Below are 72,089 nucleotides of genomic sequence, written 5' to 3'. Positions count from 1 at the left end.
TCGCTCTGAGCTCATCACTGCCCGCAGTGTGGATGCAAGCCTCGACACAGACAGGGATTGGAGAGTGATGATAGCAGACATATTCACTCCCTGGTGGCGAGTTTTCTCCCAGGACAAAAAAACAAAACATCCACTATCATTGTGCTTTTGTCTTCAGTGTGAAAGATTACAGTCTTCATTCCTTCAGTCCTGGGACAAATGACTGCAGTAGTCACAGGACTTTATTGACTCCAGCATGGAAACATGACACCCAGTTGGACAGGCAACTTTTTTGACCCTTGTCTGATGTGATGCTTTATGCCGCACATTAAAGTGACTGTGTAATGAATAAAATCCACAAGGATTTGGACAATTATTACAATTTTATGTTTTTACAAAACATACAGTTAACATGCTATCCTTAAAACCACCAAACTCCAGTCAGACAAACATAATTATACCTGGCTGATCATTGAAACACTGGAGGGAAACTAAATAAAACTCATCAAAAACATCTTGGTTCCCGCAAAAGTCGGGTTACAAGCTGCTTCTACCTCCGGTGGGCGTCCCCGCTGTAGCAAGCTAGCAGCAAGTGCTAGCTAGCAGCTGCTGCTAGCTCCCCGCTGCTGCTGCTACTGCCCGCGTCCCCTCTGCCCGAGTCGGGTGTCGAGCCGGGGCTGGTCCCGCTACCTTCGATGGTTGTCGGGGAACTAGCGAGAGCGCTAGCGGGATCGCTAGCTGGCTACAGCGGGGAGCTAACGGGGACACTGACCGAAGGTAGTAGCGGCTTGTAACCCAACTTTTATGGTAATCTCTCCACTGTTCAAATAATCACCAACTCTGGTTTGAGAGTTTGAAAGACAGGGTGAATAAGTAAAAGATGTATAAAAGAAGTAACGGTCGTAACATTTTCGCTGTCTTGTTTTCAAGAATACGACACATCAGAAAATAAACAGAAAGGGCCACTTGTCTACTGGCAATGAGAACGGGAAGGGAAATCACCTTTTTTAGCGTGTTTAAAAAGATGATAAGATTGACACCATTCTCACGATCTGATCTTCTCTTTGTGTAAATTGCAAAAGCTTATTTCCCAAAATGTGTTGCTTTAAATGGAGCCCCATATGGTAAAGTGTGCATTGGAGATGTGTTGCACTTTCCCAGGATATCACAGGATGAGACAGAGGCAAGGTTGACCTTGACCATTGACCTCTAAATTCTAAGCACTTCAAACATGAGTCCAGGTGGACATTTGTCCCAAATTTGAAGAAATTCCTTCCGGGTGGTTCTGCAACACGCGTTCACGAGAACGGATTGGCCGGACGGACATGGGGACGTACGGACGGCATAACACCGTGGTTGTCGCACACAGAGGCATAAAAATAGCCCGACCTCTGGCACAATAACAGAATTGTCAACTAAGAGGATGATTCACCAAACATGCCAAGACCTCGAGGAAAATTGTGTTGCCTGAAGTCTTTTGACTGGCCACAATGTGAAGCGCTGTCCATGGTGCTGAACCCTTTGCCAGATTGTTTTTCACAGTAGGGGTAACGTTAATTTTTATAATGATACAATCTGTTGATGATTTTTCTGATTAGTTGCTTAGTTGTTCAACATTGCTCCAAATGAAGCAACACAAAACAATATATTTTTTTTTCTGATCTGATGGCCAATTAGCAGCAAAAACATAACTTGTCAGTTCCCTACAAAACTCTTACAAATCACTGTTCCAAAAAAAAAAGTATTCTTTCTGACATTACACATAGTTAGGGTTTGGTGAAGGTGAAGGACAAAAGTGACTTTGAGGTTAGGGAAACTAATCTCATGTCATAATCTGATGTTTAGTTTTTATTTTCGAGAATCATATTTTCGACAGTTTTTTGGCATGCTATTGTTTTACCTGGGAGGACAATCTCAAAATGTCACAAAATAGTGAAAAATGGCAATCGCATTTTCCCAGATCTCAAGATGACTTCTTCAAATTGTCTCTCTTGTTTGACTAACAGTCCAAAACGCCAACATATTTAATGTACAATTATTTACAACAGAGAAAAGGAACAAAGGTTAACATTTAAGAAGCTAAACATTTTAGACATTTAACTCCAACGATTAACTTGTTCTTGAAACTGTAAATGTTCTTTAAATTAAATTTCTACACATGACAACCTCAGATACTGTAGAGCTGTAGATGTTCCCGGCAGGAGATGCACACACAGAGGATTTGTTGACAATCTCAGAAGAAACCAATGTTGTATCAGCACACAGTGTTGGTGCTCAACAAATCCACATCACACAAGACATATACAACATAAATCCTCCCTTGTTGTATAATTGCTTAATTCATTATTTTTCCAGGCAAATTTTCCCAGTAGACATAATTCTGTTTCTCTCTGAATCAATCCGAGTTAATCTGTGGATCTGATCGGGCTGCTGGCCGGAGAACATATGTTCTCTGCCGGCGGGTTTTGCACACTGTCCAGCTGCTGAGAGAAAGACTATCCTTTGAAACATCTGTCCTCTCTTGTCTGTTTCCATTCATCAGAGGTGTCACTGTATCTACTACACACATCCAATACAGATATAGACGCCTCAGTCACACGTCTCACATCTCAAAAACTCTATTTTAACACTCGTCTGTATTTATAGCGCTGTGTTAAAAAGCCTGTCACCTGACCAAGCTGCCAAGTGGGAAAAAAGAAGAAAAACAACTTTTATTAGGAGTGATGCAAACCTGCAATAGACTGCACTCTTTAACACTATAACGCATGTCCGACGATGTGAGTGAAAGAGGGGAGGAGAGCAAAGATAAATAGTTTGTCTCTCCTCCACAAAATAACTATCACAAGTAAGCTATGAGGAGAGGGGGGAAAAGTGAGGGGCAAGCGGACAATTTTCTCTCTCTCTTTCGCAAACTCAGCGTTAATTTGTTTTTTTTTGCAGCACACAGACACACTTATATGCATGTCAACACGATTCCAGTCAACATTGCTTAAAAACCACGTGTTGTCTCTCTGCAGAATGGAAAGAAGTGAGCATTCTCCCCCTGTGATTCAGTTTCCTCTGAGGCAAGACGATTGCCTCCACAATGGGCTCTACAAACAGTCCCAGTAATAGTTATCCTAGTTATATTCTGTCTGAACGTCCCTTATGATGAGTAAGCTGAATTTCATGGAACAATGATGGCAATTCCCCTCAAATGGGCCCTCAAATTGTCACTCCGAGATCATTGGAATATTTGCTTTGTCTCTTTATTAGGCAACTGGCTTGTGTGCTTTCTGTCAATAGTCCAAGGAAATGAGATGTGTGTTGGTCTATTGACTGTAGAAATGTATTCATACTGATAAACAATAGGCAGAGCCTGAGGGGTCCAGACTGGAAAAACAATGATTTTAATGGGATTCATTTTAGACCTGTTGATGGTTATGGGAAAGAGGGAAAAAAGGCAGAGATAGCGAACAGAACGGCAGAGCAATACAGTGAGGTGATTTAAGGAAAAGAAGGCAGAGTAGTTTGACAGGATGAAGGTGAATAATACAGAAAAAAAACGGGAGCAAAAGTGGGCTGGGAGAGGAGGAGGGGTTGCTCTGAAGTGAGCGAGAGGGAGGAGAGGAAGGCTAAATCCTCACACCATTATTATCAGGACTCACATGCAGCCCCTCCTGTGATGGAGTGAGAGGAGATAGAAAGAGATAAAGAAAAGATGGAGTTAAAGAGGAAATGGAAAGCAGGATTACTGGTGTGACAGCACCGGCAGATGAGCGGCAGCGCAACGGTGAGGGAGAGAGAGAAACTCTGGTGGAAAAAGAAAAGAAAAAACCAAATCAGTGCAACAGGATGAGGACCTGCTAGTGCACAGCCGGCCCAACCCCGCAGACCTGCCATCTGTCCTGCTGTTCTCTCCGTGTTCCCGGCGCTCCCACCATCAACCAACATCTGGATCACCTCGCATCCATATGGGAAAGAGGACAAGGGGGGCCAAAAAACCCAAATCGTATCCTCCCCTCATCCTTTTGGATCACGCAGGACCCGAGAAGGCACATCCTCACCGGGGGGATCCCTTAGCTGCGGAGTACCATCACCTCAGGGGCTGATAACTGGACCGGAGGAGGGACAAACTTTTGCTCCAAACATGCAGCGGCGTGCACAGGACCCTTCCCCATCTGTCTGTGAGATTTTCTAACTTCCCATGGATCTGCCGTGCCTCTTGCCCCCGAGCAGGGAGAGGGAAAAGGAGACAGAGGAGGTGGAGAGGGAGAGAAAGGAGGAGATGGCGGGGAAGCGTCACCGCCACTGCTGCTGAAGTGTTACCGGCGTTTGTGCTCCTCCGCTGAAGAGGCATTTTATCACTCTTCCTCCCCTCCTTTCGCTCCTCTCCTCATCCGACCGGCAGGGAGCCTGAGGGATACAGACAGAGAGCTAAACACAGTGGGTTTATGCACATATGCACACAAACACACACTGGCTGGCTGCTCTTCTACGGGCTCCCGCACTTCTCGTCTTCCGTCGCCCTCCTCCTCCCTCACTTTCCTGTCTCATTTCGGTGTCCTGTCTCCACCTTCATGGCCGCTTGTGCATCGGTGACACACACAGAGAAAAAGAAAAGTGAGAGAAAGTGAGGAGTTAGAAAAGAGAGATTTTTTTTGGAGGGGTGGGGGAGAAATCACATACGCTCGCTGTCACGTTGTGAAGTCCTCCAGAGGAGTGTGCAGACATCCAAAGCTGCCAAACACACACACACACACACTCTCTCACACACTCACACACACACATGCACGCATGCATACAGTCGCTGATAGCTCACACACACACTCTCGCTCGCACACAGAGGCTTGGTCTAAATGCGTACTCCTACAGGTGCTGAGAAAGGCAGGTGAAAACCAGGTGGAAAGGAAACAGAAATAGGGAGAAAGACATTCGGAGGAAAGCAGGGAAGGATGAAGCGGCAGGAGTTCAAGTTGGATGACAGCAGAAAGCACAGGTAAGTCTGTCACACACATACACACACACACACACACATGATCACACTCTCTCACACACACACACACTCACACATACACACCCTCACACTCCTATTCTGTCACTTAATCGGATCCACTGTGAATTGGTAGTTTATTTATATAAGTGTGATATGAAACAACAGACAGAGACAGAAAAGATAGATGCACGAACAAGAAGCTCAGGGGGAATATGAGCAGAGGCGCGCAGCACGAGTGCAGTGATACTTTCAGTTTTCATAAGTGAAGAGTTTCCTCGAGAGAAAGCTCCCATCTGCTGCTGACAGAAACAGAACAGCCAGTTGTTACTATAACAGGAACTACTGTAAGAGGACATATTAGCATTTTTCTCTCTGAGGTTTGGCAGTTAGCTGCTTGTTTGGAGTGTGTGTAAGCGTGTGTGTGTAAGCGCGCGCGCGCGTGTGTGTGTGTGCACAATCCTCTCATACCTGCAAGCTCACTCAACATGACTTATGGATTATAGATGTTTCAGTTGCAGTGTTTTACTGTCGTATCAGTTATCTGGTAATGCTCATTGATTCGTCCCCTGAGCTGCATGTAGAAGCTGTCATTTCTCTCCTTTACTGAGAGAAGCTTTCTGCTCCAGTTTGCGTATCATATTGGGGCATCGTGCAACACAGTTATTTTTTTTGCTGCAATGGTCACAGTAACAGAGACCAATGTGCGGTTGGGGGCCCCTCAAACAGTCACAAGATAAATCAAAAGGGCCTCAGGATAATAAGGGATAAAAGACTAATTTATCTTGTGCAAAATTGTATTTCTTTTTTCTTTTTTGTGTGGAAAAACTGTCTACTTTTACCTCTAGACTGCTGCAAAGCTTCTGAAAACAAACCTTTTATCTGTTCACAACTCATGCACACCTGAGCGTACTGAGTTTTGTGTTGAAGGGCCCCAAGATAAAAAAAAAAGTGTTGGAGCAATTGAAACAGATCGGGAATATGTGTGTGAATGAATGTGTATTTGCATCAGTACATGTATGTTTTGGCAAGTGTGCCGGCGGATTGGGTGTCGCTGAGATTTCGATTGCTTTACGTTTGACTGGCAGGGGGCCAAGCCGATCTAGCAATGCGCCCGTCCCGTCAACGTCACTCATCCTGGCTGCTACGTCCGGCTTGCAACGATTTCCTGTAAAGCTGTCAGATCTTTATGTGTGAGAGCAGGAGCCCACAGAGAGATGGGGGTGCAATGTTAGCAGTTAAAGCCCCTAATTATGATGAATGTATATGTGGCAGACGCTATGTGATAGTTTTCATAATAAGCTCTGGGGCTATTGGGAGTTTAATTTGTATGTGGGAGGTTTATTAGTTGTGTTTATGTGTGTGTGTTGGGAATGTGTGCATATGGACATGGACCTTTTAGTGCTGCACTCACAAATCAAATTGTCTTCCACAATCCATCCATAAGGGGGAGAGATGGAGGGATGAAAAGAGGAAAAGCAGGTCGGAGCAGTTGAGCTGGTTGACGTTGTTGACTCTATGGCTCGCTTTCTGTCAGACGCACAACTCTTAACGTAACTGTTTTAATGATGACTTGAGGGAAGAGGGATGGCAGTGCTACATTGAGTGGAGTCTTATTAATCCAAAGTGTGTTTATATTATGTATTGAAGTTCAAGTTCATTTGTAAAAATGTTGTAACCACTTGTCCACAATCACAAGACAATGCTCGGTTCCTGTTGTGGTGTTTGAGGGAACCCACCCATTAAATCCTGTCCTATACAAAACTAGTTTCCCACACATTCTCACATTAAGTTTTGAGGGAAACACAAGTAAATGTTGTAAATTGAGACAAAACAAAAGCGGTTTGACTTAAAATAAGTATGTTTCTTTGCGTTTTTTGAAGGTTACAGACTTAATAAGTTGATGTTGACTTTTGGTTTCACTTGGGACACAAACAGCTAACTAATAGGAAAGTGTCGCCTGATAATTAAACTTAAATCAAGTAAATATTAGGTGAGTGTTAAATGATAATGTTATAGTTCCCTTTTGTCAACAAGTCCAATGACAACACAAACACCAGCAATGCTTTGAAAAACACCACAATAACATAGTATCATCTTCTGAGGCAACATTGTTTGCAAACAGTTGCTTATTTACAAGCAGTGTTCGCATTTATATGGCGTTTTGTATCTGAAGGCCGTTAGTGGTAAAAGTGAAGCAAAACAATGAGGTTCAATGGCGATAGAGGCTCCATAGAGCTGAGGGGAACCGTAGAGTTGATGATAGTTATGAGAGTTCTTCACTACAAGCAACTCCTTTCACATGTTGTCATTTGATCCTTTGTCAACATGAAATCATCCATTATAATGAACAAAAACACAACCTGCACACACATAGTACAGGTGATACAAATCATGCAAAAACCAAGATGGCCAAGCAGACATACCCTCTCTGTCAATTTCTCTCTCATTCATACAACATATTCTATATTCCTAAGTATTATAGAATTATAGAGCGAGCCGTTCTACATAATGGCTACTTTTAGTAGATGTTGATGCTTGTACCATGCTACTTTTACTTAATTAAAAATATCTGAGTACTTCTTCCTGTTATCAGAGCTGAGCATAGTCATAAAATCCACTCATAAAATTAAGCATTAAAGGTCTAGTGTGATCTAGTGGCGTCTACGTGTCAACTGGCTAATACTAAGGTAGCGAAAAGACAGCGATTCTTATTTTCAGGTGATTATACACTAAAGAAAACCCATTTAATAATAATATATTCTGCCAATAGATCCCCCTAAATGCTACACACTTTACCTTTAAGTAAGAATTCCCGGTGTCAGTTAGAATGAAGTCATTCCTGCCGAACAAGTTTAGGATTTCAAGTCTGCATAAATGAAGCTCTAGAGAATCTCGATGTTTCATGCAGCTGTCAGAGCCCAGCGCTGCAATATGTTGATGACAGGAAGGACGTCGACTTCAGGAATACTAGCCCACTGATTCAAGCTCCCTAATTAATGTAATCAAATCAGCTACGAAGGTGCTGTATAAAAAAAAAGTAAAAATAAAACCTAGGTTCAAGGCAGACATGTTGGTAATTCTCTGGTGATGAGGTTCATCCCATCAACTCGATCCTCTCTGCTCATTTCCTCTTCACCCCCTGGGCTCATAGGACTCCATCACAACCCAGCTAAGTAGTTACAAGGCTTAATGTTCTCTATACTGTATTTCTTAGGAGATATGTGGTACTTTAACAGCGGTAAATCATCAGCAGAACATGCGGTCCAACACGTTTCTCCTCATAATTCAAATGATATTGTTTATTCCAAAAATTTACAAGGCACAAAGTTATTATTTTCCACCTTACAGTGAGACATGTTTATCGGCTTCTTGACAAGCAAGAGCTTGTGTTTTCTCTTTTGGCTCATGAACACCTAAATCAAGACCTGTTGCATGTTGCATGAGCTGCGCGGTTTAACAGTTTATTGGAAGAATAATTAAGCATTTTTAAAACGTTTTATTTGATACATCCCCAGAGGCCAAGAGGCTTCGATATCAACTATTCTTCTTCTTCTTCTTCTTTTTCAATCATTCAATGAATCATGCATGAATCATCTTGGGAGCTGAAACCAATATAAGGGTTCTGCCTTGAGTGGAGATAGAGCCCGGCAGTCATGTAGGACAGATTCTGCAGGTGGACAATGAAGGCTGAGGGGTTACAGGTTTCTCTTTTTGTGTGTGTTATGCCTTTCTTTCACGTATTGTTATTTTCTCCAATGACGCCTTTCAAAATGTATAACCGCAGCTGGAGGGTTAGTTTTCATCAACATGAATTTGGACATGTGTACGGCTGACGCTTCCACGTACAGTCTGACGTGGGTCATTGACAGAGTTTATCCCACAGAGCAGAGCTGCACTCCATCTGGATAACAAGAATAATGAGTAATAGTAAGAGAGAACCTGTGCATGCACTCACTCACTCACTCACTCACTCACTCACTCATGAATATAATTTTTGGAAAGTAAGTGCACAAACACAACAGGATTCCAGGATTACACATTTTTGGATAATATGAAGTCTTGTGTTTTGCTGTGTAACTCTCTCTGGCTGTCAGTCAGTTGTTTGCCATTTATTTAATTTAAATACAATCAGTTAAAAAGATAAGAAGACAAACAGCTGATTGCTGTTGTCGTGTTTGTGTGCGATTTTAAAATCAGATGCACATTGAGGTCCATCCTATAATGTTGTGTTGTAATCACACTCTGTTGTATTGCTGCTAATCTGGAGAACACACACACACACACACACACACACACACACACACACACACACACACACACACACACACACACACTGCTAATCTATAATAATCTAATCATCTTTACTTTGCGTTTGTACAAATTATACTTAATTTGTGGCAGTGCAGCGCGTAGGAGTGTGATTTTAAACACATTTCTGCAGAAAACACAGACGTAAATCACCACACAATCTTCATTTTTTAGACACTTTTTCCTGCAGATAGCAGACACACAATGTCATTTGTATATTAGCAGCTTGGTGGAAGATCTACTTCAGAATATGAACTATTCTGATCCACACTCTTTAATTATGTTAAGCTACAACACATCACAACCCCAAGGGTATCAAGTTGTCTCCGTCTACAATATTAATCTCACTCAGTCCCTCCCAGGTTTTAAAATTAGCTCTGTGCACGGCGGTTGGTAAATAAAAGAGTGGGATGACGATTATACGTGTTACCTTGTTTTTCTGCAACATAAAGGTTGATATCTGAGACACATTTTTTTTCTTCTATTCCACAAATTATTCAAAATAGATGAGTATGTAGATGCTGTTTTTCTCATGCATGCCGCATAGGATATGTTTCTTTTTTTAGTTTGGCTTCGTGGGGAGTTGTTTGTTTTTATTCTCACGCAGCACACGTGGGTGGTGGGTAAACGGCTGCTCACATCAAGATATGATGATTCATTGGAGACAAATTAGTATTATATTAGTGAGTCCAAACAAGCAATCTCAGGTTTGACAAGAGAACACAAGTAAAACATTATTTTGCAGTTTGTAAAATCTGCATGAACTCCCCTGAGAATCTGCGTAAGTCATATTTCAGGCTCTGAGATGGTTTCATGTGTGGACTCAAATAAACCTTAATTTTCATGTCTTTATAGACTTGATTCTACATCTGAAATGTCTTTATATGCAGATGACACTGCTCGATCTTTTTTAAATACATAATTCAGTTTTAGAAAAGGAAAGTGCGCAACAACATTAACCCAAATATCTTAAAGAAAACTTCAACAAAATGATGTGTTGAACTAAACATTGACACAAAATCATTGCAATGTATCCACATACAGTCTTTTTAGTGTGTTCTGCAACTGTCAATTTCTTCTTTTTACATGCATACAGTCTTTTTAAAGTAAACTTTACTATTCTTTGGTTCTCGCTTTTTGTACTTTCTGGTTCATGATTAAGTGGATTTCATACACATTGATTTTGCGGGATGTATATTAATTACAGTATATTACTTTCCGTAGTACAATCAGTGTATGAGAACAGCCATAAAAACACAGATCTGTGAAGTAATCCTTAATAAAGGCAGCTATACGTCCATCATTTCAGGAATAACTCTTTATTGACTACAGGTTAATGTATCAGTAGCATCTAATAACAGGGATAGACTGAAGTTCAAACTAGATATTTCATTCTAAGGGCACTTAAAGCCCAGGAGCTGAAAACCTTATTAAGATGAATGATGATTGATATGCCGGGAGCTTGAACAATGAAGGGAAGTGGAATGTATTTAACCCGGGGTTGCTTTGAAAAGAGCTTTGAATCAAAGCTGGGAGGTGTTGTTAATTATCAGGGTGTCTCTGATGGCCACAGACGAGGCCGACGCTCTCAATAAAAAAAGACCCAAATATTTGTGTGTATGTGGAGATCTTTATTTGCTTTAAGAAAGCCCACCTGCACTTATCAAGGCTTCAAAGGTATTGATTCAATGAGGAACAATCGTCAAACAGCTAACATTTGATTGAAGTGTCTTTCTCCGTAGCTGTGAGTTATATAGTTAATGCACAACAAACAAAAGGTGTGTGGCAGAGCCCTAACTCTCCTACACTGACACACATTTGCGTCGATAATGGTCTTTGCATTGCACGCCTTCCACAATTATTTATGATGAATGCGATTAACTCATATTTAATCTACTGGTGACACCAGTGCATTTACCATGAACTTGTCTTGAACCTGCCTAAATAGTTATACGACTGGTTTTGGAGTTTTACATTTGCACCGGCCAAACAAGTTCACAGATTTAAACAGCAGTAATTGTTGAAGCTTTGTCATCTGTTGTGTTTCTTTTGGGAAGGCCGATGACATCACCACACGTGGAGCGAGGCTGGTTGAAGTAATTTAATGTAACGTAATCCCAGTGATGAGGGTCGAGGACCTGTGTGACAGTTTTGGCATCCTGCTAGCAATCTGTGTGTGTGTGCTGAATCAGAGATGGAGAGGTGATTACAGTCATGACACTGGGGGTTGGATTACGGAGGATTACATGCATGCATACTTGCATACACTGTGTCACACACACCTACACACACACAGTTTCCCCATGACACAAGAGTCTAAATACAGGGCTAATACTGTCATACAAAAGGGTCAGAGAGAGCGAGAGACAGACCAGAGAAATGAGGGATGACTATTTACAGACGGATTATGATGAATTATGTCAAAAACATCATAAAAGTAGAGCAGCTTTTATGTTTGACTGTTGCTCTCTTTCCTTTCGATCTCATCCTCTCTCGTCCTCATTCTACCCCTCCTCTCCAGGCAGTAGGCTGCCAACATGGCCATTCCCAGGGGACATCCTCCTCCCCCTCCTTGGCCCCCTCTCTTCCTCCTCCTCCTCCTCCTCCTCTCCTCCCCGCTGCCCCTGCAGGCCCGGCCGCTCCTTCTTCACCCATCCATCAACGTGGCTGTGGTGTTCAGCGGCTCCAGCTACCAGAATGAGGTCAGAGGTCGTCTCAGCGGGGAAAACTTTGTCGACTTGCCCATCGTGGTCAGCCCTGTGACCGTGCTGGTCAACGACACCAACCCCCGAGACCTGCTGACACGCCTCTGCGATACCATGGCAATGGAGAAGCTCCACGGCGTCGTGTTCGAGGATGATGTGGGCCTCGGGGCCGACGCTCAGGTGAGCGGGATTTCTGCATTTTGGGGTTTTCTGATAAAAACATCCTCTCTCCAGAGTTGCGGTGTTCAGTCACCGACATCCGATGTTCCTTAAGCTGTTCAAGACAACATTTTGATGTAAAAAAGCACCTGTCTTGTTTGGCTTGAACCACAAAGCGGTTGGTAAAGCAGAATAATTGAGATGCCAAGCTTTTACATCTTTGCTCAAATTAAATTATGGTGTCGGTTTAGTTTCTGTTTGTAAAAGGAGAAGAAGTGACATGAAATCATAAAGGCAAAACATAAATAGTCCCCTATACAGTGCTCTTACTAACTAAGCGATAGATCATTACAAGTATCACTATAAAACATGTTTATTTAACTGGGAAATTACTTGTACAGAAAAGTTACATTTACTTCCACTTACTTATACTTCCACTACAAATGCACTTTACTTATTGTCAGAGTTTCAGGAACCAGAGTTTTCTTCTTCCACTGCCTTTGTTGGCACACTGTCGCGTTTCTTAGGGTTTTACGTCAATTTCATGAGCACACAAACAAACAAAACAGGGGCCCACTCATTGGTAGTGCGTGTAGTGGTAAAAGAAACTCTGCAGGATTTTAAGGATTTATCTTCCATGTTGTCTTAACAATTCAGATTGAAAGATCAAATTGGATTTTGTGAAATGATCCAAAGCTCCAAAATACCTGGAATTAAGTGACATTTTGGTTTGACCCGTGTCTCTGGTTGTTTCAACATGGCAATGACTCAAGTTTGAGAATTTAATCTGACTTTATGGACGCCAACTGTACAACCTGATCAAAATGGGGCTGTAAAAAAATGTCCACTTTCTTTCGGCAAACACTGAATCTGTCCGTTTTGCCTTCAGGTGGCAGAAGTGGCACAGATCCTGGACTTCCTCTCCACTCAGACAGCTCTGCCAATCGTGGGCATCAGTGGCGGCTCTGCAGTTGTCATACCATACAAGGTACTGTCAAAATAATGAGCCCATCTTTGGAGCCAGAGCTGGAGTAATCTGCCTTCTTACTATGATGACACACACACACACATAAAGTGGTGTTTATGCAACATTTGACACAAACACTACAATTTAGGAAGCAAGAAAAACAGATTCTAGTAATATGATGAACAACAACCTGTCGTGTGAACACTGTCGGCAGCAGCAGCCGCTCACAGCCTCCTGTTTTAGTCTTCTACACCGCCGTCATGCTGCTTAAAACAACTTAAGTAGGTCAGAGCGGTGAAACCTACTTTGGCAGGCAACTCACTGCATGCAAATATTTGGATATGAGCAATACAGAGCGGTGAATTATCAGCGTTGACTGCAGCCATCGACCCTCATCAGCTCCACTAATCCCCGGCTGGGAAAAGTCTGAGTTGTGGGAAGGAAAACTTTGTGATGGGGAGACGAATGCTACTGGCGATCTACGCCTCAATAAATCATCCCGGCGCTCTTGAAGAGCAGCAGGTTTTTCCTGCTATGATTTAACATGTATCGCATTGATGAATGGAGATGGAGAGCAGTGGGCTGTGTAGTTAGATTGTAAAAAAAGGAGATTGATGACACCAGACAGATTCATCTATACTTTCTCTCTACTTTTGATTTGCAAAATGGCTTCTTCCCTTCTTCCTCTCGCGCTCCATGCATTCTGCCCATCTCCACTTCCTCCCTTTAATTGCTTAACTACCATCATCAACACCTTGTATTTATAGAGCCAACTCTCACACATAGGAAGACACATGCAAATGAACACCCTCACATCTTATAGCACACACGCACGCACACACACACACACACACACACACACACGGATGCATTCCTACACCTATCCACCACAAGAAGCATCCACAACGAATAGAAAGTCGTAACTACCTGGATCTCACCCCCTGGCAACGTTTTGTAAACCTTAGCATGTTGTATTTATGTATTTATCAGCTTCCTGTTAATCAAAAGGTATCTGCAGATGTCACGTCATAGATGGGTATTAAACAGGAGGAGCTGTAGCTGCAGGAGGGTGATTGATTTGCTGTGTTTTGGAGAGCCAGAGTGAGGGAGCAAGAGACAGACAGAGGAGAAAGATGCTTCGATGAAGCTCGGCTGACAGCTGCCTGAAGGCAGTGTTTCACCGTCTCACTGATAAGTCTTCCTTCCCTCTTTCATGAGCGAAATAGTCATTCTTGTCACTTCTTCATTTTCCTATCCTTCTCAGTTTATCTTTTCCGTCTTCTAACTCTCCTTCCACTTTTCACCTTGTCTCATTTCACCCTCCTTTTCATATTTCCCACACGTCTCTCCAGTTTCACCATCTCTCCCTCCATCACCTTTACTCTTTGACACATCCCAATCCAGTTTCTTTCGGGCTCTGTTGTGCGCCGGCTGAATCCATTAAGATTGTGGCTAGGAGCAAGAGGCATGTTCTCCTTTCTGCCGTCTCCGAACTCCAGGACCCCATTAAACTGTTAATTAGACCCTTCAGGAGGCTGAGGCCCCCCACAGCTCTCATCTTTCACCCCAAAAAATCCAAACCATTCCCTCGTCTTTTCCTTGTATTTTTCTGATCAGCAGCCTTGCATAACCTCCCTCCTCCCGCTAACTGTCGCTCCCTCACCTTACGTTGACATTTAGCTTGTTATTTACCCAAGATGTGCTTTTGATCGTCAGATCTTCCACCGTGTAAAGTATCTCTGAACCTTCAAAAGATATTTGGTGCAAAGTTTGTCAGTTATCAACAATCTCAGGCTTGTAATTTGCAGAGCCGACCGTGTCTGGGTTATTTAACCTCTCCGCTTGACAAATGCACAGATGGGACGCTATCTCTCATACAGAGCGACCGTTTGTCTGACAAGCCCAAAGTGTTGAGTGACAGTTCTCTATATAGCACAAAGAGTAAAGCACTCTCCTCTGAGGCCTGCCTGTCGAAGGCCTCATTCAGCCCTCCTCCTCGCACCCCCCCTCGGTCTCTTTCTCTCTCTTATGTACTGCTTTGTTGTCAGCAAGGAGGGGAAAAAATGCCCGTCAGAGGTGTCTGGCACAATGGGACAGGTGGATGGGATGGAGAAAGACATACGTGCGAGTGCATGATTCTCTTAGGGGATAAAAGAGCTCAATAGTGCTTGATTATCAATAGCCTGATGATGATGAATATCTTTGATCGTGGGTTTAAAAAGAAGCAGCACCCTGCCTGAGCCGCCTATTTATGGGTTCCTGTCTCAGTGATCTCTCTATGGCAAACAACAAGGAAGGAGGGAATTGAGACAAAGATGAAAAGATTGAAGGGAGGAGAGGAAGCGAGTCTTTTGTCAGACGGCGCACGAACATCACGCGAAGGCAAAGAGGAGGAAATGAGAGTGTGACGAACGGCTGAGTAAAGGCGTAAAGATTGTTCAATAGGGCCTGAAAAAAACTGACTGACGTATCTCTCTGACGAAATCAGAGGTTGGGAGTGTTTTGTCTTAGTGTGTGCGTGTGTAAAACACGACTTGGCCAAAAAGGAACGTTACACCAATATGTGATACATATGTGAACATATATCACTAAAGACGTCCATCACCCTCCTCTCTTTTGGTTGCAGGTGCAGGTGGAGGTCTTCCACACCAAATAAACTAAACAATACAAACTCTCCCCAAACTGTTGACAGATAGTTGGAAGCACACTATTTTCTAAACATATAATTTGTTTGCTGTAGCATTAAAAGGTCCTTTAATTGAGCCAATGCAAAAGTGCATTAAAAGTGTATGTGTATATTTTCTTAATGTCAGGAAAAGACTGAAATTACAATGAACCCATGGTCTTTGTAGCCTGATGTATCTTATTCCTCTCTTCCAATTGTCCAAAACTCTTTGATGAGCCACAGTGTTGCATTGGTTCATTACAACGAACACACACACATTATTTTTTCCTGTTCTAAAAGTATATATGTGACCCACTTTCAGGATTAACATCTTGGACCGTGATGCACAGGTTGGCATCATCATCCATGATCACCAAAGCCCAAATTAAACAATGACAAACCACAAGAGAGCCCCTGTCACATGCAGGGAACAGCTCACATTGTATTTGGAATAAAAAGCAAACACAGGATTTTAACCAAGAGACCGCTGTTCGTTTCCCATGTGTCCAAGTCAATGTCATCGTTTCACTTTTCTTACATAACGTATGCACGAAACAAACGCTTGTCACGCAACAAGCCTCACCATAATCTTTTCCTAACTCTAGCGTGGTGCCTAGAGCAGTGGTTCTCACCCTATTTTCAGTTATGTATGTGAAATATTCTTTCTGTGCGATCAGTGTCTGATTTAATATAGTATATATACAAATCAGTTTAATGAACTTACAATTATATTTGATTTAATATGTATAAAATAACAATTTGTATAGGAATTTGTAATGGATGCTCATTTTAAATATATATTTAAAAAATCTCACGTACCCCTGGGAGAGCCTTCACTGCCCTAGAGCATATAGTTTGAACGTCCACTGACCGAGTGTCGATATTTGACGAGTCTGGAGTGAGAATGTGTTGTAGGAGTCCAATAAAATAACTTTCTGCGTTGCTCTGACTTGATACGAGTGACAAAGATCGTTCAGTCAGGCACAAGTGACTTTATGAGATAACACAGCCCTGTGAAAGCAACACTGGGAAAAAAAGTCTCATCACCAAGCTTCAAATAAGGCTGAGTTTTTGGAGATAAAATATTTTCACAGGACATATAAAAGAACATTGGGGCGACTGTAAAGCCAGTGGACTTTGTTAAATAACGAGGTTGCAATAAATCATTTTTTATGGCTTCTGTGAGACATTTTGAGAAGATTTAACAATGACAACTCATATCTATTATCGTGAGGCACTAACACAGTACACCTCTGTGTTTTTTGAGGAATTACATTGTGAATGTTTGATCACACAGAAACCATTTCTTTGTTCATTACAGTTACAAACATCAAATATTGTGTGATGATGGTTGTGGACGATGATGAAGTCTGGAATAAACAAAGCCGACAGCTTTATGTGTTTGCCGGTAAACAGAAACAAAAGCGCCTTTTAAGTGCGCACGTGATGATTTTTGAAGCAAGGAAACTGTTGAGACTGAGTATTCCAGTGTGTAACACCATTTATTACAATTTGAAGCTGTCAGTATAAGATTATATTTCAGGAGTTACAGTCTCGGTCCTGGCTGCAGTCTAAGGTCACACTCTGCGGTTTCTTTTATTTGAGGGTGGGTTCTTTCTGTGGCCGGACTGACCCGCTTTCCCTGTGTGTCCTTCTGTCTCTTCTCTCAGCCTCCTCAATTCTGTCTCTCTTGGCCTCATGGTCCAAAAACTCCACAAGCAGGTCACAAGAAGCCCAGATTCGCTGCACAGTATTCCCACTGGAAATTGTTTTTTTATCGCTGGGAATAAAAACACGTAAATGGCCAGGCCACCCCCAAGCTTCACAGCGTGGCCTAATAACTTCAATAAGGTGGTCAGTCAAACGGCTAATAATGTGGGATTGGAAAACAGAAGTTTGATTTTATATCCAGGGGCAATGGAAAGAAACATGAATCTGTTCTGCAAACTATTTGTGGACACAAAAGGCAAAATTGTCTGATAAAACTAACTAGTTTTGACATAACAAATGCATTTACCCAAACGACTGTTTCTATTTAAAGGGTCAGTTCAACCAAAATGCAAAAAAAATTCTACTCTCCATTAACCATGGTATCTATGATTATCTGTTATGTTCAAAGGCTGTTGAGATAAATGTATTAATGCTAAATAACTAACCTGCACCAATGTAAAACATGTCAAATGTAGAAGAACTAAAACACTAAAACATCCCATCATACAGATTAAAGCCCTCTATATGTCTTTACATTAAACTCTATATAGCCAGTTAAAAACTCATGTGTGCTCTGTATTTGTGTCTCTCCATTTCCCTACACTGTGTGCTATAACAGTCACGAGTGTGAGATCAGTGTTTTTAAAGATTAAGCCACAGTGACTAAAGTCAGGATGTCTCAGCATCGCACCGGTTTTGACCTTTTCTTTCCGAGCCATTCTAGCAACATGCCCTGTGGATGTCGGTTTGTAGGTCGGTCGATCCACTCCTGTGGTCCAGACTGAAATATCTCAACAACTACTTGATAGACTGCCATGACATTTTTGCGCAAGCTTTCAAGGCTCCCAGAGGCGGAATCCTAAAGACTACGGTGTTCCCCTGAGTTTGTCATTAGTTTGTGAGGAACTGTGCTGTCTGAGGAGTCACAGGTGGGTTTTATTTCCCCAACAATGAAGAAAACTATTGACAAATGAGTCTCAAAGTTCCCATAAAAGAGGTCAACTAAACAGAACCTAACTCAGGCTTTAATAACTTAAAATAAACTGAACTGACTGGGGTAAATAAAAAAACAAAACGCCTACAACCTTAACTACAAATACTACAAAACAGTTAAATTAGTACCAAAAACAACGCAACAAAAAAAAAAATCCTAATTTACACAAACTCTGTGGTATTGGGCACTTCTGCTTTACGTGGTGCTCTGTGCTGACAAGATGATCCTCCAGCAGCAGTAACCAGCAGAAACGCCCTCGGCACCGTTAACTCAAATACATTTGTACTCCAGGCAAATGTATTTAAAGACAAACTAAAGTGTGACTGTGCAGAAGCTAACTAAATATAAACTACTGACAAGAACACTACATATAGTGAGTGTTCTGTATGAAACAACAAGCTATGTGGCATCATAACAGGAGGTCAAAATCAATGAAGAGAAAATGTATTATAAGCAATAGAAAACTAAGGTGTGCATGAGGGTTACCTCTTAATCAGCTGTGGCAGTGGTCAAATACTTTGGGTTCAGACTTAATACTTGTGAAACTAATGATATTATTAACATATCTGTGTTTAGTGTCAATTAGCAAATGTCTAATTGGCATGCTAAAACTCAGATGGTGAACATGACACTTATTGTACCTGCTAAACACCAGCATTGTTGTTGTGAGCTGTTGTTGTTGTGAGTCACATGTGGCTCAAAGCTCCACTGTGACTCAGAAGTGTAGTTTCACTGTCGTAATCTTGTTTAATTTGTCCCTTTTATACCCCTTAACTTCATATAAATGGAATCCAAATATGTCAATGTGCCCCTTTAAGTTAAAGTAGAAATGCAGTAGTGTAAAACATTGTTAATTACCTTCAAAAACTCATCTAAAAGGTACCTAAAGTGTAATCAAAAAGAAAGTAATCAATATATATACAGTAGAGTATTCATATTATTGGATTATCACTGCTGTAGCTGGTTGAGATGCTTACGTGCTTTATATACTGCTTGGTACTGGCTTTTTATGCAAAACCCCACTGGAGATGGACGCTTCCATTTGGACATTTTAAGAAAGAAGAGTGACGTATTCTGCACACGATGTATCTGAGTCCATATAACGCGAATGAGCATCTGTGTGTGCGACCTGCTTCCTGCTTGACCCACACCAGTCTCTCCACCGACGGGGAAGTAAAGCACGGAGTTCTCCCCGTGGGAGGAGACGAGAGTGTGAGCAAGCACCATGTCCGCCGTCTTCCTGTCACATTACCATACGCTCCTGCAGTAGGACTGCTAATTGCGTCTGTGTGTGACAGCATCACTGCCAAGGTGGCGAGAACAAGACGGCTGGGAAGTGGGAGGAGGGTAACTCTGGCGTCTCTTGTGAGCGTGTTATTTAGACGCGAAAAAAGAAAGTACTTTTGTTGTAATTCTTGCTCGAGAAGGCAAAAGTCAACATCTTTCGGCACATTTGCTCGTTGGATATTTCACAATTTAAGATGCTGCTAATTGGATGATGAAACACTTATTGGCCCGAGGGAGGTCACTACATTATTTGCTTGTTTAATAGCTCAGACAAAACTAATTGGAATTGAATTACACCTCTTAAAATGATGCACATCAACACTTCTGTCATATCTGTAAAATGGTCTAAAATAAAGACAGCGTGTTAAGAAAAGCTACGCCAATGGTTTGAAATGCTATACACTTCCTGTTTCCTAATTGCTATACACTTCCTGTTTCCTAATTGCTATACATTTCCTGTTTCCTAATTGCTATACACTTCCTGTTTCCTAATTGCTATACACTTCCTGTTTTCTAATTGCTATACATTTCCTGTTTCCTAATTGCTATACATTTCCTGTTTCCTAATTGCTATACACTTCCTGTTTCCTAATTGCTATACATTTCCTGTTTCCTAATTGCTATACACTTCCTGTTTCCTAATTGCTATACACTTCCTGTTTTCTAATTGCTATACATTTCCTGTTTCCTAATTGCTATACATTTCCTGTTTCCTAATTGCTATACACTTCCTGTTTCCTAATTGCTATACATTTCCTGTTTCCTAATTGCTATACATTTCCTGTTTCCTAATTGCTATACATTTCCTGTTTCCTAAATGCTATACACTTCCTGTTTCCTAATTGCTATACATTTCCTGTTTCCTAAATGCTATACACTTCCTGTTTCCTAATTGCTATACATTTCCTGTTTCCTAAATGCTATACACTTCCTGTTTCCTAATTGCTATACATTTCCTGTTTCCTAAATGCTATACATTTCCTGTTTCCTAATTGCTATACATTTCCTGTTTCCTAAATGCTATACACTTCCTGTTTCCTAATTGCTATACATTTCCTGTTTCCTAAATGCTATACATACTATACATGGACGTGGTCATGGCGTGGTCGCCTGTCCACCACATCCCTCCATTTCTTTTGAAGTGTTATGTGGATGAATAAAAGAAGAGTGGGTTATATTTGCACTATGCATTTATATTTAATTTAGCTACATTCTGTATTTACAGAGCTAACAAAGCCATATTTAGCATTGTCCAAATCTGTTTAGCAAGGTGCGTTCACAAACATTAGTGTCCATATCTTGCTAGAGTTGATGAGACAGAGAAAGGTCTCAAACAAAGTTAATTATTTCCTGATTTGTGTGACCGAAAAATTTAATTTGAGTGACTTTAGAGACTCAGGACCTGCTGAATCCCACGTGACACTCAGAAAGGAAACTCAGAGGGCCGTTTCCTTTCTGAACTGTCCCTGCTATAGCTAACCAGGGCTGCCAGAACCATTACTTTTATTTATTCAGTGAAAACGCGACATTGTTGTGTACTGCTATTTTTATAGCTATTCTGGTGCACAGCCCAGTCGGTACTCTTTTGGAGTTCCAGCCTCCAGAGTTGAGTCTGAAACAAGCTCAGACAAAGATAACACTGGTAAAACTGAGCGAAGTTGTGATATTCCTGTGGTTTCCTCTGGTCGCCCGGCTCTCTGGAGCTTTGCAGCTGTGGGCGAGGAAAAGAGCAACAGGAAGGAGATATGACAGTTCGTCACCTCTTGAGACGAGAACAGATTGAGACGATCTGAGACCTGGTCCCAAATGGCACTTGGCGGTTTAACATTATCTCTCTCCCTCACTCTCCTGCTTTACTCTCTCATGCATGACTTGTCTCTTCACGCATGTGTGCCACTGTATTTTAAATTTCCAAGACTTCCAAGTCTCCACTTAGTGAATCATGTTGCTGAACAGTGCACATCTGTAAAATATGAATAAATGCAAGATTGCCCCGATCTTCGCATTCTTGCACCAGCTCCCAGTCCATTATCGAATCAAACTCTGAATATTACTCGTGCTAAAGTCCTGCATGGTCTTGCACCTGCTTACATCAGAGCTCCACTTATGACTTGCAGCGCTGTACAGTCCTTTAGATCTTCCAGCCCAGCTCTTTCGTTACACAGTCCCATCTAAAAAAGGCGGGTACAGGTCATATAGGTGGAAAAGATCCAGTTGAATCTATTAAAAAGTTATTTGGGTTTTGCCGTTTACACCTGTTTACACATGAGCACATTTGTGCGCAATACCTTCCTGACATCTCGTTGTAAACTTGGCTAAATTTGGTTCACAAGTTAAACAACCAGAGTAACACCAATTAAATTACTGAATTTAACATGTTTTTTAATCATATATAACGTAACATGTCTAAAGAATGTCAACTGAATATGACACAATATTTTCCATAAATGTCTAGAAAACGTTTGACCTGCAAATCACCAAATCTGGAATTGTTCATCTTGATCTAAATGTGTTTTTGTGTTGCTAGCGGACTTCTAATGAAGGTAAAAGGTTACTGTCAATTTACAAAAAAAGATCTGCCTTCATCCGTTGGTGATTTTGGCTCTTTGTGTCTTTATGCTTAGCATTCTCGTGCTATTTGAAGGACATGGGTTCAGCGGGCTCTCATAACGTCCATCTTATCTGTCAACACAGTGCGTAGGTATGCAAATGTATGCTAATAGACATGGACACATGCAACATTGGAGCACCCATTCTTGACAGAAAAAGAGCAGCAGGACGGAGACACTTTTATCAGAAAGAGGCAGAATATGGACAATCAAAGCTTTCTTGAAACATGAGCGATAACAAAGGTGGAAACATTGCTAACCGTTTCTTACACTAACACATGACTCTGCATCTCCATCTTTATTGCTATAGGTTGCAAGTGTATATGTGACAGCCGCGTGTTTTATCCATCTCTCCCATTTTGAATTTGTTTAAACTTTCCAATGACGATTTATAGGACGTTGTAGATATCTACTTTTAAACATTCCATAAAGCTTATTAATATGCCATTGTCCAAGCTCAGCTCATTTAACATTTAGTCCTTTCCTTTTCCCCCCATTTGTCACTTCTCATCAAATTAATTGGATTTAGAAGGCCGCTCCACTGTGTCATGACTTAAATTTAAATGGAACTTTACCACTCCAAGAACCATTATTATGATAATTTGTTCTCTTGTCCAATAAGCAAGTGCATATCACTTACGCAGCAGTAACAATGTCAAAGGTGCTGCAAAAATGAAGAAGGGCAGACGAGTTAATTTGACAAACCTGTCGGCAGTTGGTTTTCGCCGTGGCAGAAAGTTCAACACCGAACTCGGATGTTCGTTTGACGGCTTATTCAAGATATTTTTCCCATAAAACCAAATCAGAACTCATGATGCATTTGTTTTTTCTACAACTTTTGAATGAAATGCATGTGATAAAGGGTGTCCAGTGTCTAGAAACCGTTTAAAAACCCCTGTTACAACAAACATCCACCATTCTGAAGCTTCTTTGAGCAAAACCAGCTCCACAGAGGCTGTTGCTTCATTGTAACTCTCTTACTCTTTGCAGGCTGAGGGATCCTCCTTCCTGCAGATGGGAGCATCTCTAGAGCAGCAGATTATCAGCATGTTCAAGGTACAGAGAAACATTTTACAGTTACAATAAGTGACAGTCAAACCTCTGTTAAACCTAATTTTTGGGATTGGAATCTAGGTTGTAATACCAAATGGTTGTATGATGGAGCCTGACAACTGGGACCTCTCAGGCTGATTAACACAATGTAGGCACAACAATCAGCGGGGAATCCCTGATCTGAACTTCTGGCCCGATTTCCAGAAACTAATACAATCTGTATTTATGAAAGATTGTACAAATAATTCCCATGAGATCAGAGAGCTTAATGTCATTGCGAGTCAACGGGATTATTTTAGTGCATAGAGCATTTCAACATGAGAATACATCCATTGTGAAAATGATCGGTATATTTATGATTCAATGTTTTTTTAGGTTTTTTAAAACTTTGTAGTTCTAGCTCTAGCTCTTGCACATTGTTAAATGAGAACATTGATACCACTTTCATGAAGAATACAAATATTGGAAACAGAAGGAGACAGCAGTTGTCCATACAAAAACAGATTTCTGGTCTTTATGCTAAACTAAGCTAACCACCTGGAGTATTTATTTTCTCATCAGTCCTTGACAATAAATTGTAATTTCCACATTTTATAACCTCATTACATATGTATATATATATATATATATATATATATATATATATATATATATATATATATATATATATATATATATATATATATTGTTTTTGTTGTTGTTCTACATCTTTATTTCTATCCCTGTTTCAGCTAATGGAGGAGTATGACTGGGGCGAGTTTGCAGTGATAACCAGCTTGCTGCCGGGCTACGACACCTTTGTAGATATAGTTGAGTCGTACACAGATACCTCCTATTTCCTGTGGAATCTACAAGATATCGTGACTCTGGAAATGTCTGTTGGGGCGAATGACGCGAGGACAAAGCGCATGCTGCAGCAGGTAAATTAGATTGAAAAAAGATTGGGTTGCACCAGCTAGGCTACCTTAAATACATCACTAAGTGTGTGTGCTATTTAAATTCTTACACAGTTTTAAAGTAACACTTTACTAAATGGCGTTGCACTATTAAAACACAAAAGTGTTTTTAATCGTGCAACTTTTGCAATGTATAAATCTGTAAGCATTCAACTATAGCATCACAAATGTAGCATCACTATCTGCAACATAGCTGTCAATACAACCGTTTTGGGATGCTGAGAACGATATAATTTATAATTTATTATATTTGTGTCTGTTTACATGAAAAAATGTGTTCATGCAGTTTAAAATGATTGGAAAATTGACGTTATACCAACCAATCACTTAATTTAATGTAATGAAATGTAATTTCAAACCATCATTCAACCATATTCCAACATTTAAATGCGTAATATGTTAGCAAGCACAGCTAATGTCAACGTATGAACTCCATGCAATCTGTATGACGCAAGCATTTCATTTTGTGCATTTTTGTGATGCTTAAATCTCCACTTAGCAAAAACTTTACAAGCTGAAGTTTGTACAGAGGAACAGCTGGTGCTACAGGCTCGTGATGACCTACAGCAGTGCTGCATGCTCAGGCTGTGTTTTCTCTTTTACTTTCTGTCTGCAGGTGGATTCTCAGGTGCTGATGGCGTATTGCTCCTATGAGGAGGCGCAGTACTTGTTTCAACAGGGAGCTGAGGTGGGTCTGCTGGGCCCAGGCTACATCTGGATGCTCACCAGTCAGGCCGTTGGCAACCCCGACAGCCCTCCACCTGTCAGCTTCCCTGTCGGCGTTATTGGTGTGATTACGGACCAATGGAGGAAGAGCTTGCGGCAGAGAGTGAGGGAGGGTGTCGCCATCGTAGCTAAAGGGGCCGAGAGCTTCAAGAATCAGTACGGGTTTATTCCTGAGGGACACGGTGACTGCAACAAGCTGGCTAAACACTCAGACAACAATACTCTGTTCAGGTGAGTCACTCTTTATGTCAGTAATCACAATTTGAACTAGAAAGGTGCAGATCTCCGCCCTAGTGCGTCAACAACGACCACCGCTGTGTTGTGTGATTAGATGAATACAACCCACAACGAGCTGATCCCCCGTCGAGACACTAATGGGCTGAACGTTGTAAAACAAACTTAATTCAAACTCAAAAAACAAGTGGCAATGTATGCAAAGCAATCGGCTCAAAGTCGTCAAATAATACACAACATAAAACCTTGCCAGCCTTAGCAGCGGCACGATACGGCAGTGTGTGTGCTGGTTGTTCCGTTAGCTGTTAGCCGAACACACTGCAAAGTGTTATTCTCCCACTGTGGGCGCAGAGTAGTGGACCCTGTTGGCCGGTTAAGAGCGGTGATTGAGGAGTAAGCAGACGGCCCTGCATTAGAAAACAGGTGATGAAAAAGGTGTTTTGAGAAAGTGTGAGTCACCGCAACCGCAGGAGGTCCTCGAGCATGCAGCCAATCCATGGCAACCCCAAAAATATCACATCGCATGATCCTCCTGGAGAAGAGGATTAGGCAATTCCTATTAAGAGTGATCATAAACAGAAGAGCACAACTTCAGGTACATGGCATGAAGTTAAAAAGTATGTGCCTTTTTTTTCTCCATGTGTTCTGAAATTGCAAATTGACCTGGATTCATTATTCATAGCACCAGTCTGTCAAGGATGTACACCTTAACAGACAGCGAAATCACTCGGTAGGAACACTCTGCCCTCCACCAATCAGCTGCCTGTCTCATCCCCTAATGAGCTACTTCCAGGCTCCCTCGTTGCGTGAAGCCCTACAGGGGAGCTTTAGGTTTAATTAGGAGGTGATCATTGTGTGTGTTTATCTGTGTAAATCATATGCAAATGTGCGAGGTATGTGGAATCAACGTCGTTGATTGCAAGTTACATACCTCTGAATCTATTTACCGTCTCTGTGGGTTGCAGGCACATGTTGAATGTGACGTGGGAACGGAAAGATCTGTCCTTCAATAACCAAGGCTTCTTCTCCAATCCTTCCATGGTCATCGTCGCTCTGGACCGAGACAGACTCTGGGACAAGGTACTGGTCACCAGAAACTGATCGTGCAAACAATGCCGGCACAGGACGAATACGATGCTTGTCCTGTTTATAAAGTATTTACAGAGGGCAAAAAATGCATTATGGATTTAGGTTTTAGGGCTTTAGGAGAACTGGCTTAAGAGAAACCTCAGCAGTGACTCTGCTAACACCTGTTGGCCATGTCGTGTCTAGTTTTGATCTCTATTGTTGTGCATTGCTGTTGTTCCTGTATATAAAGACCAACTATTGATGAGAAGATGTCATATTGACCTCGTGAGCAAAACACTGACCTCCATATGCCCTCAATGGTTTTTTGGAATATTTGTTTGCATTTATGTAGTTTGACGAAGTATTTATTCTCAGTGTTTATAATCAACCTCTGACCTGCACACATAATCTGTCTGGATGCAACAAGTTTATACCTGTTGCGTTGGAGATGTCATGATGTATTTTAGAAAAAGCAGAATATAAAAAGTTGGTGGAGAGAAAGTGGGTGCACTAAAACTCGATTCTCGAACAATTGAAAATAACTCGAACGTCACCAATAAATTATATTTGAAGGTTGAAGTGTTGGCGGAAATTCAAATCAATGTTTTGCATCTGTCTGTTTCCTGTGGAAGCCATTTCCTTCTCTTACTCCTGTTTCATTGTGACCATGCAATTTTCATGAGCATTTTCACTCCCTCACACACACACACACACACACACACACTTTTCAAAAGCCTGAGGGTGTATCGAAAAAGTGCGACTAAACAGAGAGACCTGAACGTAATCTCACAGCTACAGTTGAACTCATTTATTTCTGGCCTGGAAAGACCAACCTACTTTATCAATGTCACCTCCTGGCTGGTGTGTATGTATGTGTGTGAACATAGACATGCAATTGTGCTGAAGTGGAGGTTTTGGTTTGTACATGTGTGTGTAGATCTTCATCCATACATTATGACCTCGTGTTCAGGTGTGGTGAAGCTCCTGGCGTGGGGTTCACACACTGTCGACAACAAAACACCATTAAAAACTAGCGTCTAAAACCTGTGAGTCCTTTTCACGATCACATCTCTTCTTGCATGTTCCTCCACTCCTCTTCACGTCGTGTGACAGGTTTTAGTGTGCTTGCTATTTTCAATGCCTCCACTGTGACACTCTGACAGTTTAACACAATGTTGTTCCTCAGCGTTGTTTGAAGGGTGCTACTTGGTGACATTTGAGGCAGGAAAGACCCATCTTTTCTCTCTTTTCCTGTTCATCTCACCTTTACTTTTCCACCTGTATAATTAGCACAGTGAATAAAAAGGTGTAAAGCCGTTAAAGGTTTATTTTAGAGGAGTTTTCCTGTTTCAACGTGAGGGTCCTGGGACAGAGGGTGTCATGCGATACAGATTGTAAAGTCCTCTGAGGCAAATTTGTGAAGACAGAGCTAAAAGATGAGTTACAATTGGATTGGTTTCCAGAAAACCCGCAGCACGGGTGCGGCGAGGAACCTCTTGCTATTTATTTTGGCGCCCATGTTAACAGATTAGAGAAGCCACGCAGAGGGTGAGCAGTGTGGCTCGGCTGCATCTCTTCTACAGAGGAGACATCTTGCCTATTCCTTTTCTGCATGCTGCACATTGTTCAGGGCAAAAATAGACAGGAAAATAGACCTTTTGACATCATGCATGCAACCTCAATGCAGTGTCGATGTCGATACAGTATATGTAAAACATGCCACAGAAAACAGCTATTGTTTATTTTTAACTCAGCACTTTGTTTTTGTGGACAAAATCCAAATGGCAAATGCAGTTACTTGCACATCTCCATAAATTAAAAGACTACCTGCTATTAATAGTGGATTATTGTTATTTATGGATGAGCACAACCTTCTTACCCTTTTTCTGTATTTAAAATAAATTACATTTGTAATGAAATTATACATTCTGGCCATTATGAAAGGCAAACTTCATGTAGAACAAAGGTTTGGCAGCAGCAATGTTGTCTGTGTGGACGCCACATGCAAACCCAAATTGGAAATGTATCCCTTCTAAACAAACACTTCCTGTGCAGTGCAACGATACAAATGCTTTTTTGTTTTTATAGCAAAAGTTGCTGAGATGTTGTCTGAAAAGGTGGGTTTCAGCTTGCAGTGACTCTGCTGTCATGACTTAATGGGGAGCTCATTCTGTCACAGACTTCAGTAATGACTCCCTTCAGTGCCCTGGAGGCCAGCGCCAGAGTTTTGAACTGGATGAGAGCAGGAACGGGGAAACCAGAGGGGAGGTTCATTCTGGATTAGCTGCACAGGTCTGATGAGAAGAAAGGGGTGTCGTCACACTCTGAAATTCTCCGAGCTGCTCTCAATTCTTAATTAGGAGCCAGTCCTTACGTCCTGCACAACAGGCGATCTGAATAACCCTCCAATGAACTCAGAAGAATTGTGACATTCATCTTAAATGAATTGGGGAAAAGGAAAATGTCAAAGTAACAAAGAATAAGGTGTCTGACACACGTCTTTCACAACAGTTTACACAATTTCACAAAACCCCATGAATTCATCCTCATTTATAAAGTAAGCGTCTGTAATATAAGTGCATGTATCTGGATGATGCTCTTTCCTGAGCCTTCAGCACAGATTTGTTTTCTCCATCACATTCGCTATCTGAGTGGTTCACACTTTTTCGGCTACATTCAGCCTGCAGGCTAAAGTGGCTCCAATCCAACTATTTTGTGCGACTGTGACTCAGATCTTTTTTTTTTGTTCATAAGAGAGAGAAAAAATCACATTAAATTGGATCTTTTCAATTCTGATTTGGGCCATTTTCACATGTGGTCCTAAACCAGATGCATGTCTGAGTTTTTGCAACGTGACCTCAGTCTGAAGATAAAAAAAGACATCCAATAATGCACTTTCTTTGATTTCTAACATGACGTTTTAGTTCATTAACTCCAAGATCCCCACACTGTGCTTTAACCCAACATGGAATAATCAATAACGGCTTTGGCACCTCTCCAACAGTGTGAGAATGACAACGCGTCTGCTGAAGATCCTCCATGACAGGATGAGACAACCCATACAAGACGGATTGAAATGACTGATCTGCACAACTGGCTTCTCTGCGTCTCTGTCATTCACAGATGGTGCAGAGAAACAAATCACCGTCTTGCACATCATACTGTACCTTCATACACAGTTGTAATTCATCCATGTATGACGAAGGAGGAGCGTTAGTATGAGCGAGCAGAACAAATCAAGAGTCGGTATGAAAAACCGGTTTCATTTAAGCTGAGAGGGAGCAAGTTTCACAAGCAGTAAGTCAGCGCTGGCGGAGCTCAGTATGGCTCATTAGGTGGGGCTGATATGACAAACAGTCCTGGCTCTCACAGAGAGGGTTTCACTGAGTTTAGTGCCGACATCGATGGGATTATTCATTATGTGATGTGGCATTATACTGCAATTCTGGTACAAAGTTGCTCCCCCTGATATTGAAAAACGCAATCTACTGTTTTTTTTTGTTACTGCACTTTACAGGTTGCTTCCTTCAGCTTTTTTTCAGGTTAATATATTTTTTTATTTTGGGTTTCTACGAGAACATGTTTGCATGTTTTAGTGTAGACAAAAAAAAACATTAACTCCATGTTTTCTGATCTAGGCAGCCCACAAAAAAATGGGTAGGATGCACTCTAGATACCCAAATGTATGAGCCCAAGTACTGAACGAGCGTTTCATGACAAATTATTTCTACAAAAGCAAATATTTTGAACACTCAAACACAGATAATAAATGGCACTAATCACTTGAACAGATCCCATTTATGATCAGTGACATTTCAATTTGTTTATTTAATAAAAAATAAAATGAATTATTGAATAATAAGTCAACAGAATGAACACAGATTGAAAGCATCACATTCTGGGATATATTATAAATGTCATGCAGTCCGTTTGCTCTTTGTTTTATATTCTGGCTTTTTTTTGCCTTCAAAATGTCTTACTCAAACACTTTTAAGTCTCCTCTCATGCATTAATGAACTCCACTCCTCTTTCATCTTTTAATCCTCTTCCTCCAGGTCAGCACATGCAAATTTCCTATTTTAAAATAACAGAAAAGAAAATCATTCATCCTGTGAAGTAGGGAAAGACAGGTGAGGAGAGAGGGGCTTGATATGCAGAGAAGCTGGAAGCCGAGACTCAAACACGTGCAGCAGGGTAACGCTCAAGTTTTCCGTCTCTCGCTCTTCCCTCCTCAGGTCGGTACGTACGCTCGAGGGATTCTTCAAGTCCGCTACCCGGTCTGGCCTCGATATGGCAGCTTCTTGGAGCAAGTGTCCGATGACCGCCACCTGACCGTGGCCACGCTGGAGGAGCATCCCTTCGTCATGGTGGAGAACGTGGACCCGGGCACCGGCACATGTGTCCGCAACACCGTGCCCTGCCGCCGCCAGTCCAATCACACAGAGAGGTGCACACAGCAACGCAAACACATGCAGCTTGTTAGATCTGCACAACGTGATTGACACATAAAACACACACGTGTTGAAGCCCAGAATTGTTTGGGGTATCGAAAACTACTACTACTACGAAGTACTCAAATCAAGTTCATAATTATGTGTACTTATTGGCGGATAAAACGATTTCAACTACAGGTCAATACTTAAACCTTGGTTGTAATCTGTGGAGGAGATTGGGAAGGCGGTTTGAAATGTTTGTAGCAGAAGCATTACGCCGGTGTGTGTGTGGCATGCTGTGTTCTGATTGGTTGCCGTAAAGACTTGGATCGTAGCAGCAGTTACATTGGTGGTGGACGGATCTCACAGCGCGATCTCAGACGACCAAAGACCTCTCTGTGTTTCTCTCAAGATTGTCAACTTTTGGCTTGGATTGTGCAAAAATTGCACAGGTGCGATTAGACAACGTTCACATGTTGGCTTCTTTAGTTCAGAAAAAACACATTACATCTCTCAAGGTAAAGTCGCATTTTGAGTTGAGAGTATTCAAACATTTCAAATGAAACCCAGGCCTACACACAGACATCTGCGCCCTCCCCCTCTGATCCTCTGCCCCAGTTTTGCTCTGAGTAGACACTGCAAACCTCCACACTTCATTAAACGCAGAGTAATTGTGTGTGTGGAGTGTCTACGCACTTTAAAAAACACACCTCCGGTGTCAAACATTCAGCGCAGCTTGGCAGAAAACAACCATTTAACAGCTATTACCTCTGACTACCTGCAACTGGTGCTCGTCAGGAATACGTAATATCTTCATTATGTTCAAACACATGTAATAGAAGCACAAGTCTAGAATGTAATTGCAATTGTCAAACACACACTTTCGTTTTATTGTTTCCGCATTGACAAAAAGAGCAAAACACATATTTTACAACCTAATGGGAAACGTGATTCTCATTTCAAATCTGTGACGGTCTTTTCTGGGATCCTGCTGAAATGAATAGCATATGTCTGAGCTTTAGCTTTCAATTTGTTTCCATTGACAGTAACTTACTGTGACTGAGAAACAGATTCCCAGACACAACAGTTTGAATTATGTCCCAGAAAGAAAAAAACAATCCAATTATTGCAATGAATCTCCAGCTATTTTGGGGCTTGTTCACGTCGTGTCCCAGCCACCCCTAGAAGGGGCATAACCGTGGCCGTACAGCACACCACCAGAAGAATAGCGCTCACATTCATGCATGATAAATAGATCCTTGGAAGGAGCAGAGGACGAGCACATTGTTCTGCATACCAAAAGATCACACAAGAACAGACAAAACTTGTCCTGCAACTTTAATGCCACATGCAGCACATCTCACTGCACTGATTTAGTAATTTATTTAAGGGTTCACCTCAACCTTTACCGACTCCTCTCTGCGCTCTGGAGTTTTTCTTATTTCTAACGGAGTCCTCGCTGAAGGACTATGTATTTATTCTGCTCTGTTGTTTGAGAATAACCTTGCCAAATGGACAGCCAGCTCAATTTTTACACATTATAATCACGATTATGAAAAATGTAATATTTAGAAGACAACATTTGTTCGCTGCCTCACATTGTCAAACAAAATGAAATAAATACAGTGGCACATGCAAAATGCACACATGCATCTTGAGTTTGATTATGAGTTTTGATTATTATGATGTCAGTTTTATTAAATATAAATCTTAAAAATAAAATAAAAAATAAAATCTTAAAAAAGCTTAAAGTGTGCTGTATTTTTAAAAGAAGAGAGTTAGATGAGAAGATACATATACAGCTGTTATGCCTGTATGCTAAATATGAACCTACAGTCAGCAGCTGCTTAGTTTAGCATGAAGACAAGAAACAGGAAAACAGCTCGCCAGCTCTATCCAAAGGTAAAATAATCTGTCTACCAGCACCTCTATTGAACATTAATGGACACTTTATTTCTTTTGTTGAATTCAAACAAAAACAAAGAGGTGCTGTCTGGTAGGATTTAGACTGAGCCTAGCTTGCTTCGGCCAAAAAGTGGCGCCTGAACACACCACAAAGACGAGAAGGAATAACTCTCCATACCAGCAGGGGTACTCTTCATTTAAAAAGGGAAAGCATAGGAAATGGGACTGCGGATATATACGCTGTTATTATGATACATACATTAAAAAAAGCAGCATTTTCCTAACATCATCTCGCTCACAACTTTTGCTTCATTTCGGATAGCTTTGTTGTTGGGAAAATATTTGACGGGCAGACTAGTGCAGACGATGCGTGTCACACCGTAAAAACTAGGGCGACAGACGCTCGGCCTGGTGTGTGTCTTTACCCAGCATGCCCCACATGTCGCCTCCCACCATAACCAGCGTTGATTCATTAGAGATTTAATGTCTTATATGTACAGATTCATCACCTTTTAGTCACCCAAACTACCAAAAACAAACAATTCATCCTGTAAATGTCATGTTCATGTTCGCCTCAGTGATTTCACATGTATCAATGTATCCGTGTGTGTGTGTGTGTGTGTGTGTGTGTGTGTGTGTGTGTGTGTGTGTGTGTGTGTGTCACTATGCGTTATGCAGATTGCAGAGCTGACCATGGCTGGCGCATTAATTATAGCGAGAGATATGTAGCGGCTGTTTTTCAGTGCAATGGCACATTGATTGCCAGTAAAGAAGATTTATCTGTTCAACATGGGTCATCTGTCATAGCGTGGGACAATGTTATCCCATCCTACCCTCTTTCTGTTTCTCTTTCACCCTTTCTCTCAGGCTGGCATGTCCCGATTGGACAATGACCAACAAACAGGGAGAAAGCAAGCGAGAGGGAGAGAGGGCTGCTGCTATATAAATCAGTTAATCTTGCTGTGTGGTCTGAGCAGCTTCCCCGCAGAGCAGATGTTTAGCGTGATTAGGACTTTTTTTGTCTTCCTCATTAAAAAAAATCCTTTCTTTGCACAGATGATGGCCTCCTTTGCCAGAAAGCTGAGCCTACCTTTCTGTGCCGATTAAGAGCAGGAATGCCACTCTGAAATCCGACTTTAAAGATCCTCAGTTCGTGGTATAGTATGTTGTATAGTAGCACAACGTCCAGAGGATGGAGTAGTTTATGACCCGAGTAGTTTTTTGACAGAAAATGTCCTATTCCGGTCAGGAATAAGAGGTTTCTGGTTCAACATGGTTAGGGTACGGATACTAAAACACTTTAAATCAATTGTTAGGGATGTCATTTCACCACTTTGACCTCCACGATTCGCAACATAAAGGGTTTCATCACTTCCTGTGTTTGACATTAGGAGTAAATTGTGCACTCCAGTATTAATGCACTGGGCTGGTAGCGTCTTTGTGTGCTTTTGGTCTTTGACTCTTTTTAATGGCTTGGTCCCTCAGGTCTCATAAAGGTAAATCATCATGCGACAGGACACATTTGTATTTTTCCAACAATATCTTTGTGGCAACAGGAATTCAGCGTGACAGTGTCCCCGTTCACGTTGACTGTTTCCCTCATCAATCTTACATGATCACAGTGGTGGTTATTTCAATTATCCTCCTCCTCCTTCTCTTCCTCCTCCTCCATCTGTCCTCCTTTGCTCTTGCCCTCCTTTCTCTGCAAACTGAAGCCGCCGCCGTCCCTGTTAGGCCGCGTCTGGTTGTTCGCCGAGTGTTTCCTGTCTACCGTTCACCTGAGAATCCCTCCTCTTTCTGGTTTAACTCCCTCATGGTGCTTCGCTCCATGCTGCACTAGTTTCTGGGCATTTCATGAAGTACACACTACACAACACAACTGCTGCTTATCCTCCAAGGACACTGAGCTACATGCGTGTGTGTGTGTGTGTGTGTGTGTGTGTGTGTGTGTTGTTAGTGGAGTGTGTATAATGACGACAGGTGGCCAGCTCCTGCAGCAATTAATTAACGTAGCGTTTATCAGAGCTATTGACTCCTGTGAAAGAATAGCGAGCCTTTCAAAAACACTTAAAATGCTTCTGAAATGAACTCTTACGATGTTGAAAATCATCAACCTGAATGTTAATTGCTCGCTTGACTCAATTTCGCTCAATGTCTCCCTCATTTATTCACTCACGTGCGCTTATGCTGACTCATTGGCATGATGAGGTTATCTCAACCACACACACACACACACACACACACACACACACACACACACACACACACAGACTTTAAGCCTCCACATTGGCAGCTCTTTTTCAGGAAGTTTAACGACGTCCTTTTCAATCTGTCTGCTTTTAACTGTGTCCACTGTTGCTTTTACTCTGTCTTTAATGATGTTTATTCTGTTAGTTTGTTTTCACACTTTCCTGTACTTCTGTTCTTTTCTTCCACACCCCATTAAGTAGCGAGGCCACAGAGTGGAAGTGAGTATTTCTCACATGCTACACACCTTAATGACCTTTGATTAGAGGCCATCACAGTCACTTAACCATCCACTGTGGGCTCTGTCACACTGTGTGTGTGTGTGTGTGTGTGTGTGTGTGTCTATGTGTGTGTGTTTTGGCGTCTCCTCCGTCTCCATCGACAACTTGTTAAAAGACATTGATTTCAGCTAATGAACCAGCCATCGCCTGCCCTTCACATCACTGCCGTAGACAATGGTCACTGTCAGAATGAGAGCCAATAACTATTTAGCACCCACCTCTCTGAAACTAAACAAAACAACAGCTTTAGTCTGAGAAGCTAAAGATAGTCCCGGCTGCCAGAGAGAGGTTATCGATCACAATATGTTAAGAAACTGTATGTGTGACTTTGCTTTTTCTCCTCCCTGTGACAGTGTTATGGGCCATGCGGAGTCCTACACCAAACTGTGCTGCAAGGGCTTCTGCATAGACATCCTGAAGAAACTGTCCCGCACCATCAAGTTCTCCTATGACCTCTACCTGGTCACCAACGGGAAACACGGCAAGCTGGTCCGCGGGACTTGGAACGGCATGATTGGGGAGGTGAGACTGAGGGCTGGGTTATTTAAAGAAGGATAAGTCCCTGAATGCAGCAGCTGGTGTAGCTGGATTGGTTGCCTAGTGGCCATCTGAAGACAATTATTAAAGCAAGGTGTTTTAAAATGTTTATCCACAGCACTAACTAAGATGAACGTAGCTTTGGGCTACGATGTGCCCTAATTACATTAGAGGTAAGTGTTGTGTAAAGCATGCGAGATATAAAAACATCAGTACATGCTGCCCCATATAAAGAACACTAGTGGTAAATACTTTGTATTTATCCGTTCAGGTATTTAAGTAAAATAATCCTGTTAAGGTCAAGAAAAACTATAAATAAATATACATCCTTAAATAATAAAGAATACCTTTTTAAAAGATACTTGTTGTAATCATGAATGTAGCATTATGTAGTACAAATAAGTCTATATATAAGTATGTAAACATGTATTTAAAAATGTATTAATTGATGTCAGCTAACTATAAAGACAACACTGACATATTATCACTTAATCTTGGCAAATACGTGAGCAAATGGTTTGCTTATATTCTGATCCAGGAGGCATGGAGCAATGCTATTCTTCATTTGAAGTTGTGTTATTCGCTACCTGACTAATACAAGTGGAACATTCAATCCTTTTTAGCTCTGCTTTGGTCTCCACCCTCTAATAAGGGAACTATCTGACTCTTTTTAACAGCTAAATGCTCCAATGTGTTCACAAGGGCGTTGCTAACTATATCTGTGTGCTGTTTAGTGGGCAGGAAAATGAGGTTAATAAGACTGAACTTAAACACAAGCTGAAAGATGCTAAAATGCTCCATAGATCTGAGAAGCATTTCAGACTGGGTGATAATTATCTGTGAATTCATCACTACAAGTGACCTTTAAAAAAGAAACTGAACCAGAACTGCGTCTATATGTAATGTGTAGGTTGAATGCTGTAATTGACAAATCAGGATCGAGTATTCAACAAAGTCGTGTGATGAAACTCTGTAGATAATGGCTAAAATGCAGTGTTATGAAGATTAAAACATATTTTTTTCCTGTTTGGGTTCCTGAAGAGTCAAAGTCTTGATGACACAAGGTGTCAATCCAATAAAAGCAATAACAGTCCTATTTCATCAGCTGTACCGCTGTGGTAGCTGTATAGTTCAGTTTTGAGGATGGCAGTAATGAAGCACAGTGACACTACCATTGCCTAGAGATTTTCTTTGATGGGTTATTATTTAGGTCAGTGGCGTGAGGCCATGCATACACATATGGAGCTAACGCATACTTTTCTCCCGCACACCAAGCCACATCAAACACGGACGAATCTGAAAATGAAACGCCCTGAACAGGTGTTCCTCAGGAGAGCCTTCTTGCTTGTGTTTCTGTGCCTGCAGGCACTTGGCTCTGAGTCTGTATCTGTGTGTGTGTGTGTGTATGTGTGCGCTACATTTACAAAAACACATTTCTCTCTGCAAAATTCTCTGCTTTTCAGAAAAGCAAGCTTGGGCGTGAGCACTCCTGAGATCGGCATGCTCTCACTCTCTGGTTGACAAATATGTTTCGTGTCTCTGTCGCTAGAGCCATGCCTTACTGTAGAGCACAGAGTGTTTGCTGCAGTGTGTTTAAAAAGGATTGCTTATGAAATTCAGAATTTGGCGGCATGTCATTTGGGACACTGGGAAGTTGTGATGAAATATACTCATTTTGTCCTTTTTCTTTAATTCACGAGTAACCAAAATAGTTCATAAACCCAGGAAAGCCTGTTGCTACACCGCTGATGACTGTCGATGATTCTCTCCGGTACTTTATTATGTGTCCCTGTCCTCCGTCTCTCAGGTCGTGTACAGACGAGCTGACATGGCCATCGGCTCTCTCACTATCAACGAGGAGCGTTCGGAAATCATCGACTTCTCCGTGCCGTTCGTTGAGACGGGCATCAGCGTCATGGTCGCCCGCAGCAACGGGACAGTTTCCCCATCTGCCTTTCTTGGTGAGGAGAAAACAAAAAACGCTTCTTCTGGAACCAGTTGTCAGTTCAAAACCGGTCATAACACACGTTATCCTGAAGTTTGATGTACAGTACGTGTCAGCCAATGTTGCCGCCATCTTCTTTCCCGCTTCCTCCCAGGATGGCCTACTTAAACTAGTTCTGTCTCTGCAGACGCTTCAGGAAACTTCCCATTAAGCTTTTATCCTGCTGATAACTGAAGCCTACAACTAAATCCCCTTACGTACCACACACACACACCTAAATCCCTTTTCCAAACCCTAAACAACAAAATTCAGCACAAAATCCCGAACAGTGTATTTCTGTTTTCTCATTTTCTCATCTCGCTATCCCGCTGCCACATATGGTGACCCCCATCACAGGCTGTGGTTTAGAAGAAGGAAGTACAAAAGAGACTTACTTTAATCCTTTATGTTTGTTCCTTCCCTCCTCCTCCTCCTCCTCCTCCTCTTCCTCCCCTAGAGCCCTACAGCCCAGCAGTTTGGGTTATGATGTTTGTGATGTGCCTGACCGTGGTGGCGATTACAGTTTTTGTGTTTGAATACCTCAGTCCAGTCGGCTACAACCGCAGCCTGGTCAGCGCCAAAAGTAAGTCTTAAAAGTCTTTGTTTCACTTTTAATGTTAGAATGTATTTCTCCTGAGTACAGTGGACGATAGAGGAGTGAATGATTACTGCAGAGGTAAACAAACGGGTAAAGTCCATATTGATCCCACAGTTTTCCACGTATTTTACAAAGCCTGCATGCTGCACGTCCTGAAACGTTAAGATTCCTGAACAGGATTTTTTTGGGGGGAGACGGCTAATCAATCCCACAATGCAGCGCTGACAGAGCATGCCGCGTCCGCGGGTCCGAAAGGTCATTTTCCCATTTTAATTAGCATTCGCCACTGCGCTAATCGAAGTGTGATTGATGGCGGCGGCACCCTCCGTCGCTGCACATGGCAGAGAGCAATGGAAACGGGCCGAGGCTGTGAAATTGTTCCGTTGTTTGGAAGTTTGCAGAAGGGCTTGGGATGGCTCATGAATACTTGCATGATGAACTGTAGACTGACTTTTTTTGCAAACAAATATGTCAAACATCACCTGACGGTCAACACATCCATGGCAAAAGTTGTAAACTTAAAAGTTTGTTCCAACAAATTAAAATCCACAATATTTTCTTCACTTTTCAGACCTGGAGGTTGCCGCCTGTTTGAAATGTCCCGCTAATTATTGTTTCTTTGGAGGGAATTTATTTTAATACAATTTCTGAAACTCCATCCACCCGCGTTGTATTCCTGTTGGACATTAAAAATCATAGTGATCCCAAAACCGGGTCGAATAAAAAACCAAACTATCTGCATGTCTGGATACCACTAGACCACTAAAATGAAACCACTTCTTTTCTCAGTGTGTAAAAACATCTCCACATTGAATACAACACCATGATACCCAGAAACGACGTGTCCGACACCCTCCTCCCTCTGTTTCCTCAGCTCCTGGTGGTCCGACGTTCACCATCGGGAAGTCAGTGTGGCTGCTGTGGGGCATTGTCTTCAACAACTCCGTCCCCATTGAAAACCCCAAAGGAACGACCAGTAAGATCATGGTCCTGGTCTGGGCCTTCTTCGCTGTCATCTTCCTGGCCTCTTACACTGCCAACCTGGCCGCCTTCATGATCCAGGAGCAATACATCGACACAGTGTCCGGTCTCTCCGACAAGAAGGTAAGAGACTGAATAAACAACACTGGGATGATTGTGAGGCGGCGGAGTTATTGAAAGTCCATGTGGACATACAGAAAACCGGCTGTCTTTGTGGAGCTGTAAGATATGGAGCAAACCACGTCGTTGTGTTTAAATCCAGTTCCATCAGCTCTTCTTTTCTCTGTTCAACAACTAAAGCATGAATGGAAGAGACACAAAAGACTCCAGTAAAAACAACTTTGCTGTGAACGGCTCTGTCCTTTTCCTATCAGTGGGGAGTCCAGTGGCATGAATGACTAATCAATTACTGCCTTCTGTCAATACAGATGGTGTCTGAGTCTCCACTTGTCCCAGTGTAGACTCCTCAGTCTATCAATATTCCCCCTGTGCCGTCTCCATCTCTCTTCAAGATCACACTGTTAAAAAAAGATCAGCAAATGTCAAGCGATTAAAAACAAGAGGCACAGAGGAAAAACAACACCGACAGACTTCTTCTACCACTTAAATGTGTGGCCTCAGACACACACACACACACTCACACTCACACCCACACACACACACACACACACACACACACATACTAAACCTGGAAACGGTGCCTCAGAGGAGCTTTACAAGAAAGCGTATCCCTCTTCAGAGATAGTGAAAAGCAACTCCCCGGCAGGGATGTGCAGTGCCACCTCAGTGATCTATGGTTGTATTAGCTGACTATATTAACTTTATGCAGATGCATTATGTCCCACAGCACAAGGGACTAATATAAATTACCCTGCACAACACAACCTCAGCCGTACCTTCATGCTGAGATCCTGCACGACAGGATTAAGTGGGTTTAGGTCGTGGGCTGGCTGGGTTTATATCTCGCAGATTTAAAGGATATGGCAAGTGTAGTTCTATATTTTTCTCATTGTCAATAAATGCCATGAAAAAATGAAAATCAATGCGTCGATCCGTCTCTCAACACTTTCCACCTTGACTACCTTGACTGGGTCCTGTTTCAAAGCAAAACTGGAAAACCAATCTTGATTTTTGTTCACTGTTCATTTTTGTTCACTGTCCCTTATAAATAAGCTCAAGCAATCAATAGGCATAAATCAATGTGAAGAGTGTCAATTGATCTCTCTTTTCCCTATAAGTAGCACCAAATTACATAGTAAAGCAAAGTGTCACCTTCTTTTCTCCCCTCAAACAGGCATAACATGTGCATTTGTTTGGGACTATTTTCAGCCGTGGATTGATACACATTTGATGCTCTAGTCTAGTGAGTATTTCAGATTCAGATTGAGCAAAACGTGTCCATCACAAGGCAAATGGGAATAAATGGCTCACAAGTAAGAACATATTGTACACAGGGTAAAAGCATGTGGTTGAATCCCTTTTAGTAGGGAATTCTGTCTGTCAGGGTTTTCTTGTGGAGCCGTGACAGCAAGTAACACATAGTGAGTACAAAAAGAAAAATACCCACTTAATTTGTCTAACTTCAACGACACCTAAGAGGACTGTATCTTTAGTGGTCCATCACTTATAATTGAAGTTGCTTTTTTGGGGCGGCAGTAGGAAGAACAAGTACAGCGACTAGAAACGTGAGTATTGTGTTAAACTAGCCTTGACAAAATTAGAACCTATTTCTAATCTCCCCTCGGTGACGCTTGCTTTTAATCGAACAGCTGATTCTAAAAAAAGAAAAGAAAAGGAGATGTAGCATCTCAACTGAAGCCATTGGAGTTGCAGCAGGAGAGTGATTACATCAACACACATGCACTCACCCACTCACGTTGGGATTGGCCCATTCATTTGCGCTCGGCTCAAAAGGTCAACGCTGTAAGCAAGACGAATAGATCTTTCCTGTTTACAGTCCAGTTGAGCTCTCAGAGACGCGTTCCTGATTCATCCTGCATTAATGCGTCAGCTCGCAAGATGTGAACTTCGATCGGGGACAAATTGAACTGGATTAGGATCATCTGCGGGCAGAGAAATGACTCAAACAGATGTGTGCTGACTGAAGTCAGATTTACTCAAATGGAGGTGAGCTGAATGGTGTCCTGTCCATTCAAACGGCATCGAGTTTGGCTGCTGATTGAATCAGTCTTGGGAAGAAAAAAAAAATGGAATGACTCTAAAATGGATTTCATTTAACTGAGTAGTCCCTTGTCCTCTTTACTCCTCTCCACCACATTTATTCACCCTGGTTCCCCTTTTTGCTCTTCTGTTTGCTTTTCTCCTTTCTGTACCTTTTTACTTTCTCCTTTCATCTCCTCTTAACTCCTCTCTCTTTTCTTTCTCTCTTTTCTCCTCCCTTTCCTTTCCTTTTTTTCTCACCTTTATTCTCCTCTTGTTTCATTTTCTTTCATCCCATCGCTTCTTCTCTCCTCTTTTCTGCTCTCTTTTTTCCTTTCTTCTCATTGTCCTCTCTTTTACTTCCATTTGCTCCTTGTTCTCTTTTCACTTACTTCCCTCCTATCCTTTCTCCCCCACTCACTGCTTACTCTACTCTCATTCCTCCCTGTTACTGTCTTAACCAACCCTGCCTTTTCTTTAATTTCTTATTCTTTTCCCTTTCTCCTTTTCTCTTTCTCTGCTTTTTGTGTCTCCTGCCGGCTTCTTTTTCACTATTTCATTCTTTCCTCATCACCAACTCTTTCACCAATTTCTTTTCGTGCCTTCTTCTTTCTGTCGTCTCCTTCTCCCTACCACCATCCCCTATTCTGCCCTCGCTCCCTTCAGTCTCTCTCCTCTCCTTCCATGTTATCCTTACTCCCTTCTCTCTTTCCCCCTTCTCCTTGTCAAACTTCTTCTTCTCTTACCCCCCTTCTATTCTCTTGTCTCCCTCTCCTCATCTGTCATATATTCTCCCCCCTTCCCTTTCCTCTCATCTTGTGTCTCCTTACAGTTCCAGAAACCACATGAGCATTACCCTCCTTTTCGCTTTGGGACGGTCCCGAACGGGAGCACGGAGAGGAACATCCGCAGCAACTACCGCGACATGCACATGCACATGATGAAATACAACCAGAAGGGGGTGGAAGAAGCTCTAGAAAGCCTCAAAACCGGGTACAGTTTCTCGGACATTTTAACTTTGTTACACAATTAGATAAGAGGTTATATTTAGCTGATGCTCCCGCCTGTGAAGACACGAGACGCTACAGCAAAAACGGTCATGATTGTTGGTGATACGGCAGAGATTTGACGCTCTTTGTGATGTAGCAACTATTTGTGATTTAGGCCAATTTGATGGGTGCATTTTTAGATGAAAAGAGTCTGCTGAAGCTTACTTTGTTTTGAGTAGTGCTTTTAAATCTTCACTTCTTCATGTTTAGTACTAAATAGCTAATTTTGGCCTGCAGTCTCTGCTCACAAATGACGAACACGTTTCAAGCACCATGGCACCTATATAGGGTGAGGCGGACCTGAAACTTCTATTTTTGCTGTGTTTCAATCTTTATTTACTCTTAACCAGTAACATATATACTAATATTTACACATCTGAACAAAAGCACACATGGACTACCTTTATTATAACACCAACATTATTCAAATAGCCCTTGTGGTTGCAGAGATACACCCTTTTTAGTTTGGGTATGTTATTTTGAGCAGAATCCTAAAAAATACCTCAGTTTTTAAAAGGTTAAAATAAAAAAAAACATTTGTATTGAATGGTCTGAATGCATGGCTGGATCTTTTAAGACTTAGAGATATAAATACAATTCTGACATGTGTAAGAACTTTGTAAGAGCGAGGCGTTCTCTCAGACGAAAAACAATCCATTGACCTGCAGGAAGCTGGACGCCTTCATTTATGACGCTGCCGTTTTGAACTACATGGCCGGAAAGGACGAGGGCTGCAAGCTGGTGACCATCGGCAGCGGGAAAGTGTTTGCCACCACGGGATACGGCATCGCTCTGCAGAAGGACTCCCGCTGGAAACGGCTTATTGACCTGGCGCTGCTGCAGTTCCTTGGAGACGGTGATCCAAATCTTACAGGATATAATACACAACCCGAGCCTGCACACACACACACACACACACACTGTACTGTACACCGCCCCGTGTTTGATCTGCTTGTGTTTAATCCCCTCTGACTGCCACTCTGTGTGTGAACTGTGGAACTGGCGTCGGTCCAGTTCAGTGTTTGCTGTGTCAGCAGGGAAGTGGGCTTTCAGGGAAGAGTTAATATCCTGCAGAACAGCAGGGAGTGTTCGGGATATGATTATCTCCATTACACACACGTAACCGTCCGACCTGCACACACACAAATACACTCACCGTGTCCTCCCTCCTCTGAGTACTTAAGAGCACCTATACTCACTCTGAGCTTTCCTTGATAAAATAGGAAATAGTGTATTTATGGTCAACATACGCTAAGAGAGATAAAATGTCCTGTGCTCCCTGGAGGCCACTTGGGAGAGCAGAGCTCAATAGGTGGCCACCTGTTCGGAGGCCTGGAGGAGCAGCTTATGTGGCAATAATGGCTTATGAGGAGTTTAAGCACTGTAAACTATTCTCAGTCGATAGCTGCTTTGTTCGAATGTTGAAAGGAAACATTGTTGTATGCAGCCGGAAACTAGGAGGCTGATATTTGACATCAACTCCAATATAACATGAACATAGCGTGAATGGCAGGCTTACCAAACATCACAAAAATCCAATAATGTTGTAAGAGCCACGAGTGTATTATTGGTAAATTAGAATTTCAGGAATATTAATAATTTACTTTCTGAATTATGCTCATTGTGTTGGAACTAAAATAAACTGAAAGATGACGTCATGGTGGCAGCAGGTGCAAAACAAAGAGCTGCATTAGGCATGGGAGCATATCGTTTTTCTACCGTGTGACAGCGTGACAGCGTTCATTTATTTGTGTATTTAGTTAAAGTTTTTGCTGCAGGAAAATAAAGACCAAAGGAAAAGAAGTGAAATATCTCCTGTCAAAGGAACTCACTGTGTCTGCAGTGTGTACTTTTCTACTACTAGTAGCGACTACTGCACTGTTCATCCAAGACAACAGAGCAGAGATAATTATCTTCAGGTTATCGTAAGCTATCATTTCTCCCTCTCTTCTTCACTGTCAAGTCATCTCATACTCTCTCTTTCTTCCCCCTCTCCTCCCATACACCTCCGTCCCTCCAGGAGACACCCAGCGCTTGGAGACGGTGTGGTTGTCGGGCATCTGCCAGAACGAGAAGAACGAAGTGATGAGCAGCAAGCTGGACATCGACAACATGGCGGGCGTCTTCTACATGCTGCTGGTGGCCATGGGCCTCAGCCTGCTGGTCTTTGCCTGGGAACACCTGCTTTACTGGAAACTACGACACTCCCTCCGCAAGTCTCACAAGCTTGACTTCCTGTTGGCCATCAGCAGGGTGAGAGATGCAAATTAGTCATTTGATTGATCAGTTGTTTGGGGTTTATGGGAGTCGGGTTGAGAAATTGCTTCACTGATTTTTACACTGATTATTTATTTAAGTGTTTGATTGGCTGGCTGTAATGGGAGTAGTGGAGTAAGAGCTCCCTTGAGTGATTGGAAGATTGGCTGGTTGATTATTTTTGACTCTAAGTGGTTGCTTGCCTTTCTGTGCAATATGCTGTTTTACATGAAGGGGCTTTTATGTGATGATAAATAAGCTCAAATGGATGTGTATTTGCATGTAATTACATGGTATCATTAGAGGGCCTTGTTAAAATAATAGCTCAAATGGCACTGCATTGTTATTTAGAATGAGAGGGGAGGGCAGAGATAAAAGGGAAGAAAAGCAGCACTAATTTTGGTGTTTACTTAGCATTTCACTTTGAATGCGTAATGTTCATTCGCAATTAGCCTAAATCAGTAGCCGGTGCGTTGATGCCATTGTTTGGGGACGTGGTTACTGAGCTCTGGCTGAAGTTGCAGTCAGGGAAATGTCTACGGACACCAGGCTCCTCTGCTCCTCTGCCGTGTAATTACACTATTGTGCCTGGATCGGGGTTTTATCAGATTAGCGGCTAAATGACTATCTGATCATTAATCCGTATGGGGCGGCCCCAAGGGCCAAATTAAATTTGGCTCTTTCAGCATCTCCCAGCCAACTGTAAGCAGAGAGCAGTCATGGGATTTGGCTCTGTGTTTGTCCATGCAGTTAGAGACGGTTTGTTCTGCAGGGGACTTAAGGTATGTGTGCGTGTGTGTGTGTGTGTGTGTGTGTGTGTGTGTGTGTGTGTGTGTGTGCGTATGTGTCGTGTCCGTTTATTGGGGCAATCCTCTCAGCTTAAACTGTTTTTCTTTGAGTCCCGGGAGAATGCATAATGAATTTGTGACTAAGTCTTGCCTCAGTGATGAAATAAGATATTAATGAAATCTGTTTTTTATTTTAACTGCCAGTGGGGCTTTTATTAGTTGGGGTGGAACATCACTTTGAGATGCACAAATTGTTTGAAATTCTTCCTGTGAAATTGTCCCTTTAGGTCCCTTTAGGTCTACTTGGTTGATTCAAGGTTAAACAGTTTGTGGCTACCTATTGATATAATTACTGATGGTGTTTTATTTTTTCCCCTTCTTCTTCTCTCCTCATTATTTCTTTATCTTCCTCCTATTTCATCTCTCAGGGTATTTACAGTTGTTTCAATGGAATGGAGGATCATGGGCGTTCATCTGCCTTCGCCAAACCGGACCTGACCTCCAACTACGCTCAAGCAAACATGCTGAAGATGCTTCGCACTGCCAAGGACCTGGTCTCCACCGCCAATGTTGAGACGTCTCTGGACAACGCCACCAAGACCATAGAGCATTTCAGTCGTCATGGCGGCAGCTTGCCTGTTCGTATTCCACATGTCGCAACCGAGGCCGTGCCAGGAGGATTTGCTTATATTACCGAGAATCACTGCTCCCTAAGCTCACCTCTGACCGCTGTTTCCTCTCTGAAGCAGCAGAGGGGTGTGAGCAGGCCCACGCCACTGCGCTACACGCTCCCGACTCGCTCTACTTCATGTCTGTATGACCGGCCACTTCCTGTGTCCAGCCTCAGCAGCCCCCATCTGGCCGTGGGTGAGCCGCTCCCTCATCAGCACCCGCACCACTACCAGACGACAGGGAGACTGTACATAGACACCCATCCTCACTCGCCCTACATACCTTACACAGATCTCCAGCTACCTGACATCTACGCCTCTCATCCGGTCTCCTCGCCTCAAAACCAGCATGCCCAAGGCTTCTCCCGGCGGAAAAGGAGGTCCAAGAGTTTCCAGTGTGAGGATGGGGATACAGAGAGGAGAAAACACAGGGACCAGGAAAAGAATAACAAAAGTCCCGTCTATCTGAGTGAGCTCAAAGCCAACCACCTCCAAGAGAACCACATATCCACCCCCAACGTTAACAGCATCTACTCAGGGGAGGGGAAGTGTCCTCGGGTAGAGAACTACAGCTCCTGGCCCCCAGAGGATATGATGCTCAGAGGAAGACGAAGGCACCGTCGCCCCTCCTTCCTCAAAGCGACTTGGGGCAGCGAGCAGATGCGCCAGCAGGACGAATCCCAGTCATCCCTGTCCAGCCAATCCCCTACCACCCTGCCAGACCTGTTCCCATGCATTCTTACACCAACCACACCTGCAAAGGCCTACAACCCTGCCCAACTTCGAAACAACCTGTGCCTCCCTAGGAACCAGGCCTACCTCCACATAAGGGAGGACCAGAGGAGGCCCAATGGGCGCAAGGGCCAGAAGCTGCGCTACTCCCATTCCGCCCACCTACCCACGTACGGAGAAGCAGTGCGACATGGGACTGGGTTAGGGCGGGGGATGGTACGGAGAGCCACCAGCTTGCTCAGCAGACAGTATGCCCACTACCTGAACTCGTACCCTGGACTACCCCTCTACCACGGCCCCCTGGACCTGCAGCACCACAGCCAGGCCTCCAGCAGCCACCGCAGCCCCAGCCCAGTGTGCCAGCTGCTGGCTTGTGGTGGCGGGAGATGTGGAAGCCAGCGGGCTCTGCTCTACCAGGACAGTGTGTATGGGGCCTATGGGGTCTATCAGGGTTCCCAGACTGGATCCGAGGCGCTGGCAGGTCACGGAGCAGGGGGCCAGCCTGCCGGGAGCCCTTGCGTACTTCGTCCCTGGCGACGGGTGTCCAGTCTGGAGTCTGAGGTTTGATGGGAGTTCAAAAGGACCTAAAACGATGGATATTGTGGAGTAACAGAGGCGAAGACTCTTAACAAGGACTTCTTTGGCAAGTGGGAAGTGGTTAGATTCATGTAAGAGGGAGAAGTTATAACTTGAATTAACTGTTGATTTTCTATGTGACCTTGTATGGTAAAGAATAGAAGTTTGGGTCTGCAAATTTTACATATGTTTAGGACTTTTTTGATGTATTCTAGAGTAAGATATGAAGACTGCACTGTTACCAATTTATCCTCGAGAAAGGGGTGGGAAGCTGGGTTCAGCAGGTTTTACTCCCTTGCTACTTTCCTACGATGCTTGTGTGTTTTCTGTGCTTTAATGTGCACTAAGATTTACAACAGTCCACGGTGTTGGCGCATGGTTAAACTATAACCAGTTTTCATGCTGTGTGTTGTGTATATTTTATCGTGGATGGTTAGGATTCAGTCTTGGGTATCGTCGAGTAGAGTACTGTTTACAACCGGCGAGAAATAGTGAAGGACTAAGGGATTGTCTCTTTAAATAAAGCCACCAAATAAAAGCAGCCACTGTAGCAAGATTTGTGAAGACGTATATTTGAAGAGTTTAATTCCAAAATAAGATGTTCAATATTAAAACATTTGGACTCCAGACACAGAAGAGCAGCAGTTTTCTTGAATAAAATAATACTTCTGAGACATCTGTTAATGCATTTCAGGTAACGTCTTTAAATATTTATAGTGTTTTGGAGCTAAACCCTTCAAGTCGTCATTTAGTGATTAGTAAGAGGAAGCAGAGACTTTGTGAAAGCAGTCCATATGAACACAATCTGCAAAATGATGAAAGTATTGGGACAGCACTGAGCAGCACTAGGTGTCTTAAACATGGATTTTTCTTCCTCACTGGGTCTCAGTATGAGGACAGCACAACATCACACAGGGCCTCACAATAAGTCAATTCTGCATCTTAATACTATATTGATATAAAGAAAATGTGTTATTTGGTTATTTGAGGATGGTTAGTGTCATATTCATGTATTATACATATGATATAAATTTATAGTCACTCTTTGCATTTTCTAATCTCACTTCTAGCACATTTTTCTTTTTGTAAAGCTATTGCTGATTTACTTAAATATTTGTTCTTACTGTATTAACTCTATCAGTTGGCCTATATTAAGATTTTCATCACTTCCTCATTTCCACTCTTTTATATTCCCTCATCGTCCCTGTTTTCCCCATCCCCTTTAACTCCTAAATGATCAAATTTAAATGAGGTAATTGAAAGATATTCTCGTATCTATATTACTTTGCTCCCTCACCCTGTATTTAATCACTTAGATCAATTAAAGGGCCTTTTGGATGAACGTGCATGTGTGCCTCTTCTTTGTAGAGCCTCTCTTTTTTCGGGTCTATGCCTACTTTGGAGAGAGAAATTGTATTTCAATGGAGAAGTGTTACAAGGACATTTTGTGAATTACATGCATTTACTTACTAAAAAATGGATACCACTGTCAAGTCTGTGTGCTAATTGTGAAGCTACAGCCAGCTTGTTAGCTGGGTAGCTTAGCTTAGCATTACTTTCACATATGTATTGGTTATCAGATACCTTTTAAAACTAAACAAAAGGTATTTTTCTGTGTGCACAAGTGCAGGCCACCGTCTAAATGGCCGACTGTGACACATTCTCTGCCAACTATTGTTTATTGCTATCTGACCGTCTCAATATGATCATAAAAGTTACATTTTGTGTCAAAGCAACAGAAGGAATTTATGAATTACACGTATCTAAGCACATTGATTGACACACATACAGACAAATCAGTGTTGAATTTAGACACACGGTGCATTATTTTACATTTGTTTTTATGTTGTTTTAGGTTGTAATCAGTGGGACTGCACAGGACAAATGCCAATGTAAGCGCAGGATCGAATTATACTGTTTATTATTCTAATTGTGGTTAAAATCAGGAACATTTAGTCTTACTTAATGTTGAAAACTGGTACATGAAACTAGACAATCGCTGACAAATCAGTACATCTGGTCACCTTATCTAAAAATGAGCTTTTCTTTTAAGTTTGAAACAAACGTGGGAGAACGAGTAGAAAAGAAATAAAGAGGAGACGACTGAACCAAGTGCCGACGATGTCATTCTCTTACTTCAAATGCACTGTCACACTTCTGAACCTTGAACATGGGTTTCAGTCGAGTTCGGCGAACCTGACGGCGAAGCAGTCGTGACCCGTCTTAAAACCTGCGTCAGCGCTCGCCCCCCGAAGCAAGTTCAGGTAAAGATAAGCTACTCATTTTCAAGGTGACCTGTTGCCATGGCAATTACTCTCTCTCGCTCTCTATGCTGTTGTCGTGACGAGATAAGACTCCATTCAGGAGGCCAGATGAGTAATGACGGAGAGTCCAAACATTGAACGCTTTGATTTTTCCATTACTCTCTGCTTTGTTACTGGAGCATTGCCTCAGATTGGACTATAATATTGATTTAATCCTCCGCTCTGCTACTGATCCCATATTTTTGGAGTTCAAGGTAATTGGACTTCTTTTCATCCCTGAAGAGCAGAAAGGGGCTCAGCATGCCGCTGTAATTAAGACATGCTTGTTGGCCCAACGTAAAGCCTGGATTTACACAAGTACAGGTGGAACTTTTTTGTATCTTTTTTTGGCCAAATATCCGAGTGTAGATGGAAGGAAGAAAAGTATCAGAAGAAGACGCTTTCTCAGTCCACATTACTGAGCATTTTGATTACGTTAAATGGGTCATCATTATAGATTCAGCTTTTTCTGCTTTAGGCTAAATTCACACTGTATTGTAAATATCTGTTTTCTTTGTTTGACTCTGTACATTATTTTGTCACAGTCCTGAACTGACTCACATGCGCAAAAGAACAATAAGTGCAACACAAACAGCACACTGTCATACAGAAGTAGTCGCTGAGTCAGCGTTTACAGGTTAATTTTTAAGTTAATGTGCAGGGGAAACCAGATTGTAACTGCCATGAAGAATGAAGCAGAAGACTGCTGGCAAAAAAAAACCTTGAAGAAAAAACGTTAATGTTATTCTAGGTTGGAGCAGGCATGACAAAACTAACATGTAAAACAAAAGATCAAACAAAGACGAATTTGACGCGCGACCAGATTACATGCAAAGTCAATGCACAGACGCGATAGGTTGCGAAAAAGGTAGCGGCTTCATTCAGACGCTGTTGTGGGACTACGGATAATATTTTGAACCCAGACACCATGGAGTTTGATGTTCCGACATATTTGGAGTTTACACAACAAGTATAAAGCAGAGGTTATTTCCATGGTGGATGGCAGAAACGGTAATCTTTTTACGGAGATAAGCCAGACGCAGTTCCTGGAGGAGTCGGTGAAATTCACCGAGCTGTGCGGCTACCAGTGGTGTATAAAGTACCCAAAAGCCGTACTAGAGTAAAAGTAAAGATACCTTACTGGAAAATTACTCTCAAGTAAAAGTCACCTATTAGAATACTACTTGAGTAAAAGTCTTAAAGTATCTGATATTTTGTGTACTTAAGTATCAAAAGTATTTTTCTGATATTAAATGTACTTAAGTATTGAAAGTAAAAGTACACGTACATGCTGTTAATAAAAAAGCAAAGGGTCCGAATTTTGAGAATTATGAAGTTTATTCTTTTAGTGCTGTGGCCACCGTGACCAAGGACCAGGAGTTGGGTTGATGAACTAATTGGGTTGACTGTGATCTATCCAGGAGCAACAATGTTCAACATAATATATTGTACAGAAGTATGCTTTTGCATCTACTATGAACTATTATCATAATTCTCCAAATAGCAATTTGACACTATGAAGGAGTTGTAACAGTAAGCGTGTAAGTATGCTCATTCCGCTTGGTACCGGTCCGCACAGAAAGAATGAATGAAAAAAAACAAGAAAAAAAATCCCAGCCGGAAAGATGTTTTATTTTGAAAAATGACCGGATACATCTGTCTGTGCGTAACCTCAGACGTAACATCTTGACACATGTCAAGATGTTACGATGAAAACAGCAAATATTGTGATTCTCCAAACCTGCTTGGTGGAGTCCCCGATGTTGGTCTCATGATTCATTTTTCTAAAGATAGATTTGATTTTGTAGCGAGTAACGAAGGTTTCAGGGGAAATGTATCGGAGTAAAAGTATCAGTTTTCTTTGCAGAATGTAGTGAAGTAAAAGTAAACAGAAATATAAATAGTAAAGTAGAGTACAGATATCCCAAAAAACTACTTAAGTACAGTAACGAAGTATTTCTACTTGGTTACTATACACCACTGGCGGCTACGGATGGTGTTATGAACCCAAACTTTGGGATTTCCACAACAAGTATAAAGTAGAACTAGTGGTTATTTATTCCATAGTCGATACCGGTAAAGATAAGTCTTTTTCACGGAGAGAAGCGACGGCGATTTGTCTTTGTCGCGTTTGGTGTGAACACAGCATTATTGGAGAGATGGGCCGGGAAGCTCAGGTAGGGGAGGTGATTAGACAAGTGAACAGGCAGGGAGCTGATTGGCTGGGGGAAAACTGGGAGGCGGGAAAGACGAACGAGGCTGATTCAGAACAGGTGTGTAGTTGTTCAAAGGAGGAAAGGGTCTTTAACGTACATATGAAGTATTTCCTTGGTATCCTGAGTGTACTAAATATTGACACATGGCTTATAGTCTGAAGCATTATCAGATGTTGACACTGGAGGTTGGAGGCATTTTAACTGTTCAATATAAATGTTTCATACTGATAAAGTAGAGCGTATCCATGCTGCTCCAGAAGAGGAAGTCATTCATTTAAACCGCCATTAGACAGTAAACACTCCCCAATACGAGGCCAGCTGGGGCTCGATGTCCAAGTGTCAACTCCAAGCACATGTCTTATATTTAGTGTAATAACACAATTGCCATGTGTTGTTTGTTTAGCCCTTCTGGCATCAGCCATCACTTTGGTCCAGATGAAAATATCTTAACAATGGATTGCGATTTTATTTGGAACTGACATTTATGATCCAGAGGAGATGAATCTTAAATACTTACATCCTCTGACGTTTCTTCTTGCACTACCATGAGGCATGAAGTATTTGATAAATTGCTCTGAAATTATATACAGATCAAATGTCCTCCTTATGATGAATTGTGATCCATGAAGGTCCTACAATGAAACCAAAAAAGATGAATCTGTCATATACTTTTGTTTATAAACTAATGGCATTACCTACTTTATGTTTTGTGCTAAATAACAAACATTGTAGTATTCTTTGCAAATAACCAGCCGGTAATTTGTGTTTCATCTCCATAGCCTTTATATATTATCTCAGTGTTTTTCCTGAGTGCTTTAATATCAAACACAGTGATTCACTACATGCCTGGATAGATCACAGTGTGCGTGTGCGAGTGTGAGTGTGTGTGTGTGTGTGTGTGTGTGTGTGTGTGTGTGTGTGTGTGTGTGTGTGTGAGAATGTGAATGTGTGAGTGTATTTGCTTCATTGGAATTGATGGAGGGCCCGTCTTGCCAAAAGATGAAAGATGTGAGTCGAGAATATGAAAACATCAATGTAGCACCTGTGACAGGCTGCAGACACACACACACACACACACACACACACACACACACACACACACACACACACACACTGATACCATTAGTAGCCGGACTTTATATACACACATACACATGATTACATTGAAATAGTTTCCCTCAAACACACAACCAAATGACACTTTGTTGAAATACAGCCACTCAAATTCAGACAAAGATGAAGGAGGAGGGAAGCAAAAGCAGAGATGAAGATCAATTAGGTGCCCAATCAGCATTTAATATTTATGCCAAGGGGACACAGGAGTCTATGAGGGACACCCTCGAAGCAAAAGCATTATTCATTTATTCACTTACGCACACACAGACACGCGTCACTTTATAATTTGCCACCAGGGATATCCCACTCTTTTATCTCCCGTTTGCATTTGCTCTTTTTAAATGAGATTAATGTCAAAAAGTGAAACTAAACCCGCAGGTCCAGATGATTTTAAGCACACAGAGGCTGTTTATATGCATATAAGCAACAAGCAGCAACCTTGACCAGAGAGTCACCAGAGGGCCGAGGTCCAGGCTCCTCACACCTCCCGCCTGCGAATAAATTGCTTCTCATATCGCGGCAACGGCTCCAGATGCTCCGAGTCACCTTGAGACAAAAGGCTCGCCCGCCCTTCCCCTCATTGGTGAGAGGAAGGAAAGAGAGAGGCAGAAGAGGAGATAAGAAGAAGAAGACGGAAATGTGGGAAGAAATCAAGAGGGGAAGAGAAATATTTGGGACAATGATGGCGAAGGAGGAGGAAACAAGAGATGGTGTAAGGAGATGTCTGAGAATTGTCAGAGGGGGAGAGATAGAATAAGTTACAAGCGGGGAGGAGGGGAGGAGATGAGGTGGCTTTGAGAGGAGATAGAGAGAATAAGGGGAGGGGAAGAGGAGAGGGAGAGATAGGAGAGTGAAGGGGGGAAATAAGCAGAATAAAGGAAAGATATCAGGTCAGCTGATATGAGACCTGGCATGAAGTGAGCAGAGGAGGATGAACAGAAAGGATTATAAAAAAATGCAGTGTGATGAAGAAAACCAGTACAATATTGGGGGAATGAACTCCCATGAGATCCAGCACGTCTTCATTTCCTGCCTGAAAATGTGCAATTTATTTACAATGATAGCCTCATTAAAGGGAGATGCACAAACCAAACAAACATCAGTACTATTTCACTGACATACATGCAGAGACCTGACGTAAAACGACTGCCGCTCTGGTTGTTTTGCCTTCCACCATCACATTAACTAAATCATCAAAGCATTACAGCATTCAGAGTGTGACAGCTGTCTGTGCATACGAGGAACATTTTTATTGTGCTACAGTACGCAATTAAACTTTGCATTTGAGAGTCTGTCGTGCATGTTTCTGAGTGTGTGTGTGTGTGTGTTTGTACAGAAACTCCTCTCCTATCGGAGACGAGACGATTGGATCTGCCAGCCAGCAGGAACGTTAATTACTTCAGCAATCTTCAGGCTCACTTCCCACAATCACTCCCATCTCTGGGAAGGGAATGAGCTCGGCCATTCAGGAAGCCCGGATCCAGACCGAGCCTCCGATTCAAATCTGTTTCCAGGACCGAGGGAATGAAGTACGCAGAACAATACAGCTGGAGTCCAGAGCATGTTCGCTATGGACTAGTTCTTCTCCTTGCTTTTAAAATGGTTCCTTTCCTCTTTCCATAACAGCTGGGAAAAGGATAATAAACGCTTTGATGCAAATCATCACTTCTGGGTGTAACTTTGGTTGTCAGGGAATTTTAAACAGTGACTTAATGAGACAGATTGTATCTTAATTAACAAATCAAGGACTTATTTTTGGGGGGAAATTACGGAAATACAGTTTCTGTTCTTCTCTTTTACATCATTATTCATTTTTAAATAAACAAGGCTAGTATTTCCTGGACGTTACATTTATATATTACTAATATTATGTACATTTATATATATATATTGCAACAGCAAATCATTTTCTGCAGAAAAGTAATGCTGGAATATACATATTTTTTTTAATCAACATAGCAAGGAAACAGTGTTAATTGATGTATTAATTAGCAAACATGTTGATTCTGCATTCTGCACCTTTTCAGTTTGTATAGCAAACTTGAAAGACAATGGATCAGTTGTAGATTGGGTTAAAATGCGTCTGTCCTTTGTTGTCACAATAACAAATAAGGTTTGGGAAACATTTGTGGTTATGGTGAAAAAGAAAAAAATCCCAGTTGGAAAGTGGAAACAAACAGCACTCTCACTTAAAATAACTGATGTTTATGAGAAGTTTGGGAGCCCGAGGCATGCTGTGTATAATACATTTAGTTGAAACCTAACTTTAATAGAGTGGCACATAAACCCCCAATACGACGGTGAATTATGGTTTTTAAACTCTTTTGTTTAAATCAAACAAACAAGATAAAAGCTGTTCTCAGCAGGACGAAATGTAGCACTCCCCTCACTCAGCGATGTTTCTTTCCACAACGTAATCGTGAAAACAAATTAGAGGTACAAAACGTTATTTCTAGGAGGCAGGGTTGAGGATCCTGCAGCTCGTGTGGCCTTTTCCTCAGCTTCATATGGATCCGCCTGATGTTTCATCCCTTCCAAACTGTCACCGATTTCCATTAGACCAGCGGCTCCAATCCTGAGACGCACCAGTCTCTCAATGAGTAATTTCGGTGTGGCACAGCCAGGTCTGGGTTGTGTGTACACAGCCTACATATCAACGGTTTGAGGAGGCAGCGGCAACAAGAAGCAACAAAAGTCCTCTCTGCTCGCCTGAAAGAAACAAATCAGCTCTTTGGCGGATCTTGATTTCTGCCTGAAAAGAAACGGTAGGTCATCAGATGAACGCTGTGTTTCATGTGATTAGCGAGTGTCGCGCCGCTGACGTCCTGTGAACGACACTATGAAGCGCACAATGTCGCCTCTCCTCTTGTCCTTCCAAGGTGACAGCTCCTGGGGGGTTTTGGCAACGATTACTTCAGCAAATTAACAAAAACCGCACGACGAGCCGCCGACGGCACAGCCAGGGAACCAGGACACACACACACACACACACACACACACACACACACACACACACACATATGCCACATCATCACAAAGTGTGAACAGGCATCCTCCAATGCGCCAACAAGACACACACACACACACACACACACACACACACACACACACTGGAGGCTACAGAAGCCAAAACCATAGCCGTCTAATTAACCAGTCCCACCCTCCTGACCCAGTAGCCTAAAGCAACTTATTATCAGCCAGAACTTTAACCCTCTCTGAGTCTTTGAGCTCCGCTAAAATGAGGTTCAGCCGTCTGCTGTCCTCGAGGAGGGAGAAAGATATTGGTTAGGATGTTATTAATGGAGGCTTGTGGTTATAAAAGTTGTTGAGTGAGAGGTGGATTCTCTGTTGGAGACGTCTTTTTGCTTGGAACAGTCTTTCTCTGGCTTCTCATTCTGTTTATTGATACCACAACTGTGAACTGAATACTGAATAATGGTTCTTGCTTAAGATTATTAAAATAGATAAAGACAGATATCTCCATATTTCTACTGGTGAAATCAATCAGGTATTTTTATTTTTTTTATTTTACGTAATACAATGATGTTTCTAATTGTTGACGAAATACAATAGAGTGGATAAATGGGTCAAACAATCACAGCATGTTCATCTAGGACAGTGATTGTCAACCACTGTGCCGCGGCACACCAGTGTGCCGTGAGAGATCGTCAGGGGTGCCGTAGGAAAATGTCCAATTTCACTTAATTGGTCCAAAAAAATACTATTTAGTTGCCGCAAATGATTTTCCATTGTTGAGCGTCTGAGCTGCAATATAGTGGAAGAGTAATATAGAACAGGTCTACACCTTGTTCTGCTATTAAACAGACTAAACGGCCGTATGTTATTGATCTTATCTACTCACAGCTTGTCATTTCTACAACTCTTCTCTGCTCTGTGTCGTGCATGCCGATTCTTGTCATTTCGCCACAAGCCGATCTTTATGAGATCTCCGTGAAGTCGGCTTTCTGCTGTTGTGTCTCTCAACATGGAGCGTGAATTGAGAGTGTCCATATCAAATCTACAACCTCGTTTATGAAAGAGTTGTAGAGGAAAGCAGCTCACTGCAGCCACTAATACTGATACAACGTGATGCTCACACATCTGCACTCATTCTGTTTTGTTTTGCAAAAAAATAGCTTATTGTTTTCCACAATACGCTATTTAGTAGTAACTAAATATTAGTTATTTTTTGCATAACTTTATTTTCATTTTTCTAACAAAGTGATCTGGTTTACTTGAAACACTGAATACTCTTCCATGCCAGTAGGTAGTGCAATAATTACCTACAATATGCTGTATTATGTTACAATGGGACACTAATAATAATTACCTACCATATATGCTGTATTATGCTACAATGTGACATTTTGTAACTTTTTGGGTTGTTGGTGTGCCGCAGGATTTTTTTATTGTAGAAAATGTGCCGCGGCTCAAAAAAGGTTGAAAAACACTGATCCAGGAGACCACTGTTCATGTCTTGTGTGAAGCCAAAAGTCAACATTCACTTGTTTCTATTTAGGGGTACGAAATAATGTATTAATGCTCTAAAAATCATATAGAAAACCTTTAAACAAAGTAGAATAAAAGAAACCACAAAAAAACATTAACCCTGTCAGTAACATTGTGGGTTGACGGACAAATGATGATGAACAAAACACTCAAGTTTGGTGCAAAGAATTGTGAGACTGGCACAAGAGTAAAGAACAACAACACAATGAAACACACATGATGTATCCTGAGTGGAGGAAAGTCCATTTTCAGTCTGTACCCCTGAGGAAATCAGCGAGGAAGAAGCAACTATTAGGAAAGATGATTCCGACCCAGTGGGTCCAGAGACACAGCGACCTTCACCAGAACCGCGGTCATCGTCTGTCAGCTCACACACACACACACACACACACACATTGAGACACTCTTTCTCTCACTCTTCCTTATTCTCGATAGACATTGTTTTTAGGCATCAGTCGATAAATGGCAGGGGACATCTGTGCTGCTGTGTTGCAGGTGAAACTGAGCACAGCGGCTGTTGCCTCTGGCTTCGACATAGATTTTCTGTTAAACAATGCATTTGACATGTTTCCTCGGGACGGCTTCTTATTCTATCAAAATACTTAAATATGACACAATCGGTTGTTAAGCATTCATTTCCTCTGGAGCAAGGGCGAATCAGAGGGGAAGGACATATTCACTGCTGCAGAAGCTGTATTTGTGACCTTCACCCTTACATTCTCACCCGACAGCTTCCCCAGTGTTGAGTTGTCACTAAACCGTGAGTGTGGCTCTGTAAAGATACAATTATGGACCTCACGATCAACCCATTTTCAGCTGTTTAAATGCAATGATCACACATAATTCATAGAACTGTGGTTACAGTGTGTAACTCTTGTTTGAATCTAAAGTGGACGCCAGAGAAGAAAGCCTGTGTGAGGAGATCCATCACTATCCAGATCTTTATAATTATTCTTTCAAGGATTTTAAACACCTGGCGCGTTCTTTTTTTGTGCGATGAATTTGCACGTCCACATATGTTTGTGAACTCCTGTTTTTGCCATGAGCAAACTTACAAAATGTACTTTATTTATTATCACTCAGCACATGATTGTCGTTGCGTGGAACGGGCACACGCAAAACTTACACTATACTTCATTCATTCACTATGAAACAACAACACGTAGTTTGAACTTTCAACTTTGACAAAAGCAGCACAGACCAGATCCACCCTTCACATTCTTACCTTTCACAATAAAAGCCTATACACTGCATAACTGTGAACCAGAGGGAACTCAAATTCGCTAAGGAAGCTAAATAAAACATCTTACAGTGGCTCTCAGGCTATGCAACAATTCACCTCAGACAGACTGCCAGACGCTCTGAGACAATACTCCCCCAGTCCTCTGCCTCAGATAATCTATTCAACACCTTTTCTGAAGAGCTGCAATTGTGGAAAATTCTCATTGCCGGCATGATGCAAAACATTTGCAGGCGAGTATTTTACATTTTCGCTCTGTGTCTTTGTCACCACCTCAGTGGGTAACTTTTGTTCAGCCAAATACAACAAACAAAGGAACTCTTCTTCCTGATGTTGTGAGTGTGAGGTCACCACAAACTTCAGATGTGTTACCAATTTGGCTCCATAGGACAGAATTAATGTATTTTCTCTGGAAAAAGAAAAATCACTTTTGTTGTTTAGTACAGTGTCTGTAATAAATGTAATCTTTACTGATAGAGGTAAGAGCTATCACTACATAAGAGGCGAAAAGTACAGCTTGTAGAAGGTCATACACACTGTCTGTGTGTGTGTGTGTGTGTGTGTGTGTGTGTGTGTGTGTGTGTGTGTGTGTGTGTGTGTGTGTGTGTGTGTGTGTGAAAGAGTTAGATCAGAGCCAAGCAGATGTTTGTGAACAAGGTGCGCTTTAAGAGAGACGATAAGGTGGGACCACCTTATCTGATTCAGCACAAACCACCTCTGACAACAATGATAGAGTTTTCTACCCGTGCGTGTGTGTGTGTGCGTGTGTGTGTGTGTGTGTGTGTGTGTGTGTGTGTGTGTGTGTGTGTGTGTGTAAGGCAGAAGATATAGCTGCTTTTAGAGACAAGACCAATTCCTTCCGAGTGAGTTTCAGGCGTGTGATGCTCGTGGAACATCTCTCTCTTCACTCCTCCACCTGCTGCTCACTAAATCAGGTCAACTTGAGACGACTTCAACCCAAATAGGAAAAAACTTTTATTTGTGAAAACAATTGCTGCGGTTAAACCTCCGTCCTGTCCCATGTGTTACAGTATTACAACCACATTCATAGTTTAGTTGTACCATATTTTTCCTTTCTTTTGTCAGAGAACTGAACAAGTAGAATCAGTAATTTGATCCAACGGCCTTCATTGACGGGAGTGTGTTGCCTCCGGTGAGGCAAATTCAAATGTATTTCTGCATAGCGGATTATGACACTTTGAGGAAGGATTTTCGTTAAAACTTTAAAACAAAGCTTTACCTTTTCTGCGTGACGATTGAAAATTAAACAGTAGAAATATCAATTCACGTCGAAGTAGTCTACTCAGCGTGGGTTCTTGCACATTTAGTAGTCCCATAGAAATGAATGTGGAAGCTGCATGTAGCCAGCATAGTGTGGACAGTCCCACAGGTGCTGTATTCCATTTGTACTGTAACAAAAATAACAGATATTGATGTGAGAGACCTTGTAGTAAACTTTGATTACATATGCGTCACTGAAAGAGACATCCATGAAGTGATGTAGTGTCTTTGTCTCCTCTGGTTAGGCTTTAATCCTTCTCTCTTTCCTTTGGCTCAATGTCTCCACCTGCACTCGCTGGCTTGTTTCGTTTCCACTGAGCCCGTTCATTTACAGAGGAGAAAACATCGCACTTTCTGATCACTCTCACCGAGACATTAGGCGGCGAGCCGAGGATGTGAAGCCCATCGTACCTGTCAGCGCTCCGGGAAAGAGATCACCATCAGGCAGAGATCAAACAGGACTCTCTGAGTTGGATGAGAGGAGAGGAGACGAGACGAGACGAGACGAGAGAAAAGGAAAGGAAAGGAAAGGAGAGGAGATGGGAGGAAAGGAGATGAGATTAGGGTAGGGAATGAGATGAGAGAAAAGGAAGGGAAAGGAGAGAACATAAGAGAACATAAGAGAGGAGGGGAGAGGAGGATAGGGGAGGAAAGGAGATGAGAAAACAGAAAGAAGAGAGGAGAGGAGATGACGGGAGGAAGAAAAAAGAGGAGAAGCGGAAACGAGAAAGGGGAGGCAAAGGGAAAGAAAAGGAAAGGGAAGGTGTCGAGGAAGAGAGGAATGAGGAAAGAAGGTAAACAAGTAGGGTAAGAGGAGAAGAAAAGAGGAGACAGTATAGGAAAGAAAAAAGAAAAAGGGATAGGATATAGGAAAGGAGAAACAAAAGGGAGAGGAAGAAAAGAGCCAGAACAGACAGTAAGAGTAAGGAGAAACAAGTAAAGGAGACACAAGAAAGCAAAGGATAGAGAAGGAGAGAAAAGAGGAAAGGATAAGATATAAGGTAAAGGAGGAAAATGAAAGGGGACAAGAAAGCAAAGAGATAAATAGGAAAGCAGCAAAGGATATGAAAGGAGAGAAGAGGGGAGGACAAAAGGAAAGAAAAGAAAGGCAGAAGTACAGTTGATAATTTCTCCCTGAAGCACTCACAGGTGAGCATGCATTTTTATTTTGCATTATTTGTGTGTGTGTGTGTGTGTGTGTGTGTGTGTGTGTGTGTGTGTGTGTGTGTGTACAGGGACTCTGTCTGCACTGTCCAATCAGCCACGCTTCATTACTTTCTTTGTGTGCTTTTGAATCTGTTTATGCCTGAATTAGCGGCGCCAGTGATCCGCCGCCTCGGCCCGCAGAGCCGAGCCAGGACTCCATTCATCTTTACCTGTCTGCTGTCACCTCACGCCATCGACCGCTAACCTGATACAACAGCACGGCGATAAGAGGGACAGAGCAGCGGCGACATGACAGGAGAGAGAGAGAGAAGAAAGGAGGAGGATGCAAAAAGAAAGAGGAGACAGGAGAGGCCTTCAAGTGGGTCAAACAAGGCAACGGGAGAAAACAAGGAGATTAGAAACAAGAAAGAGAGGAGAGCAACTGAGGGAACAATGCTTTCAAATCAAACCAGACAGAGCGGCGGAGGGACGTAGAAGCTCGAGCAGGATTCATCTGAAACGTCTAATGGTCCACTCCTGTTCTCCTCTTGTTAAACGGCATCGGGTCGAAGATGGAAACCGCTGCTATCGATTAACATCCAGCAAGCAGGCACTTCACATCGCCACAAAGCCTGGCTGTTCTAGTTTGTTTGCTTATTTATTCATGTATTCATGTTGTGTCTGATGAGAGAGCCCTTCGCCTCGCTGCCTTTAAATAAAGCCTGATGTATTCATCTATTACAAACACTCACACAGCAAGGGAGTAATTGCAGCGCAGCATTTAATACTCTTTAATTCACCGTAATCACATTATGCACTGACAGCATGTCTGGGTGTGTTTTAGAAGGCTTCTTCCTGTTTATCTTGTCTAACTTTCTTTACTGCTTTGCAAGAAATTGACCCAAGACAGAAGAAAGAGTTTAGTTGATGGAGACCAAAGAAAGAGCTAAAATAAAATAGAGGGATTTATTTGACACGAATGCTAATGTTGCTCCCTGTCTGTGTTTTCAGTTATTCTGGCTGATTAGAAACATCTACATATAAGGATGATAAAAGTGTAATTCATCCCGCCCAAACAGGTGCAACCAAGCTAACAACGGACTCAGGAAGATGTCAATCAATTACACCCAATACACGCCCATACAGTCCTGAGAAGAGGTTTACTCAGCCAGATTGATTTAATTCATTATTTTTAGGTGACAAATGGTACAATTCACTGTCATGAACTAAAAACACACTGTGAGAAAGAATGCAAGTTTAAGGGCTTCACTTTTCAGACCCGGAGGCTGGTGCCTGGTTCGTCATATTATCTTCTATTCAGGGTCGCGGGGGGACATTGGGCGAAGGCCGAGTTCACCCTGGACAGGTCGACAGTTTATCTTTGCTTTAAATGAGAAAATGGTTGCACAGAAAAACATCTCAATAACAAAAAATGTACTTTTGTGTTGCCTTTACGGCATTTTCTATTTCATTTTATTTTCATTTCAATTGTTTAATTAATGGGGTTTATTTCAAGACAGTTATTGGTAACATGATTTTCCTGTTCATGCCATGTTATGACGTCACTTCCGGGGCGGGACTTCCGGTTTCACTAGCTCGGGTTGAGTAACATTTGACAGTGGACCGCATGCTCCAGAATCTGCTCGCATCGTAGAGGCAATGTCGTGAGTGCTGTCAATGTATAAAGATGCAATGTATATTTATATGTTCTACTGTGAACACAGATCAAAATGTTATACTATCAAGTGAAAAAATGTTAAATAAAGGTCACAGAAACCTCTCCGCCTAATGACTGGGCCCAGCTGTAGTTGAATTATATTGCAAAAATTGTATCATATGGTTTATGCTTATTTTTCAAGTCCAATAATTATGACAGAATCTGTTAAATCGTGCCTCCGTACAGGGAAAGAGTGTGTTTTATGAGCGCAGATGGGAGTATGGGAGGTACAAATTAATATCTCGGAGGTTTGTAGACTGTCAGTGTGACTCCCAAACCCACTTAAATGGCTTCACGCTCTACAAGCTTCCTCATCTCTTGTGCCCTGCAACCTCAGGAACAAAAAAAATGGGACTATGCAATCGCTGGAAAATGAAAGTCAAACTAAAACCTTCCCGTGGGATGTTTCCCATGATATACCTGGACGCTTCTGTTCTTCTGTGTGTGTGTGTGTGTGTGTGTGTGTGTGTGTGTGTGTGTGTGTGTGTGTGTGTGTGTGTGTGTGTGTGTGTGTGTGTGTGTGGTTTCTAGAGTAATTTTGACCAGTTGACTGGGGACAGCATGTCTAATTGCGGACAGAATTGGTGTCCCCATTTGATTTTTACTGCAGCTGCATTCAGCAAGACGTCTTAATTGTAAGGTTAAGGTTAGTAATTGGGGTGAGGTTTAGGTTAAGAGAGAGAAGGAATAGAAGTCGATGCAATAAAAGTATGCTAAACCAAAATGTATGTATGTGTGTGTTCTCATATAAATTCCCTTCAGCTCATGTAGCTCTGTATTTGTGTTTCTAAAAAGGTTTCCTTTAAGGGAAATTACTTTTTTATTGCTCTGTTTTTGTCATTATTCCTGTTTCCCATTGTCGAGATCAGGAAATGCTTGAATGTTGTCCAATATGGCAGGAACACGGGTGATCCGAAAATTGTAATTTAGTAAGAAAATTCTCTCTGAGTCTGGAAATCGTTTGCGTCAATGCGTGTCATGTTTTACAAGTAGATACGCAATGCCCTCGGGAAGAGAGACAGACAGAATAGCCAATGCTTTGAATTAACCCGGCGGACAGCGGTAAGTAATGGATGGAGTGAAGCAAGAACTTGCAAAAAAGGCCTCTTGAAATCCTCAATAATTTGGGGGAGGCCTTTGCAAATTTATAGCTTATATGTTTTGTGCTGGTGCGCCGCAAAGAAAGCCTTTCCAAAGAAAAATATAACTTTGTCTTTGAAGAAGAAAATGTGAAAACATAGCCTCAGGTCAGGTCTGAGAGGTATCTGTTTGTTTTTGTTCTGTGCAGATTGACTTGGTGAGAAAAGTATTCTTATACTGATCAGAACTGTGACACAATGTGCAATATAAAAGCACAATATCATTCAGACTTCATTCATTTACGTTTACATTGTGAATCGGTTGCAATAACTTTAGAAAAAGCTTCAAAAGGCAACTAATGATGAAAAATAATCAATCGTGACAAGCGTAAGTCAAATTACTTTTTACATAATATACGTACATAATTCAGTTCATCCACAAATCTGTCATAAGACGACACACATTTTCTAACTTTCACCGATTTCTGATGATTATCTTTTGGTCTTTATATCTACATGGTTTTTAAGATATGCTTTGACAAGGCCATGAAATTCAATCATTCCACAGATCTTCCTACTATAAACAAGATAAACATACCTGCATAATTCCCTCTAAAAATAATAAACCGTTTGAAGCTGTTTAACCCCCGACACATCTCGCTTTAAAAGCGCCGTCTCCTCCGCTGACAAAGCATAAAGTTATTTTTTTCTTTGATAAGTGATCCACACTCGGCGAACACTGAGGTGCATGTGGCCCCTGACGAGCCAATCAGAAGGTGTGACGGCATCTCTTGAGCCGCCGTCCTTCAAGTCGCCTTTCATCTGTCATCCACTGGCGTCTCGTCTCTGATTGCAAAAATCGAAGATGTGAGAAAAAGGCAATTCATTTTTTTTCAGCTGTAGGAGATTTAGATCACACTGATGCCAACAGATAGCATTAAAAACAAACTATACACTCAAATGCCGACCTGAATGCAAGCACTGTACATGAAGTGTGTGTGAACCGTAATGTTTCTCTTGCTTTCTAACGTTCCTCTCCTCGAGGCAGACCCATACTAAAAGTGCTTAGACTCCTCTCATCTGTCCCAAAATGCATAGAGGTCTATTACAGCTCCCTCTCTCTCTCTCTCCCTCTCTCTCTCTCTCTCGTTTTCCCCTTCAGGGCTCAAATGAGCAGAGCATTAATGGGAACGTCACTCGTCCATCTCTCGCTCTCCTTATTCTGTTCGTCATCTTTTTCTCGCTTTGCTGCGAAGGAGACGGAAAAGCACGAGGTTAATGAAGAGCCGACTGGCTGAATCAACCTGATGTGAACACAAACACAATGGTCCCATGAACAATTTAGAAAACTGAGCGACTGTGAATGAATCCTCAGATTATCCTCAAACCAACATATTTACATTAATATGATACTGGTCTAATATGAAATGTCCTGCAGAAAGACTGCAAATGATAAGTGGAAAGAATGATTAAAAACCTGTTTTATTTCAACCCAGGATCAGCATTTAAATATCACTAAGACAACACTTATTTCTGAGCAAAGTCTTTAGTTATAATTGAATAGGATGAAGACGTGAAAGTAACTTCATTGTCATTTTGAGTTGGTATTGGACTGGGAATCACACTTGGAGACTGGTGTAGTGGTAACGGATGTACAGTAGTACCAGTGTCAGCCAAGGTCTACTGGCATTTGGCTGGAAGTGTTGATCTTCCACCCTGATTGTTAACACAGTCACACTTTTCTTTGTGAACATATTGTTTCTGGCAATAATTCTAGCAGCAGCTGCAAGAAGTAAACTTATTTCTTCTCAAGAGTTTTTCATAGAAGTTTATTAATTGTTGACACAAATTTGAAATTGAAAAGTTCTGTTTGCATTGCCTAACTCAGTGATTTTCAACCACTGTGCCGTGCCGTGAGAGATCGGCAGGTGTGCCGTGGGAAGATGTACAATTTCATTCAATCGGTCCTGTGATGCGATTTTCCATTGCAGTCCAAAAAAATATTATTTAGTTGCTGCAAATAATTTGCCATTGTTGAGCATCTGAGCCTGCAATATAATGGCTGGCCTAGTAATGAAATACTCTTCCATGCCAGTAGGTAACGCAATAATTACCTACCATGTATGCTGTAATATGTATGCTACAATGTGACATACTGTAACTGTATTGGTTGTTGGTGTGCCGCGGGATTTTTTATTGTAGAAAATATGGCACGGCACGGCTCAAACATGGTTAAAAAACACTGGCCTAATTAACACAAAAGCCTGGATATGCTGCTATAGACGGTGTAGAGGGTAGATGGTGAACATTGTAAACACCAGCATGTTAACATCGTCATTCTGAACGTGTTGCCATGAAGGACAGTGAGGAAAGGGAGCAAGAGAGTAGACGTGTCCTCACAAGGACAGTGAGGAAAGGGAGCAAGAGAGTAGACGTGTCCTCCCAGGGCCGGTCAGCAAAAGGAGGATTTGACCTTGCAACCAATGCTACATAGTCATCGCACAGTTTTGTTGTCCGTGGAGAATGAGGGAGGTTAGGATGAACCAGTTCACACGCACACACAACTTTGTGTGCGTGTGTGTGTTGCTTTATGTACAGTGCTATGAGAGGACATGACATGTCAGTGCGGTGCTGTGCAGAGCGGGGAGACTCGACCTTGGAGGTTTTATTGAATCAAACTTTTCTTTACACAGTGAGACATGAGGGATTGGAAAAGGTCAGGAACATTTTCATGAACTTAATCTGGTACGAACAGCTGCACTTTACACAGTTGGTTGCCACTAAGTGCCACGACTGCACAGTGTAGTTTTAGCTGCTTGTAATAGTCATAGCTGTTGTATTAAAGCTGGTGTCATGCTTGTAGTCTCAGATGTAATTGTGACCTTTGTGGTAGTATAAAGATAATGTTATTATACATATCTATATATATAGAAATGAGTTTCGGAGCATAATTTACCAACATCATCACGGCAATATTTTTTAGTTTAGGTTTCTGGCTTATAAGACTTTGTACTTGTTATGACAGAAAATCTCAAAACTGAATTCACTTTTTTATTATTTCATCAATAATTTAGCAAGTGAAGTAATGTCTTTTTTTTTAACTTTTTCACATATTTTTGTTCCTATAAAAATAAAACTATCGAAACCAAAAATGCAATCAAGCTTCAAGGATTTGAATATAAATCACAATCAATCAAATTAATTCAGAACCTTGCGCCTTTAGAAATGACAGAAAAAAAGCTGAGAAGGTGTGCAAACCGAGGCTCAAGCTTTGGCGTTGGGAAAAATCCACCAGAATACATAGAAGGGTGTTTGTCTGATGCTCAACAGAGGGTCAAACACATTTGTAATGTGTGGATGTGCTGCCACAGAGCAGCACTACAGGGACGGCGGATATGTTTGCAGGAACCGGAGCTGAGCAAGATCACAAGGCAATCACAGGCTGGCAAGACGGAGCGAGTAAATGAGGAGCAGAGAAAAAAAAAAGAATATATAAAATAAAAAAATCATATGAAAAGTTCAGAGTTTCAGTGTTTGCACACATCTTCACCCAGCAGCCAGAGACAGCTGAGACGTGGCAGTCTAACGCCAGCTGCTTGGTTTTTATATATTTGGCAGGTCTGCTTTCTTCATGCTTCTCACAGCCAAAACGTACCTAATGCTGCCAAATAGTCGACTGAGCCTGATCACACACGCACGCAAGAAAAAAAAAAAGATGTTTCTACGCGCATACGTAAGCATGAATGTGCACGCAACAGTCTCGCTGTTGCCGAGAGGTGAGAGAAGTGGGCTTAGCACCAGCTGTAATGCCGCCACCAGCTGGGGCGCATGAGGGGATCTCTCCAGTCATTGAGATGCCCGCTGGGCTGCTGGGTAACAGTAGATGTGTAGTGCAGCTCCCAGGTGTGGCTTTATGCCGAAAAGTATAAATGTGAAGGAGGGCAGAGCTGGAAAGCAGTTAGCGTGTCCTGAAACGCACCCAAAAGTCTAAACCCAGGGCCCATCGGCGTTGCCTTGAGGGACGAAATAACTCCAAGCTGTGAGAAGCCATGAGATAATTAAATTCCAAAGGGTTTAGCCTCATGGGAACACGATTTGACCTCAGCATATGTCATGATGATTTGCATAGTAGATTATAATGCTGGACTGCTCAACATTTAAAGAGTTCATCCTCTGGGGAGCAGACATTTGTTTCAGATTTTAAAGTGCGTGTGCGTGTGTGTGTGTGTGTTCAAATGAGACATTTAGTCATTGTGCTATTAAAAAATTAAAACATTAGAAGTTCTTTTACTGGGGATCACAAATAAACGAACAAAATTGCATCTTTCAGTTTAGTAAAAAGTTATTTCCCTGCAGCAGTTTTTGACAGACACACACAAACACATTAGATCAAAGACACAAAAACTTAAGGGCAGTTCAATAACAGCTCTTCTCCTCACCAAGGTTACCCTTGGATGTAGGACGATAGTCCATAAATCCCTGCCCTCACATTAACCGGCCTCATTCCTCCCTCCTAAACACAAACTGACTGAGCCCAAAGTGACCCAACACAGCACAGTCCTGAGGCAGAACCTGAGGACACACACACACACACACACACACACACGGTTGTACACAGTGCGTTCTCTCCAGTCCTTCCCCACAGTGGCTCCATGCAGGGCGATGGAGTGTCAGTCCCGTTTGGTTGCTGTGAACAGGTGCAGCAGTCGACAGATGAGGAGGCCCGTCTCCCCTGACTTCTAAATAAAACACCCATCTTCATCTCAAACTTTCTCTGCCGTCACACTCTCCCTCACCCGCAATTCTCAAAACAGCTGTCGAAGTCAGCAACTTTTAAACAAGGAACCCAGAATTCTCTCTGATTAAAGTCGCTCTCTGAGAACGTTGTCACTGATTTGTACTTTTTGTGAACTAATATCAGTTAAAATTCCACTTGTCATTTGGTAGGCTGATGTGTAACTTGATTACAATAAATAATGTTCACATGAAGTCATGGTGCAGTGAGAAAATGGTATGATATATTACTATACTTATAGGGACAGAATTACTCACTTATATTACTATAACTTAACACAGAAGGCAAATAAAAATTGCTCATTCACAGATATATTGGAAGCAGTCTGTTGTCATGTAACTTCATAAGATCTTTGACTGAAAGGCATTTAATAATCATTATCTAATCATGAAGTTACTTCTTGATTTGTGACTTGCCCAGTGGGATTTAAACATGCGCCTCATAATGGTAATGGTCGTTTTTCTACAGACAAAAATGTATTGAACACTTTTAAGGCCTGTAATGTCTCAAAAACACGGCCATCTCCTCTTACTGCAATGTCCTAAATCTTTCTATAAAGTAACAAATTAAATATACTGGGCACATTAATCAAACAAAAAGAAACGTCAAGTAACAGTTTCCGCGCGCTACACAAGTGTTAATCAACTGTCCTATTTCTGTTCCGTTTGCCACATCCATCATCTCTTTCTACGTCCCCGCCTCACCCGCTCTCTTCAAAGATAATTACAGTTATTTATTTTTTCTTCCTATCACACCGAGTAATCTTACATTTCATCAGTAGAGTCACTGCAGCATGTTGAGGGATTGCTGCTCTCCACTGCAATCAGATGGGTCAAAAGGAAACTCACATTTGTCCGCCCTATTCAAAAAAGAGCAATCTCCGTAAATGTGTACTTTGACTCAGTTATTAGAGAAATGTAATATTCACCCGATATCAAAATGTGACAAACAAGTAGAACATGAAAGGTTTTTTTTGCAGATAATGGGACGGATTACGGCACAGATTTTTGGCAGGCTACAGGTCAGATTATTTCCACAGATTATGGGGCACATTAATTAGAATCCATTGTCCGACAGACGGGGACCCAGAAGGAGGGTCTTTCAGAAACAGCATCGGCCCGCCTGTCTTGATACATGACCTCCGACCTGGAGCCCATCACTGATGGAAGCAGATGGGGGAGTTTTAAACGATCATTCTGGTGACTCTCTCTGTTTTAGCCCCATAATCACAAACGTGGCATTTGGCCTTCCACTCTACTTTGTTTTTTCAACATTGAGGCAATTTCGTAAAATTAGGCCGACCAATCCACTCTGAATTTTAATCCAGAAACCGACTAGAGTTTGCAGAAGGCTGCTGGTCTCCCACAGGTTGATCTGTCAAACCGAAAAGTAACCAAAGGGTTTTCTTTACAAACAGTATCACCCACAATGAAATGGAACCAGCCGACAGTCCATTTTAAGGGTCATAGTTAAGGCTATCCTCTTATTGAAATTGACATGAAGTGTTAGAAGTTGGATTTTTTAATACTTACAAATGCCGAAATGTATATAACACCTTTCAAATATATATGGGGGCAAAATTCAAGATCAGTTATGTAAATACATGTGTATTTTATGTAAATTTAGATATTCTAAGATGAAGCAATGTCACTAGTTTTGTAACAAAGTATTAGAAATATTTTCATCTGATAATGTCGCTGGACACAAAAGGAAAGTTAGATTAGATTATATATTCCGTTATTAGTCCCGCAGTGGTGAAATTTGCAGGATTCCAGCAGCATTTGGTAGTGAAAACAATAAGAATGCAGAATAACAGTATTATATATATATATAATATATACAGACAGAATAAAATGTATTTATACTGCACAGTTGAAGTGATTAAAGTGATTGAAGTTAAGTCATTAGGATACATCGTCGAAGAATAATTAATTTCTTTGCAACATTTATATCAACAAGATGTGGAGATACTTCATACAACATATTTGAGTCATTTGAGTCAAAGCAATATTGCCTATAAATCTGTCTCAGCACCAATGAAGTAAATCTCCCACTCTCTCCTCTGTGTCCTTTCATACATGAAAACATGAAGCTATAAATGTCCATTTCAAGATCAGAAACCACATCTACGATTCCCCAATGACAAAAACACTCACACATACATATACAGCTAGATAGACAAATGTTTAATTCAATAAAACGGCCAAGGACGATTTCCCCCACGTTCTGGAAAGCGCTGCACTGACTATATATATTTATACACATGAATATATATTGTGTCGCGCAGGACTGCACAAAGCGGTGCAGCTATAAAACATTACTCCAAGCCTTCTCAGAGTGAGGCTGCTCATTCCAAAAGGACAAAACCGCATCATAAAGGTATCAAATATTGCCTCGTTGACCTGGTGTTCCACCCCATGTACGAGGACACACACACACTCTCCACTACACACAATTACGTGTATTTGAAGTCGTTTAAAAGTCTGTCATTTGTCAGTGACCCATGTGATTATATGATCATTTCATGACCTGCCACTTCTACAGGTTAAGGTGCTTGTGGTTTGTGGTCTTGGTGCATGAGACTGAATATGAACTCTTTTTTACAGATGTATACCGTCATTGTACTTCCAGTGTGTTACGTCTCCCCATTTGGATTTGTCTGAAACACTTTAAAGCATCTCAGCGAGATTATACAGTAACATTTTAAAGTGTGCATTCAAGTCCAGTGGGGCTCTGTGGTGCGGTGAATTCAGCCCATGTGCGGAGGCTTTTGGGTTCGATTCCTGGTCCGACTTTTAATGTTAAGAGCGAAGACTGAGAAGCTCCGAGAAAGTGTGACGCGGTCTTGGCGACTTTGTTTGCAACCTGTAATTTCGACAGTGACGTTGTCAATGTTGATTCTTGTCCCTCGCCAGTGCCTGGAGTAAACAACAGTTCCCACAGCGGGACAAGAGGAGGGGGAAGTTAAAAAAAAATTGCACTTATCCTGAGGCTGCACTTCAAGATCATACAGAGATGAGAGGAAAACAAGAGGGCTCTGGAGGAAAACAACAGAAACAACTGGGGTTCCTGGAAAGTTTTGAGAGCATCACTT

At 41.9% G+C, this 72,089-nt stretch overlaps 1 protein-coding gene across 1 annotated transcript; it reads left to right on the top strand.

The window, feature by feature from the left end:
• Positions 1 to 11,799: 11,799 nt before the first annotated feature.
• grin2cb (glutamate receptor, ionotropic, N-methyl D-aspartate 2Cb) lies at positions 11,800 to 47,584 on the top strand (the record flags this gene model as incomplete). Its single annotated transcript, XM_079214180.1, has 16 exons — positions 11,800 to 12,147; positions 13,016 to 13,114; positions 23,349 to 23,414; positions 24,143 to 24,331; positions 24,984 to 25,324; positions 26,293 to 26,407; positions 30,631 to 30,842; positions 35,181 to 35,201; positions 35,615 to 35,783; positions 37,606 to 37,759; positions 38,240 to 38,365; positions 39,255 to 39,484; positions 42,354 to 42,514; positions 43,239 to 43,426; positions 44,591 to 44,823; positions 46,043 to 47,584. The coding sequence occupies 16 exons, from the start codon at positions 11,800 to 11,802 to the stop codon at positions 47,582 to 47,584; spliced, it is 4,194 nt and encodes a 1,397-aa protein (XP_079070306.1).
• Positions 47,585 to 72,089: the final 24,505 nt, after the last annotated feature.

Source organism: Taurulus bubalis (genome assembly GCF_910589615.1).
Source record: "Taurulus bubalis genome assembly, chromosome: 2".
NCBI classification, from domain to species: Eukaryota; Metazoa; Chordata; class Actinopteri; order Perciformes; family Cottidae; genus Taurulus; species Taurulus bubalis.
This window is presented reverse-complemented; position numbering and strand designations above follow the sequence as displayed.